Below are 72,089 nucleotides of genomic sequence, written 5' to 3'. Positions count from 1 at the left end.
TATTGTGAATGAGGTATTCTTAAAAAATTCCACCTTAAGAAACCCTGGATAATTAAGATGTCCCCCTTAAAAATGACCTTTAAAGTGTTACAGACTGCCTGTGTATTTCTGTGGCCCTCACACCTCTTCCCCGTCAGTCTCTGCCTCTGCCCCTCCCCCTCCCCCCTCTCTCTCTCTCACACGCACGCTCACAGAATACAACTGACAGACTCATGATTCAATGAATTTCGACCGGTGGGGCACCCTCCAAAAAACCTCAAATATCTCCAAAACTTTTCCAGGTCCAAAAATGAACGAAGCATACCGTAGCGACAAGGAGAGTCTGGTGCTCGAGATGGTGTAAAAATTTTTGCACTTTGAGCGAGATTTGATGGTGTAATTACGAGTTAAAAACAGGGAAAGTTTTGAAAATCTGCGTGCCGAGCCGCTCTTAAAATACATTGAGCTCTATGGGAGGAAAACCCTCCCAAGTGTCAAACAAAAATTCATAACTCAAGAACGGTATTATCAAACGGTCTGAAACTTACAAGTTTGAGAAAGGGGACATTTCTCTACCATTTAAAATTTAAATGAAGTCTGTAGGTGAAAGTATAAGGAAGTTATGGTGAAATGTTCGGCAGAAAATTGAAAAAGAAAAAAAATAATTTCAATGGGTTCCTATGGGAGCGTACCCACCCTCCGAACAAATGCTTATAGCTCGGAAAGTTTTCCCCACATCACTTAAGCGTATATACCGTTGCGACAAGGAGAGTCTGGGGATCGATATGGTATAAAAAATTTGCAGATTAAGTGAGAATTGAGCATGTTATAACGAGTTAAAAACAGGAGAAAATTTTAGAAACCGCACTCTGAGCTGCTCCAAAAATACATTGAACCCTATGGGAGCCGAAACCGTCCCTAGTGCCGAACAAAAATTCATAACTCAAAAACCGTATTTTCAATAATGTTCAAATTTAGAGGTCTTAGAAAGGACAAGTTTCTCTACCTTTTAAAATTTAAATGAAGTTTCTAGGTGAAACTATAAGGAAGTTATGGCGATTTGTTCGGCTGAAAAGTGAAAAAACGGCTTTTTGCCACTGAAACTACAGTGGATGACATCACCCCCACTCTAAGGGCCTCCCATTGAAATGAATGGAGGGATTTTGAAGGAGGTATAGAAAGGGAAGGATGAGTGCAAAAATTCTGAAAACGGAAGTGATGGGAGCCGGTACGCCCGGGTCCGACCGTCTAAAATCCCGTGTCCGTAGCTTGAAAAATGACCGAGTTAGAGCACTTTGAAAATTAATTCCATAGAAATGACTGGGGAAAAACGGAGCGATAAACGAGTGTAGCGGACGAACGAGTGCGGGTATCGGAAAGCTGTATACAAGCCCACATCGTCGCTATAGGACGCACGATTTCCAGGTGGAACGGAGTCGATAGCTCGAAAGCTGCGGGACTAGTTAGGCGGACAAGGAAACGCGGAATAATAAAAATAATAATAATAATATGACTTAAGAAGAACAATATATTGCGCGCTGCTGCTTAAAGCAGCAGGCGCAACATAACTAGAGGTCTGCATTTCCAGGAGGAAACGCGAGATGTTGCGCCGCCGAAACCCCCGTCCCCCGATCCGCGTCTTAAAATGTTGAAAAGACAGCCAGTATATTGTGAATGAGGTCTTTTTTAAAAATTCCACCTTAAGAAACCCTGGATAATTAAGACGTCCCCCTTAAAAATGACCTTTAAAGTGTTACAGACTGCCTGTGTATTTCTGTGGCCCTCACAGCTCTCCCCGTCAGTGTCTGCCTCTGCCCCTCCCCCTCCCCCCTCTGTGTCTCTCTCACACGCACGCTCACAGAATACAACTGACAAACTCACGATTCAATGAATTTCGACCGGGGAGCACCCTCCAAAAAATCACCCGTAGCTCGAAAACTTTTCCCAACCAAAATTGAACGAAGCATACCGTAGCGACAAGGAGAGTCTGGTGCTCGAGATGGTGTAAAAATTTTTGCACTTTGAGCGAGATTTGATGGTGTAATTACGAGTTAAAAACAGGCAAAGTTTTGAAAATTTGCGTGCAGACCCGCTCTTAAAATACATTGAGCTCTATGGGAGGAAAACCCTCCCATGTGTCAAACAAAAATTCATAACTCAAGAACGGTATTCTCAAACGGTCTGAAACTTACAAGTGTGAGAAAGGGGAAATTTCTCTAGCATTTAAAGTTTAAATGAAGTCTGTAGGTGAAAGTATAAGGAAGTTATGGTGAAATGTTCGGCAGAAAATTGAAAAAGAAAAAAAAAAATTTCAATGGGTTCCTATGGGAGCGTACCCACCCTCCGAACAAATGCTTATAGCTCGGAAAGTTTTCCCCACATCACTTAACCGTATATACCGTTGCGACAAGGAGAGTCTGGGAATCGATATGGTATAAAAAATTTGCAGATTAAGTGAGAATTGAGCATGTTATGACGAGTTAAAAACAGGAGAAAATTTTAGAAACCGCACTCTGAGCTGCTCCAAAAATACATTGAACCCTATGGGAGCCGAAACCCTCCCTAGTGCCGAACAAAAATTCATAACTCAAAAACCGTATTTTCAATAATGTTCAAATTTAGAGGTCTTAGAAAGGACAAGTTTCTCTACCATTTAAAATTTAAATGAAATTTCTAGGTGAAAGTATGAGGAAGTTATGGTGATTTGTTTGGCTGAAAAGTGAAAAACCCGTTTTCTGAGAAGGAATCTACAGTGTATGACGTCACCCACTGTAAGAGCCTCCCATTGAAATGAATGGAGGGATTTTGAAGGAGGAATAGAAAGGGAAGGATGAGTGCAAAAAATCCGAAAACGGAAGTGATGGGAGCCGGTACGCCCGGGTCCGACCGTCTGAAATCCCGTGTCCGTAGCTTGAAAAATGACCGAGTTAGAGCACTTTGAAAATTAATTCCATAGAAATGACTGGGGAAAAACGGAGCGATAAACGAGTGTAGCGGACGAACGAGTGCGGGTATCGGAAAGCTGTATACAAGCCCACATCGTCGCTATAGGACGCACGATTTCCAGGTGGAACGGAGTCGATAGCTCGAAAGCTGCGGGACTAGTTAAGCGGACAAGGAAACGCGGAATAATAAAAATAATAATAAAAATAATAATAATAATATGACTTACGGATAACAATATATTGCGCCGCTGCTTAAAGCAGCAGGCGCAACATAACTAGAGGTCTGCATTTCCAGGAGGAAACGCGAGATGTTGCGCCGCCTAAACCCCTGCCCCCCGATCCGCGTCTTTCCCGCTTAAAGCGAGGTCCTCGACACGGTAAACCAGCATGGGTCACTAGGCGACGCTTATGGTGAAGGAGTTTACTGCTAAGCTGTTGGTAGTGGGATGTTAAGAGAGCACTGTCCCACAGCAGTTTACATTGGACTATGTGGAGCTGTGTAGGCCGTGAATGGAAAACGGGGTCAAAGGTCATGAAGCGGGTGGGCTATCGGCCCATAATTTCACGTGGTGGGACCTTGGACTCTCGGGTCTGCCCGTTTGAGTTCTGGTGTCTCTAGCTCGAAAACTGAGCGTGTGACAGCAGTTTGAATGTTTGACAAAAGTTTATGGACATTTTTCCATTCATTCCTATGGGAGAAAAGATGAAACTTCAAATGCTTACTGTGCGAAAACTATGCAAATTTTCCAAAAGCTGTATACAAGCCCGCATCCCACAGGGAAGCTCTACGAATGAAACTTTGAACGGAGTCGATATCTCGAAAACTGTGGGCGGAGTTAACCGGACAAGAATGAACGATCCTCAGAATGAAGGGCAGCAAACGTAACACACGAGATGTTGCGCCGCCTAAACCCCCGTCCCCCGATCCGCGTCTTTCCCGCTTAAAGCGAGGTCCTCGATACGGTAAACCCGCGTGGGTCACTAGGCGACGCTTATGGTGAAGGAGTTTACTGCTAAGCTGTCGGTAGTGGGATGTTAAGAGAGCACTCTCCCACAGCAGTTTACATTGGACTCTATGGAGCTCTGTAGGCCGTGAAAGGAAAACGGGGTCAAAGGTCATGAAGCGGGTGGGTTATCGGCCCATAATTTTACGTGGTGGGACCGTGGACCCTCGGGTCTGCCCGTTTGAGTTCTGGTGTCTCTAGCTCGAAAACTGACCGTGTGACAGCAGTTTGAATGTTTGACAAAAGTTTATGGACATTTTTCCATTCATTCCTATGTGAGAAAAGATGAAACTTCAAATGCTTCCTGTGCGAAAACTATGTAACTTTTCTAAAAGCTGTATACAAGCCCGCATCCCACAGGGAAGCTCTACGAAACAAACTTTGAACGGAGTCGATATCTCGAAAACTGTGGGCGGAGTTAACCGGACAAGAATGAACGATCCTCAGAATGAAGGGCAGCAAACGTAACACTAGAGGTCTGCATTTCCAGGAGGAAACGCGAGATGTTGCGCCGCCTAAACCCCCGTCCCCCGATCCGCGTCTTTCCCGCTTAAAGAGAGGCCGTCGGTACGGTAAACCCGCATGGGTCACTAGGTGACGCTTATGGTGAAGGAGTTTACTGCTAAGCTGTTGGTAGTGGGATGTTAAGAGAGCACTCTCCCACAGCAGTTTACATTGGACTCTATGGAGCTGTGTAGGCCGTGAATGGAAAACGGGGTCAAAGGTCATGAAGCGGGTGGGCTATCGGCCTATAATTTCACGTGGTGGGACCTTGGACTCTCGGGTCTGCCCGTTTGAATTCTGGTGTCTCTAGCTCGAAAACTGAGCGTGTGACAGCAGTTTGAAAGTTTGACAAAAGTTTATGGACATTTTTCCATTCATTCCTATGGGAGTAAAGATGAAACTTCAAATGGTTACTGTGCGAAAACTATGCAACTTTTCCAAAAGCTGTATACAAGCCCGCATCCCATAGGGAAGCTCTACGAAACAAACTTTGAACGGAGTCGATATCTCGAAAACTGTGGGCGGAGTTAACCGGACAAGAATGAACGATCCTCAGAATGAAGGGCAGCAAACGTAACACTAGAGGTCTGCATTTCCAGGAGGAAACGCGAGATGTTGCGCCGCCTAAACCCCTGCCCCCCGATCCGCGTCTTTCCCGCTTAAAGCGAGGCCCTCGATACGGTAAACCCGCGTGGGTCACTAGGCGACGCTTATGGTGAAGGAGTTTACTGCTAAGCTGTCGGTAGTGGCATGTTAAGAGAGCACTCTCCCACGGCAGTTTACATTGGACTCTATGGAGCTGTGTAGGCCGTGAATGGAAAACGGGGTCAAAGGTCATGAAGCGGGTGGGCTATCGGCCTATAGTTTCACGTGGTGGGACCGTGGACTGGGTCTGCCCGTTTGAGTTCTGGTGTCTCTAGCTCGAAAACTGACCGTGTGACAGCAGTTTGAAAGTTTGACAAAAGTTTATGGACATTTTTCCATTCATTCCTATGGGACAAAAGATGAAACTTCAAATGGTTACTGTGCGAAAAGTATGCAACTTTTCCAAAAGTTGTATACAAGCCCGCATCCCACAGGGCAGCTCTACGAGACAAACTTTGAACGGAGTCGATATCTCGAAAACTGTGGGCGGAGTTAACCGGACAAGAACGAACGATCCTCAGAATGAAGGGCAGCAAACGTAACACTAGAGGTCTGCATTTCCAGGAGGAAACGCGAGATGTTGCGCCGCCTAAACCCCCGCCCCCCGATCCGCGTCTTTACCGCTTAAAGCGAGGTCCTCGATACGGTAAACCCGCGTGGGTCACTAGGCGACGCTTATGGTGAAGGAGTTTACTGCTAAGCTGTTGGTAGTGGGATGTTAAGAGAGCACTGTCCCACAGCAGTTTACATTGGACTCTATGGAGCTGTGTAGGCCGTGAATGGAAAACGGGGTCAAAGGTCATGAAGCGGGTGGGCTATCGGCCTATAATTTTACGTGGTGGGACCTTGGACCCTCGGGTCTGCCCGTTTGAGTTCTGGTGTCTCTAGCTCGAAAACTGAGCGTGTGACAGCAGTTTGAAAGTTTGACAAAAGTTTATGGACATTTTTCCATTCATTCCTATGGGAGTAAAGATGAAAGTTCAAAGGCTTCCTGTGCAAAAACTATGCAACTTTTCCAAAAGCTGTATACAAGCCCGCATCCCACAGGGCAGCTCTACGAAACAAACTTTGAACGGAGTCGATATCTCGAAAACTGTGGGCGGAGTTAACCGGACAAGAATGAACGATCCTCAGAATGAAGGGCAGCAAACGTAACACTAGAGGTCTGCATTTCCAGGAGGAAACGCGAGATGTTGCGCCGCCTAAACCCCTGCCCCCCGATCCGCGTCTTTCCCGCTTAAAGCGAGGCCCTCGATACGGTAAACCCGCGTGGGTCACTAGGCGACGCTTATGGTGAAGGAGTTTACTGCTAAGCTGTCGGTAGTGGCATGTTAAGAGAGCACTCTCCCACGGCAGTTTACATTGGACTCTATGGAGCTGTGTAGGCCGTGAATGGAAAACGGGGTCAAAGGTCATGAAGCGGGTGGGCTATCGGCCTATAGTTTCACGTGGTGGGACCGTGGACTGGGTCTGCCCGTTTGAGTTCTGGTGTCTCTAGCTCGAAAACTGACCGTGTGACAGCAGTTTGAAAGTTTGACAAAAGTTTATGGACATTTTTCCATTCATTCCTATGGGACAAAAGATGAAACTTCAAATGGTTACTGTGCGAAAAGTATGCAACTTTTCCAAAAGTTGTATACAAGCCCGCATCCCACAGGGCAGCTCTACGAGACAAACTTTGAACGGAGTCGATATCTCGAAAACTGTGGGCGGAGTTAACCGGACAAGAACGAACGATCCTCAGAATGAAGGGCAGCAAACGTAACACTAGAGGTCTGCATTTCCAGGAGGAAACGCGAGATGTTGCGCCGCCTAAACCCCCGCCCCCCGATCCGCGTCTTTACCGCTTAAAGCGAGGTCCTCGATACGGTAAACCCGCGTGGGTCACTAGGCGACGCTTATGGTGAAGGAGTTTACTGCTAAGCTGTTGGTAGTGGGATGTTAAGAGAGCACTGTCCCACAGCAGTTTACATTGGACTATGTGGAGCTGTGTAGGCCGTGAATGGAAAACGGGGTCAAAGGTCATGAAGCGGGTGGGCTATCGGCCTATAATTTTACGTGGTGGGACCTTGGACCCTCGGGTCTGCCCGTTTGAGTTCTGGTGTCTCTAGCTCGAAAACTGAGCGTGTGACAGCAGTTTGAAAGTTTGACAAAAGTTTATGGACATTTTTCCATTCATTCCTATGGGAGTAAAGATGAAAGTTCAAAGGCTTCCTGTGCAAAAACTATGCAACTTTTCCAAAAGCTGTATACAAGCCCGCATCCCACAGGGCAGCTCTACGAAACAAACTTTGAACGGAGTCGATATCTCGAAAACTGTGGGCGGAGTTAACCGGACAAAAATGAACGATCCTCAGAATGAAGGGCAGCAAACGTAACACTAGAGGTCTGCATTTCCAGGAGGAAACGCGAGATGTTGCGCCGCCTAAACCCCTGCCCCCCGATCCGCGTCTTTCCCGCTTAAAGCGAGGTCCTCGACACGGTAAACCAGCATGGGTCACTAGGCGACGCTTATGGTGAAGGAGTTTACTGCTAAGCTGTTGGTAGTGGGATGTTAAGAGAGCACTGTCCCACAGCAGTTTACATTGGACTATGTGGAGCTGTGTAGGCCGTGAATGGAAAACGGGGTCAAAGGTCATGAAGCGGGTGGGCTATCGGCCCATAATTTCACGTGGTGGGACCTTGGACTCTCGGGTCTGCCCGTTTGAGTTCTGGTGTCTCTAGCTCGAAAACTGAGCGTGTGACAGCAGTTTGAATGTTTGACAAAAGTTTATGGACATTTTTCCATTCATTCCTATGGGAGAAAAGATGAAACTTCAAATGCTTACTGTGCGAAAACTATGCAAATTTTCCAAAAGCTGTATACAAGCCCGCATCCCACAGGGAAGCTCTACGAATGAAACTTTGAACGGAGTCGATATCTCGAAAACTGTGGGCGGAGTTAACCGGACAAGAATGAACGATCCTCAGAATGAAGGGCAGCAAACGTAACACACGAGATGTTGCGCCGCCTAAACCCCCGTCCCCCGATCCGCGTCTTTCCCGCTTAAAGCGAGGTCCTCGATACGGTAAACCCGCGTGGGTCACTAGGCGACGCTTATGGTGAAGGAGTTTACTGCTAAGCTGTCGGTAGTGGGATGTTAAGAGAGCACTCTCCCACAGCAGTTTACATTGGACTCTATGGAGCTCTGTAGGCCGTGAAAGGAAAACGGGGTCAAAGGTCATGAAGCGGGTGGGTTATCGGCCCATAATTTTACGTGGTGGGACCGTGGACCCTCGGGTCTGCCCGTTTGAGTTCTGGTGTCTCTAGCTCGAAAACTGACCGTGTGACAGCAGTTTGAATGTTTGACAAAAGTTTATGGACATTTTTCCATTCATTCCTATGTGAGAAAAGATGAAACTTCAAATGCTTCCTGTGCGAAAACTATGTAACTTTTCTAAAAGCTGTATACAAGCCCGCATCCCACAGGGAAGCTCTACGAAACAAACTTTGAACGGAGTCGATATCTCGAAAACTGTGGGCGGAGTTAACCGGACAAGAATGAACGATCCTCAGAATGAAGGGCAGCAAACGTAACACTAGAGGTCTGCATTTCCAGGAGGAAACGCGAGATGTTGCGCCGCCTAAACCCCCGTCCCCCGATCCGCGTCTTTCCCGCTTAAAGAGAGGCCGTCGGTACGGTAAACCCGCATGGGTCACTAGGTGACGCTTATGGTGAAGGAGTTTACTGCTAAGCTGTTGGTAGTGGGATGTTAAGAGAGCACTCTCCCACAGCAGTTTACATTGGACTCTATGGAGCTGTGTAGGCCGTGAATGGAAAACGGGGTCAAAGGTCATGAAGCGGGTGGGCTATCGGCCTATAATTTCACGTGGTGGGACCTTGGACTCTCGGGTCTGCCCGTTTGAATTCTGGTGTCTCTAGCTCGAAAACTGAGCGTGTGACAGCAGTTTGAAAGTTTGACAAAAGTTTATGGACATTTTTCCATTCATTCCTATGGGAGTAAAGATGAAACTTCAAATGGTTACTGTGCGAAAACTATGCAACTTTTCCAAAAGCTGTATACAAGCCCGCATCCCATAGGGAAGCTCTACGAAACAAACTTTGAACGGAGTCGATATCTCGAAAACTGTGGGCGGAGTTAACCGGACAAGAATGAACGATCCTCAGAATGAAGGGCAGCAAACGTAACACTAGAGGTCTGCATTTCCAGGAGGAAACGCGAGATGTTGCGCCGCCTAAACCCCTGCCCCCCGATCCGCGTCTTTCCCGCTTAAAGCGAGGCCCTCGATACGGTAAACCCGCGTGGGTCACTAGGCGACGCTTATGGTGAAGGAGTTTACTGCTAAGCTGTCGGTAGTGGCATGTTAAGAGAGCACTCTCCCACGGCAGTTTACATTGGACTCTATGGAGCTGTGTAGGCCGTGAAAGGAAAACGGGGTCAAAGGTCATGAAGCGGGTGGGCTATCGGCCTATAGTTTCACGTGGTGGGACCGTGGACTGGGTCTGCCCGTTTGAGTTCTGGTGTCTCTAGCTCGAAAACTGACCGTGTGACAGCAGTTTGAAAGTTTGACAAAAGTTTATGGACATTTTTCCATTCATTCCTATGGGACAAAAGATGAAACTTCAAATGGTTACTGTGCGAAAAGTATGCAACTTTTCCAAAAGTTGTATACAAGCCCGCATCCCACAGGGCAGCTCTACGAGACAAACTTTGAACGGAGTCGATATCTCGAAAACTGTGGGCGGAGTTAACCGGACAAGAACGAACGATCCTCAGAATGAAGGGCAGCAAACGTAACACTAGAGGTCTGCATTTCCAGGAGGAAACGCGAGATGTTGCGCCGCCTAAACCCCCGCCCCCCGATCCGCGTCTTTACCGCTTAAAGCGAGGTCCTCGATACGGTAAACCCGCGTGGGTCACTAGGCGACGCTTATGGTGAAGGAGTTTACTGCTAAGCTGTTGGTAGTGGGATGTTAAGAGAGCACTGTCCCACAGCAGTTTACATTGGACTCTATGGAGCTGTGTAGGCCGTGAATGGAAAACGGGGTCAAAGGTCATGAAGCGGGTGGGCTATCGGCCTATAATTTTACGTGGTGGGACCTTGGACCCTCGGGTCTGCCCTTTTGAGTTCTGGTGTCTCTAGCTCGAAAACTGAGCGTGTGACAGCAGTTTGAAAGTTTGACAAAAGTTTATGGACATTTTTCCATTCATTCCTATGGGAGTAAAGATGAAAGTTCAAAGGCTTCCTGTGCAAAAACTATGCAACTTTTCCAAAAGCTGTATACAAGCCCGCATCCCACAGGGCAGCTCTACGAAACAAACTTTGAACGGAGTCGATATCTCGAAAACTGTGGGCGGAGTTAACCGGACAAAAATGAACGATCCTCAGAATGAAGGGCAGCAAACGTAACACTAGAGGTCTGCATTTCCAGGAGGAAACGCGAGATGTTGCGCCGCCTAAACCCCTGCCCCCCGATCCGCGTCTTTCCCGCTTAAAGCGAGGCCCTCGGTACGGTAAACCCGCGTGGGTCACTAGGCGACGCTTATGGTGAAGGAGTTTACTGCTAAGCTGTCGGTAGTGGGATGTTAAGAGAGCACTCTCCCACAGCAGTTTACATTGGACTCTATGGAGCTGTGTAGGCCGTGAATGGAAAACGGGGTCAAAGGTCATGAAGCGGGTGGGCTATCGGCCTATAATTTCACGTGGTGGGACCTTGGACTCTCGGGTCTGCCCGTTTGAATTCTGGTGTCTGTAGCTCGAAAACTGAGCGTGTGACAGCAGTTTGAAAGTTTGACAAAAGTTTATGGACATTTTTCCATTCATTCCTATGGGAGTAAAGATGAAACTTCAAATGGTTACTGTGCGAAAACTATGCAACTTTTCCAAAAGCTGTATACAAGCCCGCATCCCACAGGGAAGCTCTACGAAACAAACTTTGAACGGAGTCGATATCTCGAAAACTGTGGGCGGAGTTAACCGGACAAGAATGAACGATCCTCAGAATGAAGGGCAGCAAACGTAACACTAGAGGTCTGCATTTCCAGGAGGAAACGCGAGATGTTGCGCCGCCTAAACCCCTGCCCCCCGATCCGCGTCTTTCCCGCTTAAAGCGAGGCCCTCGATACGGTAAACCCGCGTGGGTCACTAGGCGACGCTTATGGTGAAGGAGTTTACTGCTAAGCTGTCGGTAGTGGCATGTTAAGAGAGCACTCTCCCACGGCAGTTTACATTGGACTCTATGGAGCTGTGTAGGCCGTGAAAGGAAAACGGGGTCAAAGGTCATGAAGCGGGTGGGCTATCGGCCTATAGTTTCACGTGGTGGGACCGTGGACCCTTGGGTCTGCCCGTTTGAGTTCTGGTGTCTCTAGCTCGAAAACTGAGCGTGTGACAGCAGTTTGAAAGTTTGACAAAAGTTTATGGACATTTTTCCATTCATTCCTATGGGAGTAAAGATGAAAGTTCAAAGGCTTCCTGTGCAAAAACTATGCAACTTTTCCAAAAGCTGTATACAAGCCCGCATCCCACAGGGCAGCTCTACGAAACAAACTTTGAACGGAGTCGATATCTCGAAAACTGTGGGCGGAGTTAACCGGACAAAAATGAACGATCCTCAGAATGAAGGGCAGCAAACGTAACACTAGAGGTCTGCATTTCCAGGAGGAAACGCGAGATGTTGCGCCGCCTAAACCCCTGCCCCCCGATCCGCGTCTTTCCCGCTTAAAGCGAGGCCCTCGGTACGGTAAACCCGCGTGGGTCACTAGGCGACGCTTATGGTGAAGGAGTTTACTGCTAAGCTGTCGGTAGTGGGATGTTAAGAGAGCACTCTCCCACAGCAGTTTACATTGGACTCTATGGAGCTGTGTAGGCCGTGAATGGAAAACGGGGTCAAAGGTCATGAAGCGGGTGGGCTATCGGCCTATAATTTCACGTGGTGGGACCTTGGACTCTCGGGTCTGCCCGTTTGAATTCTGGTGTCTGTAGCTCGAAAACTGAGCGTGTGACAGCAGTTTGAAAGTTTGACAAAAGTTTATGGACATGTTTCCATTCATTCCTATGGGAGTAAAGATGAAACTTCAAATGCTTACTGTGCGAAAACTATGCAACTTTTCCAAAACCTGTATACAAGCCCGCATCCCACAGGGAAGCTCTACGAATGAAACTTTGAACGGAGTCGATATCTCGAAAACTGTGGGCGGAGTTAACCGGACAAGAAGGAACGATCCTCAGAATGAAGGGCAGCAAACGTAACACTAGAGGTCTGCATTTCCAGGAGGAAACGCGAGATGTTGCGCCGCCTAAACCCCCGTCCCCCGATCCGCGTCTTTCCCGCTTAAAGCGAGGTCCTCGATACGGTAAACCCGCGTGGGTCACTAGGCGACGCTTATGGTGAAGGAGTTTACTGCTAAGCTGTTGGTAGTGGGATGTTAAGAGAGCACTCTCCCACAGCAGTTTACATTGGACTCTATGGAGCTCAGTAGGACGTGAATAGAAAACGATACATTTTGAATTCCACCTTTAAAAACAATTCCACCTTAAGAAACCCAGAATTGTATTGAAATGTCCACATCACAGGCCAAAAGAATCTTAAAAGCAAAAAAGATGGCCAATACATTTTAAATACCACCTTAATAAAAATTCCACCTTAAGAAACCCACAGTTGTATTGACACGTCCACCTTTAAAAATGACCACTTTAAATAAAGCTTAAAATGTCGAAAAGACAGGCAGTATATTGTGAATGAGGTATTCTTAAAAAATTCCACCTTAAGAAACCCTGGATAATTAAGATGTCCCCCTTAAAAATGACCTTTAAAGTGTTACAGACTGCCTGTGTATTTCTGTTGCGCTCACACCTCTTCCCCGTCAGTCTCTGCCTCTGCCCCTCCCCCTCCCCCCTCTCTCTCTCTCACACGCACGCTCACAGAATACAACTGACAGACTCAGGATTCAATGAATTTCGACCGTTGGCGCACCTTCCAAAAAACCTCAAATATCTCAAAAACTTTTCCAGGTCCAAAAATGAACGAAGCATACCGTAGCGACAAGGAGAGTCTGGTGCTCGAGATGGTGTAAAAATTTTTGCACTTTGAGCGAGATTTGATGGTGTAATTACGAGTTAAAAACAGGCAAAGTTTTGAAAATTTGCGTGCAGACCCGCTCTTAAAATACATTGAGCTCTATGGGAGGAAAACCCTCCCATGTGTCAAACAAAAATTCATAACTCAAGAACGGTATTCTCAAATGGTCTGAAACTTACAAGTGTGAGAAAGGAGAAATTTCTCTAGCATTTAAAGTTTAAATGAAGTCTGTAGGTGAAAGTATAAGGAAGTTATGGTGAAATGTTCGGCAGAAAATTGAAAAAGAAAAAAAAAAATTTCAATGGGTTCCTATGGGAGCGTACCCACCCTCCGAACAAATGCTTATAGCTCGGAAAGTTTTCCCCACATCACTTAACCGTATATACCGTTGCGACAAGGAGAGTCTGGGGATCGATATGGTATAAAAAATTTGCAGATTAAGTGAGAATTGAGCATGTTATGACGAGTTAAAAACAGGAGAAAATTTTAGAAACCGCACTCTGAGCTGCTCCAAAAATACATTGAACCCTATGGGAGCCGAAACCCTCCCTAGTGCCGAACAAAAATTCATAACTCAAAAACCGTATTTTCAATAATGTTCAAATTTAGAGGTCTTAGAAAGGACAAGTTTCTCTACCATTTAAAATTTAAATGAAGTTTCTAGGTGAAAGTATGAGGAAGTTATGGTGATTTGTTTGGCTGAAAAGTGAAAAACCCGTTTTCTGAGAAGGAATCTACAGTGTATGACGTCACCCACTGTAAGAGCCTCCCATTGAAATGAATGGAGGGATTTTGAAGGAGGAATAGAAAGGGAAGGATGAGTGCAAAAAATCTGAAAACGGAAGTGATGGGAGCCGGTACGCCCGGGTCCGACCGTCTGAAATCCCGTGTCCGTAGCTTGAAAAATGACCGAGTTAGAGCACTTTGAAAATTAATTCCATAGAAATGACTGGGGAAAAACGGAGCGATAAACGAGTGTAGCGGACGAACGAGTGCGGGTATCGGAAAGCTGTATACAAGCCCACATCGTCGCTATAGGACGCACGATTTCCAGGTGGAACGGAGTCGATAGCTCGAAAGCTGCGGGACTAGTTAAGCGGACAAGGAAACGCGGAATAATAAAAATAATAATAAAAATAATAATAATAATATGACTTACGGATAACAATATATTGCGCCGCTGCTTAAAGCAGCAGGCGCAACATAACTAGAGGTCTGCATTTCCAGGAGGAAACGCGAGATGTTGCGCCGCCTAAACCCCTGCCCCCCGATCCGCGTCTTTCCCGCTTAAAGCGAGGCCCTCGGTACGGTAAACCCGCGTGGGTCACTAGGCGACGCTTATGGTGAAGGAGTTTACTGCTAAGCTGTCGGTAGTGGGATGTTAAGAGAGCACTCTCCCACAGCAGTTTACATTGGACTCTATGGAGCTGTGTAGGCCGTGAATGGAAAACGGGGTCAAAGGTCATGAAGCGGGTGGGCTATCGGCCTATAATTTCACGTGGTGGGACCTTGGACTCTCGGGTCTGCCCGTTTGAATTCTGGTGTCTGTAGCTCGAAAACTGAGCGTGTGACAGCAGTTTGAAAGTTTGACAAAAGTTTATGGACATTTTTCCATTCATTCCTATGGGAGTAAAGATGAAACTTCAAATGGTTACTGTGCGAAAACTATGCAACTTTTCCAAAAGCTGTATACAAGCCCGCATCCCACAGGGAAGCTCTACGAAACAAACTTTGAACGGAGTCGATATCTCGAAAACTGTGGGCGGAGTTAACCGGACAAGAATGAACGATCCTCAGAATGAAGGGCAGCAAACGTAACACTAGAGGTCTGCATTTCCAGGAGGAAACGCGAGATGTTGCGCCGCCTAAACCCCTGCCCCCCGATCCGCGTCTTTCCCGCTTAAAGCGAGGCCCTCGATACGGTAAACCCGCGTGGGTCACTAGGCGACGCTTATGGTGAAGGAGTTTACTGCTAAGCTGTCGGTAGTGGCATGTTAAGAGAGCACTCTCCCACGGCAGTTTACATTGGACTCTATGGAGCTGTGTAGGCCGTGAAAGGAAAACGGGGTCAAAGGTCATGAAGCGGGTGGGCTATCGGCCTATAGTTTCACGTGGTGGGACCGTGGACCCTTGGGTCTGCCCGTTTGAGTTCTGGTGTCTCTAGCTCGAAAACTGAGCGTGTGACAGCAGTTTGAAAGTTTGACAAAAGTTTATGGACATTTTTCCATTCATTCCTATGGGAGTAAAGATGAAAGTTCAAAGGCTTCCTGTGCAAAAACTATGCAACTTTTCCAAAAGCTGTATACAAGCCCGCATCCCACAGGGCAGCTCTACGAAACAAACTTTGAACGGAGTCGATATCTCGAAAACTGTGGGCGGAGTTAACCGGACAAAAATGAACGATCCTCAGAATGAAGGGCAGCAAACGTAACACTAGAGGTCTGCATTTCCAGGAGGAAACGCGAGATGTTGCGCCGCCTAAACCCCTGCCCCCCGATCCGCGTCTTTCCCGCTTAAAGCGAGGCCCTCGGTACGGTAAACCCGCGTGGGTCACTAGGCGACGCTTATGGTGAAGGAGTTTACTGCTAAGCTGTCGGTAGTGGGATGTTAAGAGAGCACTCTCCCACAGCAGTTTACATTGGACTCTATGGAGCTGTGTAGGCCGTGAATGGAAAACGGGGTCAAAGGTCATGAAGCGGGTGGGCTATCGGCCTATAATTTCACGTGGTGGGACCTTGGACTCTCGGGTCTGCCCGTTTGAATTCTGGTGTCTGTAGCTCGAAAACTGAGCGTGTGACAGCAGTTTGAAAGTTTGACAAAAGTTTATGGACATGTTTCCATTCATTCCTATGGGAGTAAAGATGAAACTTCAAATGCTTACTGTGCGAAAACTATGCAACTTTTCCAAAACCTGTATACAAGCCCGCATCCCACAGGGAAGCTCTACGAATGAAACTTTGAACGGAGTCGATATCTCGAAAACTGTGGGCGGAGTTAACCGGACAAGAAGGAACGATCCTCAGAATGAAGGGCAGCAAACGTAACACTAGAGGTCTGCATTTCCAGGAGGAAACGCGAGATGTTGCGCCGCCTAAACCCCCGTCCCCCGATCCGCGTCTTTCCCGCTTAAAGCGAGGTCCTCGATACGGTAAACCCGCGTGGGTCACTAGGCGACGCTTATGGTGAAGGAGTTTACTGCTAAGCTGTTGGTAGTGGGATGTTAAGAGAGCACTCTCCCACAGCAGTTTACATTGGACTCTATGGAGCTCAGTAGGACGTGAATAGAAAACGATACATTTTGAATTCCACCTTTAAAAACAATTCCACCTTAAGAAACCCAGAATTGTATTGAAATGTCCACATCACAGGCCAAAAGAATCTTAAAAGCAAAAAAGATGGCCAATACATTTTAAATACCACCTTAATAAAAATTCCACCTTAAGAAACCCACAGTTGTATTGACACGTCCACCTTTAAAAATGACCACTTTAAATAAAGCTTAAAATGTCGAAAAGACAGGCAGTATATTGTGAATGAGGTATTCTTAAAAAATTCCACCTTAAGAAACCCTGGATAATTAAGATGTCTCCCTTAAAAATGACCTTTAAAGTGTTACAGACTGCCTGTGTATTTCTGTTGCGCTCACACCTCTTCCCCGTCAGTCTCTGCCTCTGCCCCTCCCCCTCCCCCCTCTCTCTCTCTCACACGCACGCTCACAGAATACAACTGACAGACTCAGGATTCAATGAATTTCGACCGTTGGCGCACCTTCCAAAAAACCTCAAATATCTCAAAAACTTTTCCAGGTCCAAAAATGAACGAAGCATACCGTAGCGACAAGGAGAGTCTGGTGCTCGAGATGGTGTAAAAATTTTTGCACTTTGAGCGAGATTTGATGGTGTAATTACGAGTTAAAAACAGGCAAAGTTTTGAAAATTTGCGTGCAGACCCGCTCTTAAAATACATTGAGCTCTATGGGAGGAAAACCCTCCCATGTGTCAAACAAAATTTCATAACTCAAGAACGGTATTCTCAAATGGTCTGAAACTTACAAGTGTGAGAAAGGAGAAATTTCTCTAGCATTTAAAGTTTAAATGAAGTCTGTAGGTGAAAGTATAAGGAAGTTATGGTGAAATGTTCGGCAGAAAATTGAAAAAGAAAAAAAAAAATTTCAATGGGTTCCTATGGGAGCGTACCCACCCTCCGAACAAATGCTTATAGCTCGGAAAGTTTTCCCCACATCACTTAACCGTATATACCGTTGCGACAAGGAGAGTCTGGGGATCGATATGGTATAAAAAATTTGCAGATTAAGTGAGAATTGAGCATGTTATGACGAGTTAAAAACAGGAGAAAATTTTAGAAACCGCACTCTGAGCTGCTCCAAAAATACATTGAACCCTATGGGAGCCGAAACCCTCCCTAGTGCCGAACAAAAATTCATAACTCAAAAACCGTATTTTCAATAATGTTCAAATTTAGAGGTCTTAGAAAGGACAAGTTTCTCTACCATTTAAAATTTAAATGAAGTTTCTAGGTGAAAGTATGAGGAAGTTATGGTGATTTGTTTGGCTGAAAAGTGAAAAACCCGTTTTCTGAGAAGGAATCTACAGTGTATGACGTCACCCACTGTAAGAGCCTCCCATTGAAATGAATGGAGGGATTTTGAAGGAGGAATAGAAAGGGAAGGATGAGTGCAAAAAATCTGAAAACGGAAGTGATGGGAGCCGGTACGCCCGGGTCCGACCGTCTGAAATCCCGTGTCCGTAGCTTGAAAAATGACCGAGTTAGAGCACTTTGAAAATTAATTCCATAGAAATGACTGGGGAAAAACGGAGCGATAAACGAGTGTAGCGGACGAACGAGTGCGGGTATCGGAAAGCTGTATACAAGCCCACATCGTCGCTATAGGACGCACGATTTCCAGGTGGAACGGAGTCGATAGCTCGAAAGCTGCGGGACTAGTTAAGCGGACAAGGAAACGCGGAATAATAAAAATAATAATAAAAATAATAATAATAATATGACTTACGGATAACAATATATTGCGCCGCTGCTTAAAGCAGCAGGCGCAACATAACTAGAGGTCTGCATTTCCAGGAGGAAACGCGAGATGTTGCGCCGCCTAAACCCCTGCCCCCCGATCCGCGTCTTTCCCGCTTAAAGCGAGGTCCTCGACACGGTAAACCAGCATGGGTCACTAGGCGACGCTTATGGTGAAGGAGTTTACTGCTAAGCTGTTGGTAGTGGGATGTTAAGAGAGCACTGTCCCACAGCAGTTTACATTGGACTATGTGGAGCTGTGTAGGCCGTGAATGGAAAACGGGGTCAAAGGTCATGAAGCGGGTGGGCTATCGGCCCATAATTTCACGTGGTGGGACCTTGGACTCTCGGGTCTGCCCGTTTGAGTTCTGGTGTCTCTAGCTCGAAAACTGAGCGTGTGACAGCAGTTTGAATGTTTGACAAAAGTTTATGGACATTTTTCCATTCATTCCTATGGGAGAAAAGATGAAACTTCAAATGCTTACTGTGCGAAAACTATGCAAATTTTCCAAAAGCTGTATACAAGCCCGCATCCCACAGGGAAGCTCTACGAATGAAACTTTGAACGGAGTCGATATCTCGAAAACTGTGGGCGGAGTTAACCGGACAAGAATGAACGATCCTCAGAATGAAGGGCAGCAAACGTAACACACGAGATGTTGCGCCGCCTAAACCCCCGTCCCCCGATCCGCGTCTTTCCCGCTTAAAGCGAGGTCCTCGATACGGTAAACCCGCGTGGGTCACTAGGCGACGCTTATGGTGAAGGAGTTTACTGCTAAGCTGTCGGTAGTGGGATGTTAAGAGAGCACTCTCCCACAGCAGTTTACATTGGACTCTATGGAGCTCTGTAGGCCGTGAAAGGAAAACGGGGTCAAAGGTCATGAAGCGGGTGGGTTATCGGCCCATAATTTTACGTGGTGGGACCGTGGACCCTCGGGTCTGCCCGTTTGAGTTCTGGTGTCTCTAGCTCGAAAACTGACCGTGTGACAGCAGTTTGAATGTTTGACAAAAGTTTATGGACATTTTTCCATTCATTCCTATGTGAGAAAAGATGAAACTTCAAATGCTTCCTGTGCGAAAACTATGTAACTTTTCTAAAAGCTGTATACAAGCCCGCATCCCACAGGGAAGCTCTACGAAACAAACTTTGAACGGAGTCGATATCTCGAAAACTGTGGGCGGAGTTAACCGGACAAGAATGAACGATCCTCAGAATGAAGGGCAGCAAACGTAACACTAGAGGTCTGCATTTCCAGGAGGAAACGCGAGATGTTGCGCCGCCTAAACCCCCGTCCCCCGATCCGCGTCTTTCCCGCTTAAAGAGAGGCCGTCGGTACGGTAAACCCGCATGGGTCACTAGGTGACGCTTATGGTGAAGGAGTTTACTGCTAAGCTGTTGGTAGTGGGATGTTAAGAGAGCACTCTCCCACAGCAGTTTACATTGGACTCTATGGAGCTGTGTAGGCCGTGAATGGAAAACGGGGTCAAAGGTCATGAAGCGGGTGGGCTATCGGCCTATAATTTCACGTGGTGGGACCTTGGACTCTCGGGTCTGCCCGTTTGAATTCTGGTGTCTCTAGCTCGAAAACTGAGCGTGTGACAGCAGTTTGAAAGTTTGACAAAAGTTTATGGACATTTTTCCATTCATTCCTATGGGAGTAAAGATGAAACTTCAAATGGTTACTGTGCGAAAACTATGCAACTTTTCCAAAAGCTGTATACAAGCCCGCATCCCATAGGGAAGCTCTACGAAACAAACTTTGAACGGAGTCGATATCTCGAAAACTGTGGGCGGAGTTAACCGGACAAGAATGAACGATCCTCAGAATGAAGGGCAGCAAACGTAACACTAGAGGTCTGCATTTCCAGGAGGAAACGCGAGATGTTGCGCCGCCTAAACCCCTGCCCCCCGATCCGCGTCTTTCCCGCTTAAAGCGAGGCCCTCGATACGGTAAACCCGCGTGGGTCACTAGGCGACGCTTATGGTGAAGGAGTTTACTGCTAAGCTGTCGGTAGTGGCATGTTAAGAGAGCACTCTCCCACGGCAGTTTACATTGGACTCTATGGAGCTGTGTAGGCCGTGAAAGGAAAACGGGGTCAAAGGTCATGAAGCGGGTGGGCTATCGGCCTATAGTTTCACGTGGTGGGACCGTGGACTGGGTCTGCCCGTTTGAGTTCTGGTGTCTCTAGCTCGAAAACTGACCGTGTGACAGCAGTTTGAAAGTTTGACAAAAGTTTATGGACATTTTTCCATTCATTCCTATGGGACAAAAGATGAAACTTCAAATGGTTACTGTGCGAAAAGTATGCAACTTTTCCAAAAGTTGTATACAAGCCCGCATCCCACAGGGCAGCTCTACGAGACAAACTTTGAACGGAGTCGATATCTCGAAAACTGTGGGCGGAGTTAACCGGACAAGAACGAACGATCCTCAGAATGAAGGGCAGCAAACGTAACACTAGAGGTCTGCATTTCCAGGAGGAAACGCGAGATGTTGCGCCGCCTAAACCCCCGCCCCCCGATCCGCGTCTTTACCGCTTAAAGCGAGGTCCTCGATACGGTAAACCCGCGTGGGTCACTAGGCGACGCTTATGGTGAAGGAGTTTACTGCTAAGCTGTTGGTAGTGGGATGTTAAGAGAGCACTGTCCCACAGCAGTTTACATTGGACTCTATGGAGCTGTGTAGGCCGTGAATGGAAAACGGGGTCAAAGGTCATGAAGCGGGTGGGCTATCGGCCTATAATTTTACGTGGTGGGACCTTGGACCCTCGGGTCTGCCCTTTTGAGTTCTGGTGTCTCTAGCTCGAAAACTGAGCGTGTGACAGCAGTTTGAAAGTTTGACAAAAGTTTATGGACATTTTTCCATTCATTCCTATGGGAGTAAAGATGAAAGTTCAAAGGCTTCCTGTGCAAAAACTATGCAACTTTTCCAAAAGCTGTATACAAGCCCGCATCCCACAGGGCAGCTCTACGAAACAAACTTTGAACGGAGTCGATATCTCGAAAACTGTGGGCGGAGTTAACCGGACAAAAATGAACGATCCTCAGAATGAAGGGCAGCAAACGTAACACTAGAGGTCTGCATTTCCAGGAGGAAACGCGAGATGTTGCGCCGCCTAAACCCCTGCCCCCCGATCCGCGTCTTTCCCGCTTAAAGCGAGGCCCTCGGTACGGTAAACCCGCGTGGGTCACTAGGCGACGCTTATGGTGAAGGAGTTTACTGCTAAGCTGTCGGTAGTGGGATGTTAAGAGAGCACTCTCCCACAGCAGTTTACATTGGACTCTATGGAGCTGTGTAGGCCGTGAATGGAAAACGGGGTCAAAGGTCATGAAGCGGGTGGGCTATCGGCCTATAATTTCACGTGGTGGGACCTTGGACTCTCGGGTCTGCCCGTTTGAATTCTGGTGTCTGTAGCTCGAAAACTGAGCGTGTGACAGCAGTTTGAAAGTTTGACAAAAGTTTATGGACATTTTTCCATTCATTCCTATGGGAGTAAAGATGAAACTTCAAATGGTTACTGTGCGAAAACTATGCAACTTTTCCAAAAGCTGTATACAAGCCCGCATCCCACAGGGAAGCTCTACGAAACAAACTTTGAACGGAGTCGATATCTCGAAAACTGTGGGCGGAGTTAACCGGACAAGAATGAACGATCCTCAGAATGAAGGGCAGCAAACGTAACACTAGAGGTCTGCATTTCCAGGAGGAAACGCGAGATGTTGCGCCGCCTAAACCCCTGCCCCCCGATCCGCGTCTTTCCCGCTTAAAGCGAGGCCCTCGATACGGTAAACCCGCGTGGGTCACTAGGCGACGCTTATGGTGAAGGAGTTTACTGCTAAGCTGTCGGTAGTGGCATGTTAAGAGAGCACTCTCCCACGGCAGTTTACATTGGACTCTATGGAGCTGTGTAGGCCGTGAAAGGAAAACGGGGTCAAAGGTCATGAAGCGGGTGGGCTATCGGCCTATAGTTTCACGTGGTGGGACCGTGGACCCTTGGGTCTGCCCGTTTGAGTTCTGGTGTCTCTAGCTCGAAAACTGAGCGTGTGACAGCAGTTTGAAAGTTTGACAAAAGTTTATGGACATTTTTCCATTCATTCCTATGGGAGTAAAGATGAAAGTTCAAAGGCTTCCTGTGCAAAAACTATGCAACTTTTCCAAAAGCTGTATACAAGCCCGCATCCCACAGGGCAGCTCTACGAAACAAACTTTGAACGGAGTCGATATCTCGAAAACTGTGGGCGGAGTTAACCGGACAAAAATGAACGATCCTCAGAATGAAGGGCAGCAAACGTAACACTAGAGGTCTGCATTTCCAGGAGGAAACGCGAGATGTTGCGCCGCCTAAACCCCTGCCCCCCGATCCGCGTCTTTCCCGCTTAAAGCGAGGCCCTCGGTACGGTAAACCCGCGTGGGTCACTAGGCGACGCTTATGGTGAAGGAGTTTACTGCTAAGCTGTCGGTAGTGGGATGTTAAGAGAGCACTCTCCCACAGCAGTTTACATTGGACTCTATGGAGCTGTGTAGGCCGTGAATGGAAAACGGGGTCAAAGGTCATGAAGCGGGTGGGCTATCGGCCTATAATTTCACGTGGTGGGACCTTGGACTCTCGGGTCTGCCCGTTTGAATTCTGGTGTCTGTAGCTCGAAAACTGAGCGTGTGACAGCAGTTTGAAAGTTTGACAAAAGTTTATGGACATGTTTCCATTCATTCCTATGGGAGTAAAGATGAAACTTCAAATGCTTACTGTGCGAAAACTATGCAACTTTTCCAAAACCTGTATACAAGCCCGCATCCCACAGGGAAGCTCTACGAATGAAACTTTGAACGGAGTCGATATCTCGAAAACTGTGGGCGGAGTTAACCGGACAAGAAGGAACGATCCTCAGAATGAAGGGCAGCAAACGTAACACTAGAGGTCTGCATTTCCAGGAGGAAACGCGAGATGTTGCGCCGCCTAAACCCCCGCCCCCCGATCCGCGTCTTTCCCGCTTAAAGCGAGGTCCTCGATACGGTAAACCCGCGTGGGTCACTAGGCGACGCTTATGGTGAAGGAGTTTACTGCTAAGCTGTTGGTAGTGGGATGTTAAGAGAGCACTCTCCCACAGCAGTTTACATTGGACTCTATGGAGCTCTGTAGGCCGTGAATGGAAAACGGGGTCAAAGGTCATGAAGCAGGTGGGCTATCGGCCCATAGTTTCACGTGCTGGGACCGTGGACCCTCGGGTCTGCCCGTTTGAGTTCTGGTGTCTCTAGCTCGAAAACTGACCGTGTGACAGCAGTTTTAAAGTTTGACAAAAGTTTATGGACATTTTTCCATTCATTCCTATGGGAGTAAAGATGAAACTTCAAATGCTTCCTGTGCGAAAACTATGCAAATTTTCCAAAAGCTGTATACAAGCCCGCATCCCACAGGGCAGCTCTACGAAACAAACTTTGAACGGAGTCGATATCTCGAAAACTGTGGGCGGAGTTAACCGGACAAGAACGAACAATCCTCAGAATGAAGGGCAGCAAACGTAACACTAGAGGTCTGCATTTCCAGGAGGAAACGCGAGATGTTGCGCCGCCTAAACCCCCGTCCCCCGATCCGCGTCTTTCCCGCTTAAAGCGAGGTCCTCGATACGGAAAAACCCGCGTGGGTCACTAGGCGACGCTTATGGTGAAGGAGTTTACTGCTAAGCTGTCGGTAGTGGGATGTTAAGAGAGCACTGTCCCACAGCAGTTTACATTGGACTCTATGGAGCTCTGTAGGCCGTGAATGGAAAACGGGGTCAAAGGTCATGAAGCGGGTGGGCTATCGGCCCATAATTCGGGTCTGCCCGTTTGAGTTCTGGTGTCTCTAGCTCCAAAACTGACCGTGTGACAGCAGTTTGAAAGTTTGACAAAAGTTTATGGACATTTTTCCATTCATTCCTATGGGAGTAAAGATGAAACTTCAAATGCTTACTGTGCGAAAACTATGCAACTTTTCCAAAAGCTGTATACAAGCCCGCATCCCACAGGGCAGCTCTACGAAACAAACTTTGAACGGAGTCGATATCTCGAAAACTGTGGGCGGAGTTAACCGGACAAGAATGAACGATCCTCAGAATGAAGGGCAGCAAACGTAACACTAGAGGTCTGCATTTCCAGGAGGAAACGCGAGATGTTGCGCCGCCGAAACCCCCGTCCCCCGATCCGCATCTTAAAATGTTGAAAAGACAGCCAGTATATTGTGAATGAGGTCTTTTTTTAAAAATTCCACCTTAAGAAACCCTGGATAATTAAGACGTCCCCCTTAAAAATGACCTTTAAAGTGTTACAGACTGCCTGTGTATTTCTGTGGCCCTCACAGCCCTCCCCGTCAGTGTCTGCCTCTGCCCCTCCCCCTCCCCCCTCTCTGTCTCTCACACGCACGCTCACAGAATACAACTGACAGACTCATGATTCAATGAATTTCGACCGGGGAGCACCCTCCAAAAAACCTCAAATATCTCCAAAACTTTTCCAGGTCCAAAAATGAACGAAGCATACCGTAGCGACAAGGAGAGTCTGGTGCTCGAGATGGTGTAAAAATTTTTGCACTTTGAGCGAGATTTGATGGTGTAATTACGAGTTAAAAACAGGCAAAGTTTTGAAAATCTGCGTGCCGACCCGCTCTTAAAATACATTGAGCTCTATGGGAGGAAAACCCTCCCAAGTGTCAAACAAAAATTCATAACTCAAGAACGGTATTATCAAACGGTCTGAAACTTACAAGTTTGAGAAAGGGGAAATTTCTCTACCATTTAAAGTTTAAATGAAGTCTGTAGGTGAAAGTATAAGGAAGTTATGGTGAAATGTTCGGCAGAAAATTGAAAAAGAAAAAAAATAATTTCAATGGGTTCCTATGGGAGCGTACCCACCCTCCGAACAAATGCTTATAGCTCGGAAAGTTTTCCCCACATCACTTAACCGTATATACCGTTGCGACAAGAGTCTGGGGATCGATATGGTATAAAAAATTTTCAGATTAAGTGAGAATTGAGCATGTTATGACGAGTTAAAAACAGGAGAAAATTTTAGAAACCGCACTCTGAGCTGCTCCAAAAATACATTGAACCCTATGGGAGCCGAAACCGTCCCTAGTGCCGAACAAAAATTCATAACTCAAAAACCGTATTTTCAATAATGTTCAAATTTAGAGGTCTTAGAAAGGACAAGTTTCTCTACCATTTAAAATTTAAATGAAGTTTCTAGGTGAAACTATAAGGAAGTTATGGCGATTTGTTCGGCTGAAAAGTGAAAAAACGGCTTTTTGCCACTGAAACTACAGTGGATGACATCACCCCCACTCTAAGAGCCTCCCATTGAAATGAATGGAGGGATTTTGAAGGAGTGATAGAAAGGGAAGGATGAGTGCAAAAATTCCGAAAACGGAAGTGATGGGAGCCGGTACGCCCGGGTCCGACCGTCTGAAATCCCGTGTCCGTAGCTTTAAAAATGACCGAGTTAGAGCACTTTGAAAATTAATTCCATAGAAATGACTGGGGAAAAACGGAGCGATAAACGAGTGTAGCGGACGAACGAGTGCGGGTATCGGAAAGCTGTATACAAGCCCACATCGTCGCTATAGGACGCACGATTTCCAGGTGGAACGGAGTCGATAGCTCGAAAGCTGCGGGACTAGTTAGGCGGACAAGGAAACGCGGAATAATAAGAATAAAAATAATAATAATATGACTTAAGAAGAACAATATATTGCGCCGCTGCTTAAAGCAGCAGGCGCAACATAACTAGAGGTCTGCATTTCCAGGAGGAAACGCGAGATGTTGCGCCGCCTAAACCCCCGTCCCCCGATCCGCGTCTTTCCCGCTTAAAGCGAGGTCCTCGATACGGTAAACCCGCGTGGGTCACTAGGCGACGCTTATGGTGAAGGAGTTTACTGCTAAGCTGTTGGTAGTGGGATGTTAAGAGAGCACTCTCCCACAGCAGTTTACATTGGACTCTATGGAGCTCAGTAGGACGTGAATAGAAAACGATACATTTTGAATTCCACCTTTAAAAACAATTCCACCTTAAGAAACCCAGAATTGTATTGAAATGTCCACATCACAGGCCAAAAGAATCTTAAAAGCAAAAAAGATGGCCAATACATTTTAAATACCACCTTAATAAAAATTCCACCTTAAGAAACCCACAGTTGTATTGACACGTCCACCTTTAAAAATGACCACTTTAAATAAAGCTTAAAATGTCGAAAAGACAGGCAGTATATTGTGAATGAGGTATTCTTAAAAAATTCCACCTTAAGAAACCCTGGATAATTAAGATGTCCCCCTTAAAAATGACCTTTAAAGTGTTACAGACTGCCTGTGTATTTCTGTTGCGCTCACACCTCTTCCCCGTCAGTCTCTGCCTCTGCCCCTCCCCCTCCCCCCTCTCTCTCTCTCACACGCACGCTCACAGAATACAACTGACAGACTCAGGATTCAATGAATTTCGACCGTTGGCGCACCTTCCAAAAAACCTCAAATATCTCAAAAACTTTTCCAGGTCCAAAAATGAACGAAGCATACCGTAGCGACAAGGAGAGTCTGGTGCTCGAGATGGTGTAAAAATTTTTGCACTTTGAGCGAGATTTGATGGTGTAATTACGAGTTAAAAACAGGCAAAGTTTTGAAAATTTGCGTGCAGACCCGCTCTTAAAATACATTGAGCTCTATGGGAGGAAAACCCTCCCATGTGTCAAACAAAATTTCATAACTCAAGAACGGTATTCTCAAATGGTCTGAAACTTACAAGTGTGAGAAAGGAGAAATTTCTCTAGCATTTAAAGTTTAAATGAAGTCTGTAGGTGAAAGTATAAGGAAGTTATGGTGAAATGTTCGGCAGAAAATTGAAAAAGAAAAAAAAAAATTTCAATGGGTTCCTATGGGAGCGTACCCACCCTCCGAACAAATGCTTATAGCTCGGAAAGTTTTCCCCACATCACTTAACCGTATATACCGTTGCGACAAGGAGAGTCTGGGGATCGATATGGTATAAAAAATTTGCAGATTAAGTGAGAATTGAGCATGTTATGACGAGTTAAAAACAGGAGAAAATTTTAGAAACCGCACTCTGAGCTGCTCCAAAAATACATTGAACCCTATGGGAGCCGAAACCCTCCCTAGTGCCGAACAAAAATTCATAACTCAAAAACCGTATTTTCAATAATGTTCAAATTTAGAGGTCTTAGAAAGGACAAGTTTCTCTACCATTTAAAATTTAAATGAAGTTTCTAGGTGAAAGTATGAGGAAGTTATGGTGATTTGTTTGGCTGAAAAGTGAAAAACCCGTTTTCTGAGAAGGAATCTACAGTGTATGACGTCACCCACTGTAAGAGCCTCCCATTGAAATGAATGGAGGGATTTTGAAGGAGGAATAGAAAGGGAAGGATGAGTGCAAAAAATCTGAAAACGGAAGTGATGGGAGCCGGTACGCCCGGGTCCGACCGTCTGAAATCCCGTGTCCGTAGCTTGAAAAATGACCGAGTTAGAGCACTTTGAAAATTAATTCCATAGAAATGACTGGGGAAAAACGGAGCGATAAACGAGTGTAGCGGACGAACGAGTGCGGGTATCGGAAAGCTGTATACAAGCCCACATCGTCGCTATAGGACGCACGATTTCCAGGTGGAACGGAGTCGATAGCTCGAAAGCTGCGGGACTAGTTAAGCGGACAAGGAAACGCGGAATAATAAAAATAATAATAAAAATAATAATAATAATATGACTTACGGATAACAATATATTGCGCCGCTGCTTAAAGCAGCAGGCGCAACATAACGAGATGTTGCGCCGCCTAAACCCCTGCCCCCCGATCCGCGTCTTTCCCGCTTAAAGCGAGGTCCTCGATACGGTAAACCCGCGTGGGTCACTAGGCGACGCTTATGGTGAAGGAGTTTACTGCTAAGCTGTCGGTAGTGGGATGTTAAGAGAGCACTCTCCCACAGCAGTTTACATTGGACTCTATGGAGCTCTGTAGGCCGTGAATGGAAAACGGGGTCAAAGGTCATGAAGCGGGCGGGGTATCGGCCTATAATTTCACGTGGTGGGACCTTGGACTCTCGGGTCTGCCCGTTTGAATTCTGGTGTCTCTAGCTCGAAAACTGAGCGTGTGACAGCAGTTTGAAAGTTTGACAAAAGTTTATGGACATATTTCCATTCATTCCTATGGGACAAAAGATGAAACTTCAAATGCTTACTGTGTTAAAACTATGCAACTTTTCCAAAAGCTGTATACAAGCCCGCATCCCACAGGGAAGCTCTACGAATGAAACTTTGAACGGAGTCGATATCTCGAAAACTGTGGGCGGAGTTAACCGGACAAGAACGAACGATCCTCAGAATGAAGGGCAGCAAACGTAACACTAGAGGTCTGCATTTCCAGGAGGAAACGCGAGATGTTGCGCCGCCTAAACCCCCGCCCCCCGATCCGCGTCTTTACCGCTTAAAGCGAGGTCCTCGATACGGTAAACCCGCGTGGGTCACTAGGCGACGCTTATGGTGAAGGAGTTTACTGCTAAGCTGTTGGTAGTGGGATGTTAAGAGAGCACTGTCCCACAGCAGTTTACATTGGACTCTATGGAGCTGTGTAGGCCGTGAATGGAAAACGGGGTCAAAGGTCATGAAGCGGGTGGGCTATCGGCCTATAATTTTACGTGGTGGGACCTTGGACTCTCGGGTCTGCCCGTTTTCTGGTAGCTCGAAAACTGAGCGTGTGACAGCAGTTTGAAAGTTTGACTTCTACAGCCAACAGTCATTGCTTATGGCCGTAGCACTCTTAGGAATCCCGAGCTTGTGCGCTTAGTTAATACTTGGAATTGAGACTGCCAGGGAACACTAGGCGCTGTAAGCTTTTAAGCTTAAGGCTCCGATTGTGAAGATTGTGGCTACAGTCATTTAAACACAAGAGGAGATCAAAACTTTTAAAAAATAAACAAATAAACAATAAATGAATAAAGAATAAACAAACAAATAAAAAAACAAACAAACAAAAAACACTGGAAATCCAGTCATTTATTTTGAGTTGTGAGGCTTTTTAGTTCACAAGCAGCAAGAGTTGCTCTTAGAACAGTCATTACAAATTGTCTTCTACAGCCAACAGTCATTGCTTATGGCCATAGCACTCTTAGGAATCCCGAGCTTGTGCGCTTAGTTAATACTTGGAATGGAGACTGCCAGGGAACACTAGGCGCTGTAAGCCATTGAGCTTAAGGCTCCGATTGTGAAGATTGTAGCTACAGTCATTTAAACACAAGAGGAGATCAAAACTTAAAAAAAATAAACAAATAAACAATAAATGAATAAAAAATGAACAAACAAATAAAAAAACAAATAAACAAAAAACACTGGAAAGCCAGTCATTTATTTTGAGTTTTGAGGCTTTTTAGTTTACAAGCAGCTCTGTAACAAGAGTTACTCTTAGAACAGGCATTACAAATAGTCTTCTACAGCCAACAGTCATTGCTTATGGCCGTAGCACTCTTAGGAATCCCGAGCTTGTGCGCTTAGTTAATACTTGGAATTGAGACTGCCAGGGAACACTAGGCGCTGTAAGCTTTTAAGCTTAAGGCTCCGATTGTGAAGATTGTGGCTACAGTCATTTAAACACAAGAGGAGATCAAAACTTTTAAAAAATAAACAAATAAACAATAAATGAATAAAAAATAAACAAACAAATAAAAAAACAAACAAACAAAAAACACTGGAAATCCAGTCATTTATTTTGAGTTGTGAGGCTTTTTAGTTCACAAGCAGCAAGAGTTGCTCTTAGAACAGTCATTACAAATTGTCTTCTACAGCCAACAGTCATTGCTTATGGCCATAGCACTCTTAGGAATCCCGAGCTTGTGCGCTTAGTTAATACTTGGAATGGAGACTGCCAGGGAACACTAGGCGCTGTAAGCCATTGAGCTTAAGGCTCCGATTGTGAAGATTGTAGCTACAGTCATTTAAACACAAGAGGAGATCAAAACTTAAAAAAAATAAACAAATAAACAATAAATGAATAAAAAATGAACAAACAAATAAAAAAACAAATAAACAAAAACACTGGAAAGCCAGTCATTTATTTTGAGTTTTGAGGCTTTTTAGTTTACAAGCAGCTCTGTAACAAGAGTTACTCTTAGAACAGGCATTACAAATAGTCTTCTACAGCCAACAGTCATTGCTTATGGCCGTAGCACTCTTAGGAATCCCGAGCTTGTGCGCTTAGTTAATACTTGGAATTGAGACTGCCAGGGAACACTAGGCGCTGTAAGCTTTTAAGCTTAAGGCTCCGATTGTGAAGATTGTGGCTACAGTCATTTAAACACAAGAGGAGATCAAAACTTTTAAAAAATAAACAAATAAACAATAAATGAATAAAAAATAAACAAACAAATAAAAAAACAAACAAACAAAAAACACTGGAAATCCAGTCATTTATTTTGAGTTGTGAGGCTTTTTAGTTCACAAGCAGCAAGAGTTGCTCTTAGAACAGTCATTACAAATTGTCTTCTACAGCCAACAGTCATTGCTTATGGCCATAGCACTCTTAGGAATCCCGAGCTTGTGCGCTTAGTTAATACTTGGAATGGAGACTGCCAGGGAACACTAGGCGCTGTAAGCCATTGAGCTTAAGGCTCCGATTGTGAAGATTGTAGCTACAGTCATTTAAACACAAGAGGAGATCAAAACTTAAAAAAAATAAACAAATAAACAATAAATGAATAAAAAATGAACAAACAAATAAAAAAACAAATAAACAAAAAACACTGGAAAGCCAGTCATTTATTTTGAGTTTTGAGGCTTTTTAGTTTACAAGCAGCTCTGTAACAAGAGTTACTCTTAGAACAGGCATTACAAATAGTCTTCTACAGCCAACAGTCATTGCTTATGGCCGTAGCACTCTTAGGAATCCCGAGCTTGTGCGCTTAGTTAATACTTGGAATTGAGACTGCCAGGGAACACTAGGCGCTGTAAGCTTTTAAGCTTAAGGCTCCGATTGTGAAGATTGTGGCTACAGTCATTTAAACACAAGAGGAGATCAAAACTTTTAAAAAATAAACAAATAAACAATAAATGAATAAAAAATAAACAAACAAATAAAAAAACAAACAAACAAAAAACACTGGAAATCCAGTCATTTATTTTGAGTTGTGAGGCTTTTTAGTTCACAAGCAGCAAGAGTTGCTCTTAGAACAGTCATTACAAATTGTCTTCTACAGCCAACAGTCATTGCTTATGGCCATAGCACTCTTAGGAATCCCGAGCTTGTGCGCTTAGTTAATACTTGGAATGGAGACTGCCAGGGAACACTAGGCGCTGTAAGCCATTGAGCTTAAGGCTCCGATTGTGAAGATTGTAGCTACAGTCATTTAAACACAAGAGGAGATCAAAACTTAAAAAAAATAAACAAATAAACAATAAATGAATAAAAAATGAACAAACAAATAAAAAAACAAATAAACAAAAAACACTGGAAAGCCAGTCATTTATTTTGAGTTGTGAGGCTTTTTAGTTCACAAGCAGCAAGAGTTGCTCTTAGAACAGTCATTACAAATTGTCTTCTACAGCCAACAGTCATTGCTTATGGCCATAGCACTCTTAGGAATCCCGAGCTTGTGCGCTTAGTTAATACTTGGAATGGAGACTGCCAGGGAACACTAGGCGCTGTAAGCCATTGAGCTTAAGGCTCCGATTGTGAAGATTGTAGCTACAGTCATTTAAACACAAGAGGAGATCAAAACTTAAAAAAAATAAACAAATAAACAATAAATGAATAAAAAATGAACAAACAAATAAAAAAACAAATAAACAAAAAACACTGGAAAGCCAGTCATTTATTTTGAGTTTTGAGGCTTTTTAGTTTACAAGCAGCTCTGTAACAAGAGTTACTCTTAGAACAGGCATTACAAATAGTCTTCTACAGCCAACAGTCATTGCTTATGGCCGTAGCACTCTTAGGAATCCCGATCGTGTGCGCTTAGTTAATACTTGGAATTGAGACTGCCAGGGAACACTAGGCGCTGTAAGCTTTTAAGCTTAAGGCTCCGATTGTGAAGATTGTGGCTACAGTCATTTAAACACAAGAGGAGATCAAAACTTTTTAAAAAATAAACAAATAAACAATAAATGAATCAAAAAATAAACAAACAAATAAAAAAACAAACAAACAAAAAACACTGTACAGCCAGTCATTTATTTTGAGTTGTTAAGCTCAATGGCTTACAGCGCCTAGTGTTCCCTGGCAGTCTCCATTCCAAGTATTAACTAAGCGCACACGATCGGGATTCCTAAGAGTGCTATGGCCAAAAGCAATGGCTGTTGGCTGTAGAAGACTATTTGTAATGACTGTTCTAAGAGTAACTCTTGTTACAGAGCTGCTTGTAAACTAAAAAGCCTCACAACTCAAAATAAATGACTGGCTGTACAGTGTTTTTTGTTTGTTTGTTTTTTTATTTGTTTGTTTATTTTTTATTCATTTATTGTTTATTTGTTTATTTTTTAAAAAGTTTTGATCTCCTCTTGTGTTTAAATGACTGTAGCCACAATCTTCACAATCGGAGCCTTAAGCTTAAAAGCTTACAGCGCCTAGTGTTCCCTGGCAGTCTCAATTCCAAGTATTAACTAAGCGCACAAGCTCGGGATTCCTAAGAGTGCTACGGCCATAAGCAATGACTGTTGGCTGTAGAAGACTATTTGTAATGCCTGTTCTAAGAGTAACTCTTGTTACAGAGCTGCTTGTAAACTAAAAAGCCTCAAAACTCAAAATAAATGACTGGCTTTCCAGTGTTTTTTGTTTATTTGTTTTTTTATTTGTTTGTTCATTTTTTATTCATTTATTGTTTATTTGTTTATTTTTTTAAAGTTTTGATCTCCTCTTGTGTTTAAATGACTGTAGCTACAATCTTCACAATCGGAGCCTTAAGCTCAATGGCTTACAGCGCCTAGTGTTCCCTGGCAGTCTCCATTCCAAGTACTAACTAAGCGCACACGATCGGGATTCCTAAGAGTGCTATGTCCAAAAGCAATGGCTGTTGGCTGTAGAAGACTATTTGTAATGACTGTTCTAAGAGTAACTCTTGTTACAGAGCTGCTTGTAAACTAAAAAGCCTCACAACTCAAAATAAATGACTGGCTGTACAGTGTTTTTTGTTTATTTGTTTTTTTATTTGTTTGTTTATTTTTTATTCATTTATTGTTTATTTGTTTATTTTTTAAAAAGTTTTGATCTCCTCTTGTGTTTAAATGACTGTAGCCACAATCTTCACAATCGGAGCCTTAAGCTCAATGGCTTACAGCGCCTAGTGTTCCCTGGCAGTCTCCATTCCAAGTATTAACTAAGCGCACAAGCTCGGGATTCCTAAGAGTGCTATGGCCATAAGCAATGACTGTTGGCTGTAGAAGACAATTTGTAATGACTGTTCTAAGAGCAACTCTTGCTGCTTGTGAACTAAAAAGCCTCACAACTCAAAATAAATGACTGGATTTCCAGTGTTTTTTGTTTGTTTGTTTTTTTATTTGTTTGTTTATTTTTTATTCATTTATTGTTTATTTGTTTATTTTTTAAAAGTTTTGATCTCCTCTTGTGTTTAAATGACTGTAGCCACAATCTTCACAATCGGAGCCTTAAGCTTAAAAGCTTACAGCGCCTAGTGTTCCCTGGCAGTCTCAATTCCAAGTATTAACTAAGCGCACAAGCTCGGGATTCCTAAGAGTGCTACGGCCATAAGCAATGACTGTTGGCTGTAGAAGACTATTTGTAATGCCTGTTCTAAGAGTAACTCTTGTTACAGAGCTGCTTGTAAACTAAAAAGCCTCAAAACTCAAAATAAATGACTGGCTTTCCAGTGTTTTTTGTTTATTTGTTTTTTTATTTGTTTGTTCATTTTTTATTCATTTATTGTTTATTTGTTTATTTTTTTAAAGTTTTGATCTCCTCTTGTGTTTAAATGACTGTAGCTACAATCTTCACAATCGGAGCCTTAAGCTCAATGGCTTACAGCGCCTAGTGTTCCCTGGCAGTCTCCATTCCAAGTACTAACTAAGCGCACACGATCGGGATTCCTAAGAGTGCTATGTCCAAAAGCAATGGCTGTTGGCTGTAGAAGACTATTTGTAATGACTGTTCTAAGAGTAACTCTTGTTACAGAGCTGCTTGTAAACTAAAAAGCCTCACAACTCAAAATAAATGACTGGCTGTACAGTGTTTTTTGTTTGTTTGTTTTTTTATTTGTTTGTTTATTTTTTATTCATTTATTGTTTATTTGTTTATTTTTTAAAAAGTTTTGATCTCCTCTTGTGTTTAAATGACTGTAGCCACAATCTTCACAATCGGAGCCTTAAGCTTAAAAGCTTACAGCGCCTAGTGTTCCCTGGCAGTCTCCATTCCAAGTACTAACTAAGCGCACACGATCGAGATTCCTAAGAGTGCTATGGCCAAAAGCAATGGCTGTTGGCTGTAGAAGACTATTTGTAATGACTGTTCTAAGAGTAACTCTTGTTACAGAGCTGCTTGTAAACTAAAAAGCCTCACAACTCAAAATAAATGACTGGCTGTACAGTGTTTTTTGTTTATTTGTTTTTTTATTTGTTTGTTTATTTTTTATTCATTTATTGTTTATTTGTTTATTTTTTAAAAAGTTTTGATCTCCTCTTGTGTTTAAATGACTGTAGCCACAATCTTCACAATCGGAGCCTTAAGCTCAATGGCTTACAGCGCCTAGTGTTCCCTGGCAGTCTCCATTCCAAGTATTAACTAAGCGCACAAGCTCGGGATTCCTAAGAGTGCTATGGCCATAAGCAATGACTGTTGGCTGTAGAAGACAATTTGTAATGACTGTTCTAAGAGCAACTCTTGCTGCTTGTGAACTAAAAAGCCTCACAACTCAAAATAAATGACTGGATTTCCAGTGTTTTTTGTTTGTTTGTTTTTTTATTTGTTTGTTTATTTTTTATTCATTTATTGTTTATTTGTTTATTTTTTTAAAGTTTTGATCTCCTCTTGTGTTTAAATGACTGTAGCCACAATCTTCACAATCGGAGCCTTAAGCTTAAAAGCTTACAGCGCCTAGTGTTCCCTGGCAGTCTCAATTCCAAGTATTAATTAAGCGCACAAGCTCGGGATTCCTAAGAGTGCTACGGCCATAAGCAATGACTGTTGGCTGTAGAAGACTATTTGTAATGCCTGTTCTAAGAGTAACTCTTGTTACAGAGCTGCTTGTAAACTAAAAAGCCTCAAAACTCAAAATAAATGACTGGCTTTCCAGTGTTTTTTGTTTATTTGTTTTTTTATTTGTTTGTTCATTTTTTATTCATTTATTGTTTATTTGTTTATTTTTTTTAAGTTTTGATCTCCTCTTGTGTTTAAATGACTGTAGCTACAATCTTCACAATCGTAGCCTTAAGCTCAATGGCTTACAGCGCCTAGTGTTCCCTGGCAGTCTCCATTCCAAGTATTAACTAAGCGCACACGATCGGGATTCCTAAGAGTGCTATGGCCAAAAGCAATGGCTGTTGGCTGTAGAAGACTATTTGTAATGACTGTTCTAAGAGTAACTCTTGTTACAGAGCTGCTTGTAAACTAAAAAGCCTCACAACTCAAAATAAATGACTGGCTGTACAGTGTTTTTTGTTTGTTTGTTTTTTTATTTGTTTGTTTATTTTTTGATTCATTTATTGTTTATTTGTTTATTTTTTAAAAAGTTTTGATCTCCTCTTGTGTTTAAATGACTGTAGCCACAATCTTCACAATCGGAGCCTTAAGCTTAAAAGCTTACAGCGCCTAGTGTTCCCTGGCAGTCTCAATTCCAAGTATTAACTAAGCGCACACGATCGGGATTCCTAAGAGTGCTACGGCCATAAGCAATGACTGTTGGCTGTAGAAGACTATTTGTAATGCCTGTTCTAAGAGTAACTCTTGTTACAGAGCTGCTTGTAAACTAAAAAGCCTCAAAACTCAAAATAAATGACTGGCTTTCCAGTGTTTTTTGTTTATTTGTTTTTTTATTTGTTTGTTCATTTTTTATTCATTTATTGTTTATTTGTTTATTTTTTTTAAGTTTTGATCTCCTCTTGTGTTTAAATGACTGTAGCTACAATCTTCACAATCGGAGCCTTAAGCTCAATGGCTTACAGCGCCTAGTGTTCCCTGGCAGTCTCCATTCCAAGTATTAACTAAGCGCACAAGCTCGGGATTCCTAAGAGTGCTATGGCCATAAGCAATGACTGTTGGCTGTAGAAGACAATTTGTAATGACTGTTCTAAGAGCAACTCTTGCTGCTTGTGAACTAAAAAGCCTCACAACTCAAAATAAATGACTGGATTTCCAGTGTTTTTTGTTTGTTTGTTTTTTTATTTGTTTGTTTATTTTTTATTCATTTATTGTTTATTTGTTTATTTTTTAAAAGTTTTGATCTCCTCTTGTGTTTAAATGACTGTAGCCACAATCTTCACAATCGGAGCCTTAAGCTTAAAAGCTTACAGCGCCTAGTGTTCCCTGGCAGTCTCAATTCCAAGTATTAACTAAGCGCACAAGCTCGGGATTCCTAAGAGTGCTACGGCCATAAGCAATGACTGTTGGCTGTAGAAGACTATTTGTAATGACTGTTCTAAGAGTAACTCTTGTTACAGAGCTGCTTGTAAACTAAAAAGCCTCACAACTCAAAATAAATGACTGGCTTTCCAGTGTTTTTTGTTTGTTTGTTTTTTTATTTGTTTGTTTATTTTTTATTCATTTATTGTTTATTTGTTTATTTTTTTAAAGTTTTGATCTCCTCTTGTGTTTAAATGACTGTAGCCACAATCTTCACAATCGGAGCCTTAAGCTTAAAAGCTTACAGCGCCTAGTGGTCCCTGGCAGTCTCAATTCCAAGTATTAACTAAGCGCACAAGCTCGGGATTCCTAAGAGTGCTACGGCCATAAGCAATGACTGTTGGCTGTAGAAGACTATTTGTAATGCCTGTTCTAAGAGTAACTCTTGTTACAGAGCTGCTTGTAAACTAAAAAGCCTCAAAACTCAAAATAAATGACTGGCTTTCCAGTGTTTTTTGTTTATTTGTTTTTTTATTTGTTTGTTCATTTTTTATTCATTTATTGTTTATTTGTTTATTTTTTTTAAGTTTTGATCTCCTCTTGTGTTTAAATGACTGTAGCTACAATCTTCACAATCGTAGCCTTAAGCTCAATGGCTTACAGCGCCTAGTGTTCCCTGGCAGTCTCCATTCCAAGTATTAACTAAGCGCACACGATCGGGATTCCTAAGAGTGCTATGGCCAAAAGCAATGGCTGTTGGCTGTAGAAGACTATTTGTAATGACTGTTCTAAGAGTAACTCTTGTTACAGAGCTGCTTGTAAACTAAAAAGCCTCACAACTCAAAATAAATGACTGGCTGTACAGTGTTTTTGGTTTTTTTTTTTTTTTATTTGTTTGTTTATTTTTTATTCATTTATTGTTTATTTGTTTATTTTTTAAAAAGTTTTGATCTCCTCTTGTGTTTAAATGACTGTAGCCACAATCTTCACAATCGGAGCCTTAAGCTTAAAAGCTTACAGCGCCTAGTGTTCCCTGGCAGTCTCAATTCCAAGTATTAACTAAGCGCACACGATCGGGATTCCTAAGAGTGCTACGGCCATAAGCAATGACTGTTGGCTGTAGAAGACTATTTGTAATGCCTGTTCTAAGAGTAACTCTTGTTACAGAGCTGCTTGTAAACTAAAAAGCCTCAAAACTCAAAATAAATGACTGGCTTTCCAGTGTTTTTTGTTTATTTGTTTTTTTATTTGTTTGTTCATTTTTTATTCATTTATTGTTTATTTGTTTATTTTTTTTAAGTTTTGATCTCCTCTTGTGTTTAAATGACTGTAGCTACAATCTTCACAATCGGAGCCTTAAGCTCAATGGCTTACAGCGCCTAGTGTTCCTTGGCAGTCTCCATTCCAAGTATTAACTAAGCGCACAAGCTCGGGATTCCTAAGAGTGCTATGGCCATAAGCAATGACTGTTGGCTGTAGAAGACAATTTGTAATGACTGTTCTAAGAGCAACTCTTGCTGCTTGTGAACTAAAAAGCCTCACAACTCAAAATAAATGACTGGATTTCCAGTGTTTTTTGTTTGTTTGTTTTTTTATTTGTTTGTTTATTTTTTATTCATTTATTGTTTATTTGTTTATTTTTTAAAAAGTTTTGATCTCCTCTTGTGTTTAAATGACTGTAGCCACAATCTTCACAATCGGAGCCTTAAGCTTAAAAGCTTACAGCGCCTAGTGTTCCCTGGCAGTCTCCATTCCAAGTACTAACTAAGCGCACAAGCTCGGGATTCCTAAGAGTGCTACGGCCATAAGCAATGACTGTTGGCTGTAGAAGACTATTTGTAATGCCTGTTCTAAGAGTAACTCTTGTTACAGAGCTGCTTGTAAACTAAAAAGCCTCAAAACTCAAAATAAATGACTGGCTTTCCAGTGTTTTTTGTTTATTTGTTTTTTTATTTGTTTGTTCATTTTTTATTCATTTATTGTTTATTTGTTTATTTTTTTAAAGTTTTGATCTCCTCTTGTGTTTAAATGACTGTAGCTACAATCTTCACAATCGGAGCCTTAAGCTCAATGGCTTACAGCGCCTAGTGTTCCCTGGCAGTCTCCATTCCAAGTACTAACTAAGCGCACACGATCGGGATTCCTAAGAGTGCTATGTCCAAAAGCAATGGCTGTTGGCTGTAGAAGACTATTTGTAATGACTGTTCTAAGAGTAACTCTTGTTACAGAGCTGCTTGTAAACTAAAAAGCCTCACAACTCAAAATAAATGACTGGCTGTACAGTGTTTTTTGTTTGTTTGTTTTTTTATTTGTTTGTTTATTTTTTATTCATTTATTGTTTATTTGTTTATTTTTTAAAAAGTTTTGATCTCCTCTTGTGTTTAAATGACTGTAGCCACAATCTTCACAATCGGAGCCTTAAGCTTAAAAGCTTACAGCGCCTAGTGTTCCCTGGCAGTCTCCATTCCAAGTACTAACTAAGCGCACACGATCGAGATTCCTAAGAGTGCTATGGCCAAAAGCAATGGCTGTTGGCTGTAGAAGACTATTTGTAATGACTGTTCTAAGAGTAACTCTTGTTACAGAGCTGCTTGTAAACTAAAAAGCCTCACAACTCAAAATAAATGACTGGCTGTACAGTGTTTTTTGTTTATTTGTTTTTTTATTTGTTTGTTTATTTTTTATTCATTTATTGTTTATTTGTTTATTTTTTAAAAAGTTTTGATCTCCTCTTGTGTTTAAATGACTGTAGCCACAATCTTCACAATCGGAGCCTTAAGCTCAATGGCTTACAGCGCCTAGTGTTCCCTGGCAGTCTCCATTCCAAGTATTAACTAAGCGCACAAGCTCGGGATTCCTAAGAGTGCTATGGCCATAAGCAATGACTGTTGGCTGTAGAAGACAATTTGTAATGACTGTTCTAAGAGCAACTCTTGCTGCTTGTGAACTAAAAAGCCTCACAACTCAAAATAAATGACTGGATTTCCAGTGTTTTTTGTTTGTTTGTTTTTTTATTTGTTTGTTTATTTTTTATTCATTTATTGTTTATTTGTTTATTTTTTTAAAGTTTTGATCTCCTCTTGTGTTTAAATGACTGTAGCCACAATCTTCACAATCGGAGCCTTAAGCTTAAAAGCTTACAGCGCCTAGTGTTCCCTGGCAGTCTCAATTCCAAGTATTAATTAAGCGCACAAGCTCGGGATTCCTAAGAGTGCTACGGCCATAAGCAATGACTGTTGGCTGTAGAAGACTATTTGTAATGCCTGTTCTAAGAGTAACTCTTGTTACAGAGCTGCTTGTAAACTAAAAAGCCTCAAAACTCAAAATAAATGACTGGCTTTCCAGTGTTTTTTGTTTATTTGTTTTTTTATTTGTTTGTTCATTTTTTATTCATTTATTGTTTATTTGTTTATTTTTTTTAAGTTTTGATCTCCTCTTGTGTTTAAATGACTGTAGCTACAATCTTCACAATCGTAGCCTTAAGCTCAATGGCTTACAGCGCCTAGTGTTCCCTGGCAGTCTCCATTCCAAGTATTAACTAAGCGCACACGATCGGGATTCCTAAGAGTGCTATGGCCAAAAGCAATGGCTGTTGGCTGTAGAAGACTATTTGTAATGACTGTTCTAAGAGTAACTCTTGTTACAGAGCTGCTTGTAAACTAAAAAGCCTCACAACTCAAAATAAATGACTGGCTGTACAGTGTTTTTTGTTTGTTTGTTTTTTTATTTGTTTGTTTATTTTTTGATTCATTTATTGTTTATTTGTTTATTTTTTAAAAAGTTTTGATCTCCTCTTGTGTTTAAATGACTGTAGCCACAATCTTCACAATCGGAGCCTTAAGCTTAAAAGCTTACAGCGCCTAGTGTTCCCTGGCAGTCTCAATTCCAAGTATTAACTAAGCGCACACGATCGGGATTCCTAAGAGTGCTACGGCCATAAGCAATGACTGTTGGCTGTAGAAGACTATTTGTAATGCCTGTTCTAAGAGTAACTCTTGTTACAGAGCTGCTTGTAAACTAAAAAGCCTCAAAACTCAAAATAAATGACTGGCTTTCCAGTGTTTTTTGTTTATTTGTTTTTTTATTTGTTTGTTCATTTTTTATTCATTTATTGTTTATTTGTTTATTTTTTTTAAGTTTTGATCTCCTCTTGTGTTTAAATGACTGTAGCTACAATCTTCACAATCGGAGCCTTAAGCTCAATGGCTTACAGCGCCTAGTGTTCCCTGGCAGTCTCCATTCCAAGTATTAACTAAGCGCACAAGCTCGGGATTCCTAAGAGTGCTATGGCCATAAGCAATGACTGTTGGCTGTAGAAGACAATTTGTAATGACTGTTCTAAGAGCAACTCTTGCTGCTTGTGAACTAAAAAGCCTCACAACTCAAAATAAATGACTGGATTTCCAGTGTTTTTTGTTTGTTTGTTTTTTTATTTGTTTGTTTATTTTTTATTCATTTATTGTTTATTTGTTTATTTTTTAAAAGTTTTGATCTCCTCTTGTGTTTAAATGACTGTAGCCACAATCTTCACAATCGGAGCCTTAAGCTTAAAAGCTTACAGCGCCTAGTGTTCCCTGGCAGTCTCAATTCCAAGTATTAACTAAGCGCACAAGCTCGGGATTCCTAAGAGTGCTACGGCCATAAGCAATGACTGTTGGCTGTAGAAGACTATTTGTAATGACTGTTCTAAGAGTAACTCTTGTTACAGAGCTGCTTGTAAACTAAAAAGCCTCACAACTCAAAATAAATGACTGGCTTTCCAGTGTTTTTTGTTTGTTTGTTTTTTTATTTGTTTGTTTATTTTTTATTCATTTATTGTTTATTTGTTTATTTTTTTAAAGTTTTGATCTCCTCTTGTGTTTAAATGACTGTAGCCACAATCTTCACAATCGGAGCCTTAAGCTTAAAAGCTTACAGCGCCTAGTGGTCCCTGGCAGTCTCAATTCCAAGTATTAACTAAGCGCACAAGCTCGGGATTCCTAAGAGTGCTACGGCCATAAGCAATGACTGTTGGCTGTAGAAGACTATTTGTAATGCCTGTTCTAAGAGTAACTCTTGTTACAGAGCTGCTTGTAAACTAAAAAGCCTCAAAACTCAAAATAAATGACTGGCTTTCCAGTGTTTTTTGTTTATTTGTTTTTTTATTTGTTTGTTCATTTTTTATTCATTTATTGTTTATTTGTTTATTTTTTTTAAGTTTTGATCTCCTCTTGTGTTTAAATGACTGTAGCTACAATCTTCACAATCGTAGCCTTAAGCTCAATGGCTTACAGCGCCTAGTGTTCCCTGGCAGTCTCCATTCCAAGTATTAACTAAGCGCACACGATCGGGATTCCTAAGAGTGCTATGGCCAAAAGCAATGGCTGTTGGCTGTAGAAGACTATTTGTAATGACTGTTCTAAGAGTAACTCTTGTTACAGAGCTGCTTGTAAACTAAAAAGCCTCACAACTCAAAATAAATGACTGGCTGTACAGTGTTTTTGGTTTTTTTTTTTTTTTATTTGTTTGTTTATTTTTTATTCATTTATTGTTTATTTGTTTATTTTTTAAAAAGTTTTGATCTCCTCTTGTGTTTAAATGACTGTAGCCACAATCTTCACAATCGGAGCCTTAAGCTTAAAAGCTTACAGCGCCTAGTGTTCCCTGGCAGTCTCAATTCCAAGTATTAACTAAGCGCACACGATCGGGATTCCTAAGAGTGCTACGGCCATAAGCAATGACTGTTGGCTGTAGAAGACTATTTGTAATGCCTGTTCTAAGAGTAACTCTTGTTACAGAGCTGCTTGTAAACTAAAAAGCCTCAAAACTCAAAATAAATGACTGGCTTTCCAGTGTTTTTTGTTTATTTGTTTTTTTATTTGTTTGTTCATTTTTTATTCATTTATTGTTTATTTGTTTATTTTTTTTAAGTTTTGATCTCCTCTTGTGTTTAAATGACTGTAGCTACAATCTTCACAATCGGAGCCTTAAGCTCAATGGCTTACAGCGCCTAGTGTTCCTTGGCAGTCTCCATTCCAAGTATTAACTAAGCGCACAAGCTCGGGATTCCTAAGAGTGCTATGGCCATAAGCAATGACTGTTGGCTGTAGAAGACAATTTGTAATGACTGTTCTAAGAGCAACTCTTGCTGCTTGTGAACTAAAAAGCCTCACAACTCAAAATAAATGACTGGATTTCCAGTGTTTTTTGTTTGTTTGTTTTTTTATTTGTTTGTTTATTTTTTATTCATTTATTGTTTATTTGTTTATTTTTTAAAAGTTTTGATTTCCTCTTGTGTTTAAATGACTGTAGCCACAATCTTCACAATCGGAGCCTTAAGCTTAAAAGCTTACAGCGCCTAGTGTTCCCTGGCAGTCTCAATTCCAAGTATTAACTAAGCGCACAAGCTCGGGATTCCTAAGAGTGCTACGGCCATAAGCAATGACTGTTGGCTGTAGAAGACTATTTGTAATGCCTGTTCTAAGAGTAACTCTTGTTACAGAGCTGCTTGTAAACTAAAAAGCCTCAAAACTCAAAATAAATGACTGGCTTTCCAGTGTTTTTTGTTTATTTGTTTTTTTATTTGTTTGTTCATTTTTTATTCATTTATTGTTTATTTGTTTATTTTTTTTAAGTTTTGATCTCCTCTTGTGTTTAAATGACTGTAGCTACAATCTTCACAATCGTAGCCTTAAGCTCAATGGCTTACAGCGCCTAGTGTTCCCTGGCAGTCTCCATTCCAAGTATTAACTAAGCGCACACGATCGGGATTCCTAAGAGTGCTATGGCCAAAAGCAATGGCTGTTGGCTGTAGAAGACTATTTGTAATGACTGTTCTAAGAGTAACTCTTGTTACAGAGCTGCTTGTAAACTAAAAAGCCTCACAACTCAAAATAAATGACTGGCTGTACAGTGTTTTTGGTTTGTTTGTTTTTTTATTTGTTTGTTTATTTTTTATTCATTTATTGTTTATTTGTTTATTTTTTAAAAAGTTTTGATCTCCTCTTGTGTTTAAATGACTGTAGCCACAATCTTCACAATCGGAGCCTTAAGCTTAAAAGCTTACAGCGCCTAGTGTTCCCTGGCAGTCTCAATTCCAAGTATTAACTAAGCGCACACGATCGGGATTCCTAAGAGTGCTACGGCCATAAGCAATGACTGTTGGCTGTAGAAGACTATTTGTAATGCCTGTTCTAAGAGTAACTCTTGTTACAGAGCTGCTTGTAAACTAAAAAGCCTCAAAACTCAAAATAAATGACTGGCTTTCCAGTGTTTTTTGTTTATTTGTTTTTTTATTTGTTTGTTCATTTTTTATTCATTTATTGTTTATTTGTTTATTTTTTTTAAGTTTTGATCTCCTCTTGTGTTTAAATGACTGTAGCTACAATCTTCACAATCGGAGCCTTAAGCTCAATGGCTTACAGCGCCTAGTGTTCCCTGGCAGTCTCCATTCCAAGTATTAACTAAGCGCACAAGCTCGGGATTCCTAAGAGTGCTATGGCCATAAGCAATGACTGTTGGCTGTAGAAGACAATTTGTAATGACTGTTCTAAGAGCAACTCTTGCTGCTTGTGAACTAAAAAGCCTCACAACTCAAAATAAATGACTGGATTTCCAGTGTTTTTTGTTTGTTTGTTTTTTTATTTGTTTGTTTATTTTTAATTCATTTATTGTTTATTTGTTTATTTTTTAAAAGTTTTGATCTCCTCTTGTGTTTAAATGACTGTAGCCACAATCTTCACAATCGGAGCCTTAAGCTTAAAAGCTTACAGCGCCTAGTGTTCCCTGGCAGTCTCAATTCCAAGTATTAACTAAGCGCACAAGCTCGGGATTCCTAAGAGTGCTACGGCCATAAGCAATGACTGTTGGCTGTAGAAGACTATTTGTAATGACTGTTCTAAGAGTAACTCTTGTTACAGAGCTGCTTGTAAACTAAAAAGCCTCACAACTCAAAATAAATGACTGGCTTTCCAGTGTTTTTTGTTTGTTTGTTTTTTTATTTGTTTGTTTATTTTTTATTCATTTATTGTTTATTTGTTTATTTTTTAAAAGTTTTGATCTCCTCTTGTGTTTAAATGACTGTAGCCACAATCTTCACAATCGGAGCCTTAAGCTTAAAAGCTTACAGCGCCTAGTGTTCCCTGGCAGTCTCAATTCCAAGTATTAACTAAGCGCACAAGCTCGGGATTCCTAAGAGTGCTATGGCCATAAGCAATGACTGTTGGCTGTAGAAGACTATTTGTAATGCCTGTTCTAAGAGTAACTCTTGTTACAGAGCTGCTTGTAAACTAAAAAGCCTCAAAACTCAAAATAAATGACTGGCTTTCCAGTGTTTTTTGTTTATTTGTTTTTTTATTTGTTTGTTCATTTTTTATTCATTTATTGTTTATTTGTTTATTTTTTTTAAAGTTTTGGTCTCCTCTTGTGTTTAAATGACTGTAGCCACAATCTTCACAATCGGAGCCTTAAGCTTAAAAGCTTACAGCGCCTAGTGTTCCCTGGCAGTCTCCATTCCAAGTATTAACTAAGCGCACAAGCTCGGGATTCCTAAGAGTGCTATGGCCATAAGCAATGACTGTTGGCTGTAGAAGACAATTTGTAATGACTGTTCTAAGAGCAACTCTTGCTGCTTGTGAACTAAAAAGCCTCACAACTCAAAATAAATGACTGGCTGTACAGTGTTTTTTGTTTGTTTGTTCTTTTATTTGTTTGTTTATTTTTTATTCATTTATTGTTTATTTGTTTATTTTTTAAAAAGTTTTGATCTCCTCTTGTGTTTAAATGACTGTAGCCACAATCTTCACAATCGGAGCCTTAAGCTTAAAAGCTTACAGCGCCTAGTGTTCCCTGGCAGTCTCAATTCCAAGTATTAACTAAGCGCACACGATCGGGATTCCTAAGAGTGCTACGGCCATAAGCAATGACTGTTGGCTGTAGAAGACTATTTGTAATGCCTGTTCTAAGAGTAACTCTTGTTACAGAGCTGCTTGTAAACTAAAAAGCCTCAAAACTCAAAATAAATGACTGGCTTTCCAGTGTTTTTTGTTTATTTGTTTTTTTATTTGTTTGTTCATTTTTTATTCATTTATTGTTTATTTGTTTATTTTTTTTAAGTTTTGATCTCCTCTTGTGTTTAAATGACTGTAGCTACAATCTTCACAATCGGAGCCTTAAGCTCAATGGCTTACAGCGCCTAGTGTTCCCTGGCAGTCTCCATTCCAAGTATTAACTAAGCGCACAAGCTCGGGATTCCTAAGAGTGCTATGGCCATAAGCAATGACTGTTGGCTGTAGAAGACAATTTGTAATGACTGTTCTAAGAGCAACTCTTGCTGCTTGTGAACTAAAAAGCCTCACAACTCAAAATAAATGACTGGATTTCCAGTGTTTTTTGTTTGTTTGTTTTTTTATTTGTTTGTTTATTTTTTATTCATTTATTGTTTATTTGTTTATTTTTTAAAAAGTTTTGATCTCCTCTTGTGTTTAAATGACTGTAGCCACAATCTTCACAATCGGAGCCTTAAGCTTAAAAGCTTACAGCGCCTAGTGTTCCCTGGCAGTCTCAATTCCAAGTATTAACTAAGCGCACACGATCGGGATTCCTAAGAGTGCTATGGCCAAAAGCAATGGCTGTTGGCTGTAGAAGACTATTTGTAATGACTGTTCTAAGAGTAACTCTTGTTACAGAGCTGCTTGTAAACTAAAAAGCCTCACAACTCAAAATAAATGACTGGCTGTACAGTGTTTTTTGTTTATTTGTTTTTTTATTTGTTTGTTTATTTTTTATTCATTTATTGTTTATTTGTTTATTTTTTAAAAAGTTTTGATCTCCTCTTGTGTTTAAATGACTGTAGCCACAATCTTCACAATCGGAGCCTTAAGCTTAAAAGCTTACAGCGCCTAGTGTTCCCTGGCAGTCTCAATTCCAAGTATTAACTAAGCGCACACGATCGGGATTCCTAAGAGTGCTACGGCCATAAGCAATGACTGTTGGCTGTAGAAGACTATTTGTAATGCCTGTTCTAAGAGTAACTCTTGTTACAGAGCTGCTTGTAAACTAAAAAGCCTCAAAACTCAAAATAAATGACTGGCTTTCCAGTGTTTTTTGTTTATTTGTTTTTTTATTTGTTTGTTCATTTTTTATTCATTTATTGTTTATTTGTTTATTTTTTTTAAGTTTTGATCTCCTCTTGTGTTTAAATGACTGTAGCTACAATCTTCACAATCGGAGCCTTAAGCTCAATGGCTTACAGCGCCTAGTGTTCCCTGGCAGTCTCCATTCCAAGTATTAACTAAGCGCACAAGCTCGGGATTCCTAAGAGTGCTATGGCCATAAGCAATGACTGTTGGCTGTAGAAGACAATTTGTAATGACTGTTCTAAGAGCAACTCTTGCTGCTTGTGAACTAAAAAGCCTCACAACTCAAAATAAATGACTGGATTTCCAGTGTTTTTTGTTTGTTTGTTTTTTTATTTGTTTGTTTATTTTTTATTCATTTATTGTTTATTTGTTTATTTTTTAAAAGTTTTGATCTCCTCTTGTGTTTAAATGACTGTAGCCACAATCTTCACAATCGGAGCCTTAAGCTTAAAAGCTTACAGCGCCTAGTGTTCCCTGGCAGTCTCAATTCCAAGTATTAACTAAGCGCACAAGCTCGGGATTCCTAAGAGTGCTACGGCCATAAGCAATGACTGTTGGCTGTAGAAGACTATTTGTAATGCCTGTTCTAAGAGTAACTCTTGTTACAGAGCTGCTTGTAAACTAAAAAGCCTCAAAACTCAAAATAAATGACTGGCTTTCCAGTGTTTTTTGTTTATTTGTTTTTTTATTTGTTTGTTCATTTTTTATTCATTTATTGTTTATTTGTTTATTTTTTTAAGTTTTGATCTCCTCTTGTGTTTAAATGACTGTAGCTACAATGTTCACAATCGGAGCCTTAAGCTCAATGGCTTACAGCGCCTAGTGTTCCCTGGCAGTCACCATTCCAAGTATTAACTAAGCGCACACGATCGGGATTCCTAAGAGTGCTATGGCCAAAAGCAATGGCTGTTGGCTGTAGAAGACTATTTGTAATGACTGTTCTAAGAGTAACTCTTGTTACAGAGCTGCTTGTAAACTAAAAAGCCTCACAACTCAAAATAAATGACTGGCTGTACAGTGTTTTTTGTTTGTTTGTTTTTTTATTTGTTTGTTTATTTTTTATTCATTTATTGTTTATTTGTTTATTTTTTAAAAAGTTTTGATCTCCTCTTGTGTTTAAATGACTGTAGCCACAATCTTCACAATCGGAGCCTTAAGCTTAAAAGCTTACAGCGCCTAGTGTTGCCTGGCAGTCTCCATTCCAAGTACTAACTAAGCGCACACGATCGGGATTCCTAAGAGTGCTATGGCCAAAAGCAATGGCTGTTGGCTGTAGAAGACTATTTGTAATGACTGTTCTAAGAGTAACTCTTGTTACAGAGCTGCTTGTAAACTAAAAAGCCTCACAACTCAAAATAAATGACTGGCTGTACAGTGTTTTTTGTTTATTTGTTTTTTTATTTGTTTGTTTATTTTTTATTCATTTATTGTTTATTTGTTTATTTTTTAAAAAGTTTTGATCTCCTCTTGTGTTTAAATGACTGTAGCCACAATCTTCACAATCGGAGCCTTAAGCTTAAAAGCTTACAGCGCCTAGTGTTCCCTGGCAGTCTCAATTCCAAGTATTAACTAAGCGCACACGATCGGGATTCCTAAGAGTGCTACGGCCATAAGCAATGACTGTTGGCTGTAGAAGTCAAACTTTCAAACTGCTGTCACACGCTCAGTTTTCGAGCTAGAGACACCAGAACTCAAACGGGCAGACCCGAGAGTCCAAGGTCCCACCACGTAAAATTATAGGCCGATAGCCCACCCGCTTCATGACCTTTGACCCCGTTTTCCATTCACGGCCTACACAGCTCCATAGAGTCCAATGTAAACTGCTGTGGGACAGTGCTCTCTTAACATCCCACTACCAACAGCTTAGCAGTAAACTCCTTCACCATAAGCGTCGCCTAGTGACCCACGCGGGTTTACCGTATCGAGGACCTCGCTTTAAGCGGTAAAGACGCGGATCGGGGGGCGGGGGTTTAGGCGGCGCAACATCTCGCGTTTCCTCCTGGAAATGCAGACCTCTAGTGTTACGTTTGCTGCCCTTCATTCTGAGGATCGTTCGTTCTTGTCCGGTTAACTCCGCCCACAGTTTTCGAGATATCGACTCCGTTCAAAGTTTCATTCGTAGAGCTTCCCTGTGGGATGCGGGCTTGTATACAGCTTTTGGAAAAGTTGCATAGTTTTAACACAGTAAGCATTTGAAGTTTCATCTTTTGTCCCATAGGAATGAATGGAAATATGTCCATAAACTTTTGTCAAACTTTCAAACTGCTGTCACACGCTCAGTCTTCGAGCTAGAGACACCAGAATTCAAACGGGCAGACCCGAGAGTCCAAGGTCCCACCACGTGAAATTATAGGCCGATACCCCGCCCGCTTCATGACCTTTGACCCCGTTTTCCATTCACGGCCTACAGAGCTCCATAGAGTCCAATGTAAACTGCTGTGGGAGAGTGCTCTCGTAACATCCCACTACCGACAGCTTAGCAGTAAACTCCTTCACCATAAGCGTCGCCTAGTGACCCACGCGGGTTTACCGTATCGAGGACCTCGCTTTAAGCGGGAAAGACGCGGATCGGGGGGCAGGGGTTTAGGCGGCGCAACATCTCGTGTTACGTTTGCTGCCCTTCATTCTGAGGATCTTCATTCCTTGTCCGGTTAACTCCGCCCACAGTTTTCGAGATATCGACCCCGTTCAAAGTTTGTTTCGTAGAGCTTCCTTGTGGGATGCGGGCTTGTATACAGCTTTTGGAAAAGTTACATAGTTTTCGCACAGTAAGCATTTGAAGTTTCAACTTTTCTCCCATAGGAATGAATGGAAAAATGTCCATAAACTTTTGTCAAACTTTCAAAGTGCTGTCACACGGTCAGTTTTCGAGCTAGAGACACCAGAACTCAAACGGGCAGACCCGAGGGTCCACGGTCCCACCACGTAAAACTATGGGCCGATAGCCCACCCGCTTCATGACCTTTGACCCCTTTTCCATTCACGGCCTACAGAGCTCCATAGAGTCCAATGTAAACTGCTGTGGGACAGTGCTCTATTAACATCCCACTACCAACAGCTTAGCAGTAAACTCCTTCACCATAAGCGTCGCCTAGTGACCCACACGGGTTTACCGTATCGAGGACCTCGCTTTAAGCGGGAAAGACGCGGATCGGGGGGCGGGGGTTTAGGCGGCGCAACATCTCGCGTTTCCTCCTGGTGTTACGTTTGCTGCCCTTCATTCTGAGGATCGCTCATTCTTGTCCGGTTAACTCCGCCCACAGTTTTCGAGATATCGACTCCGTTCAAAGTTTCATTCGTAGAGCTTCCCTGTGGGATGCGGGCTTGTATACAGCTTTTGGAAAAGTTACATAGTTTTCGCACAGTAAGCATTTGAAGTTTCATCTTTACTCCCATAGGAATGAATGGAAAAATGTCCATAAACTTTTGTCAAACTTTATAACTGCTGAAAACTGCGGTCAGTTTTCGAGCTAGACACACCAGAACTCAAACGGTCAGACCTGAGAGTCCACGGTCCCACCACCTGAAATTATAGGCCGATAGCCCACCCGCTTCATGACCTTTGACCCCGTTTTCCATTCACGGCCTACACAGCTCCATAGAGTCCAATGTAAACTGCTGTGGGAGAGTGCTCTCTTAACATCCCACTACCGACAGCTTAGCAGTAAACTCCTTCACCATAAGCGTCGCCTAGTGACCCACACGGGTTTACCGTATCGAGGACCTCGCTTTAAGCGGGAAAGACTTTTTAAAAAGTTTTGATCTCCTCTTGTGTTTAAATGACTGTAGCCACAATCTTCACAATCGGAGCCTTAAGCTCAATGGCTTACAGCGCCTAGTGTTCCCTGGCAGTCTCCATTCCAAGTATTAACTAAGCGCACAAGCTCGGGATTCCTAAGAGTGCTATGGCCATAAGCAATGACTGTTGGCTGTAGAAGACAATTTGTAATGACTGTTCTAAGAGCAACTCTTGCTGCTTGTGAACTAAAAAGCCTCACAACTCAAAATAAATGACTGGATTTCCAGTGTTTTTTGTTTGTTTGTTTTTTTATTTGTTTGTTTATTTTTTATTCATTTATTGTTTATTTGTTTATTTTTTAAAAGTTTTGATCTCCTCTTGTGTTTAAATGACTGTAGCCACAATCTTCACAATCGGAGCCTTAAGCTTAAAAGCTTACAGCGCCTAGTGTTCCCTGGCAGTCTCAATTCCAAGTATTAACTAAGCGCACAAGCTCGGGATTCCTAAGAGTGCTACGGCCATAAGCAATGACTGTTGGCTGTAGAAGACTATTTGTAATGCCTGTTCTAAGAGTAACTCTTGTTACAGAGCTGCTTGTAAACTAAAAAGCCTCAAAACTCAAAATAAATGACTGGCTTTCCAGTGTTTTTTGTTTATTTGTTTTTTTATTTGTTTGTTCATTTTTTATTCATTTATTGTTTATTTGTTTATTTTTTTTAAAGTTTTGATCTCCTCTTGTGTTTAAATGACTGTAGCCACAATCTTCACAATCGGAGCCTTAAGCTTAAAAGCTTACAGCGCCTAGTGTTCCCTGGCAGTCTCCATTCCAAGTATTAACTAAGCGCACAAGCTCGGGATTCCTAAGAGTGCTATGGCCATAAGCAATGACTGTTGGCTGTAGAAGACAATTTGTAATGACTGTTCTAAGAGCAACTCTTGCTGCTTGTGAACTAAAAAGCCTCACAACTCAAAATAAATGACTGGCTGTACAGTGTTTTTTGTTTGTTTGTTCTTTTATTTGTTTGTTTATTTTTTATTCATTTATTGTTTATTTGTTTATTTTTTAAAAAGTTTTGATCTCCTCTTGTGTTTAAATGACTGTAGCCACAATCTTCACAATCGGAGCCTTAAGCTTAAAAGCTTACAGCGCCTAGTGTTCCCTGGCAGTCTCAATTCCAAGTATTAACTAAGCGCACACGATCGGGATTCCTAAGAGTGCTACGGCCATAAGCAATGACTGTTGGCTGTAGAAGACTATTTGTAATGCCTGTTCTAAGAGTAACTCTTGTTACAGAGCTGCTTGTAAACTAAAAAGCCTCAAAACTCAAAATAAATGACTGGCTTTCCAGTGTTTTTTGTTTATTTGTTTTTTTATTTGTTTGTTCATTTTTTATTCATTTATTGTTTATTTGTTTATTTTTTTTAAGTTTTGATCTCCTCTTGTGTTTAAATGACTGTAGCTACAATCTTCACAATCGGAGCCTTAAGCTCAATGGCTTACAGCGCCTAGTGTTCCCTGGCAGTCTCCATTCCAAGTATTAACTAAGCGCACAAGCTCGGGATTCCTAAGAGTGCTATGGCCATAAGCAATGACTGTTGGCTGTAGAAGACAATTTGTAATGACTGTTCTAAGAGCAACTCTTGCTGCTTGTGAACTAAAAAGCCTCACAACTCAAAATAAATGACTGGATTTCCAGTGTTTTTTGTTTGTTTGTTTTTTTATTTGTTTGTTTATTTTTTATTCATTTATTGTTTATTTGTTTATTTTTTAAAATGTTTTGATCTCCTCTTGTGTTTAAATGACTGTAGCCACAATCTTCACAATCGGAGCCTTAAGCTTAAAAGCTTACAGCGCCTAGTGTTCCCTGGCAGTCTCAATTCCAAGTATTAACTAAGCGCACACGATCGGGATTCCTAAGAGTGCTATGGCCAAAAGCAATGGCTGTTGGCTGTAGAAGACTATTTGTAATGACTGTTCTAAGAGTAACTCTTGTTACAGAGCTGCTTGTAAACTAAAAAGCCTCACAACTCAAAATAAATGACTGGCTGTACAGTGTTTTTTGTTTATTTGTTTTTTTATTTGTTTGTTTATTTTTTATTCATTTATTGTTTATTTGTTTATTTTTTAAAAAGTTTTGATCTCCTCTTGTGTTTAAATGACTGTAGCCACAATCTTCACAATCGGAGCCTTAAGCTTAAAAGCTTACAGCGCCTAGTGTTCCCTGGCAGTCTCAATTCCAAGTATTAACTAAGCGCACACGATCGGGATTCCTAAGAGTGCTACGGCCATAAGCAATGACTGTTGGCTGTAGAAGACTATTTGTAATGCCTGTTCTAAGAGTAACTCTTGTTACAGAGCTGCTTGTAAACTAAAAAGCCTCAAAACTCAAAATAAATGACTGGCTTTCCAGTGTTTTTTGTTTATTTGTTTTTTTATTTGTTTGTTCATTTTTTATTCATTTATTGTTTATTTGTTTATTTTTTTTAAGTTTTGATCTCCTCTTGTGTTTAAATGACTGTAGCTACAATCTTCACAATCGGAGCCTTAAGCTCAATGGCTTACAGCGCCTAGTGTTCCCTGGCAGTCTCCATTCCAAGTATTAACTAAGCGCACAAGCTCGGGATTCCTAAGAGTGCTATGGCCATAAGCAATGACTGTTGGCTGTAGAAGACAATTTGTAATGACTGTTCTAAGAGCAACTCTTGCTGCTTGTGAACTAAAAAGCCTCACAACTCAAAATAAATGACTGGATTTCCAGTGTTTTTTGTTTGTTTGTTTTTTTATTTGTTTGTTTATTTTTTATTCATTTATTGTTTATTTGTTTATTTTTTAAAAGTTTTGATCTCCTCTTGTGTTTAAATGACTGTAGCCACAATCTTCACAATCGGAGCCTTAAGCTTAAAAGCTTACAGCGCCTAGTGTTCCCTGGCAGTCTCAATTCCAAGTATTAACTAAGCGCACAAGCTCGGGATTCCTAAGAGTGCTACGGCCATAAGCAATGACTGTTGGCTGTAGAAGACTATTTGTAATGCCTGTTCTAAGAGTAACTCTTGTTACAGAGCTGCTTGTAAACTAAAAAGCCTCAAAACTCAAAATAAATGACTGGCTTTCCAGTGTTTTTTGTTTATTTGTTTTTTTATTTGTTTGTTCATTTTTTATTCATTTATTGTTTATTTGTTTATTTTTTTAAGTTTTGATCTCCTCTTGTGTTTAAATGACTGTAGCTACAATGTTCACAATCGGAGCCTTAAGCTCAATGGCTTACAGCGCCTAGTGTTCCCTGGCAGTCACCATTCCAAGTATTAACTAAGCGCACACGATCGGGATTCCTAAGAGTGCTATGGCCAAAAGCAATGGCTGTTGGCTGTAGAAGACTATTTGTAATGACTGTTCTAAGAGTAACTCTTGTTACAGAGCTGCTTGTAAACTAAAAAGCCTCACAACTCAAAATAAATGACTGGCTGTACAGTGTTTTTTGTTTGTTTGTTTTTTTATTTGTTTGTTTATTTTTTATTCATTTATTGTTTATTTGTTTATTTTTTAAAAAGTTTTGATCTCCTCTTGTGTTTAAATGACTGTAGCCACAATCTTCACAATCGGAGCCTTAAGCTTAAAAGCTTACAGCGCCTAGTGTTCCCTGGCAGTCTCCATTCCAAATACTAACTAAGCGCACACGATCGGGATTCCTAAGAGTGCTATGGCCAAAAGCAATGGCTGTTGGCTGTAGAAGACTATTTGTAATGACTGTTCTAAGAGTAACTCTTGTTACAGAGCTGCTTGTAAACTAAAAAGCCTCACAACTCAAAATAAATGACTGGCTGTACAGTGTTTTTTGTTTGTTTGTTTTTTTATTTGTTTGTTTATTTTTTATTCATTTATTGTTTATTTGTTTATTTTTTAAAAAGTTTTGATCTCCTCTTGTGTTTAAATGACTGTAGCCACAATCTTCACAATCGGAGCCTTAAGCTTAAAAGCTTACAGCGCCTAGTGTTCCCTGGCAGTCTCCATTCCAAGTACTAACTAAGCGCACACGATCGGGATTCCTAAGAGTGCTATGGCCAAAAGCAATGGCTGTTGGCTGTAGAAGACTATTTGTAATGACTGTTCTAAGAGTAACTCTTGTTACAGAGCTGCTTGTAAACTAAAAAGCCTCACAACTCAAAATAAATGACTGGCTGTACAGTGTTTTTTGTTTATTTGTTTTTTTATTTGTTTGTTTATTTTTTATTCATTTATTGTTTATTTGTTTATTTTTTAAAAAGTTTTGATCTCCTCTTGTGTTTAAATGACTGTAGCCACAATCTTCACAATCGGAGCCTTAAGCTTAAAAGCTTACAGCGCCTAGTGTTCCCTGGCAGTCTCAATTCCAAGTATTAACTAAGCGCACACGATCGGGATTCCTAAGAGTGCTACGGCCATAAGCAATGACTGTTGGCTGTAGAAGACTATTTGTAATGCCTGTTCTAAGAGTAACTCTTGTTACAGAGCTGCTTGTAAACTAAAAAGCCTCAAAACTCAAAATAAATGACTGGCTTTCCAGTGTTTTTTGTTTATTTGTTTTTTTATTTGTTTGTTCATTTTTTATTCATTTATTGTTTATTTGTTTATTTTTTTAAGTTTTGATCTCCTCTTGTGTTTAAATGACTGTAGCTACAATGTTCACAATCGGAGCCTTAAGCTCAATGGCTTACAGCGCCTAGTGTTCCCTGGCAGTCTCCATTCCAAGTATTAACTAAGCGCACACGATCGGGATTCCTAAGAGTGCTATGGCCAAAAGCAATGGCTGTTGGCTGTAGAAGACTATTTGTAATGACTGTTCTAAGAGTAACTCTTGTTACAGAGCTGCTTGTAAACTAAAAAGCCTCACAACTCAAAATAAATGACTGGCTGTACAGTGTTTTTTGTTTGTTTGTTTTTTTATTTGTTTGTTTATTTTTTATTCATTTATTGTTTATTTGTTTATTTTTTAAAAAGTTTTGATCTCCTCTTGTGTTTAAATGACTGTAGCCACAATCTTCACAATCGGAGCCTTAAGCTTAAAAGCTTACAGCGCCTAGTGTTCCCTGGCAGTCTCCATTCCAAATACTAACTAAGCGCACACGATCGGGATTCCTAAGAGTGCTATGGCCAAAAGCAATGGCTGTTGGCTGTAGAAGACTATTTGTAATGACTGTTCTAAGAGTAACTCTTGTTACAGAGCTGCTTGTAAACTAAAAAGCCTCACAACTCAAAATAAATGACTGGCTGTACAGTGTTTTTTGTTTATTTGTTTTTTTATTTGTTTGTTTATTTTTTATTCATTTATTGTTTATTTGTTTATTTTTTTTAAGTTTTGATCTCCTCTTGTGTTTAAATGACTGTAGCTACAATCTTCACAATCGGAGCCTTAAGCTCAATGGCTTACAGCGCCTAGTGTTCCCTGGCAGTCTCCATTCCAAGTATTAACTAAGCGCACAAGCTCGGGATTCCTAAGAGTGCTACGGCCATAAGCAATGACTGTTGGCTGTAGAAGTCAAACTTTCAAACTGCTGTCACACGCTCAGTTTTCGAGCTAGAGACACCAGAACTCAAACGGGCAGACCCGAGAGTCCAAGGTCCCACCACGTAAAATTATAGGCCGATAGCCCACCCGCTTCATGACCTTTGACCCCGTTTTCCATTCACGGCCTACACAGCTCCATAGAGTCCAATGTAAACTGCTGTGGGACAGTGCTCTCTTAACATCCCACTACCAACAGCTTAGCAGTAAACTCCTTCACCATAAGCGTCGCCTAGTGACCCACGCGGGTTTACCGTATCGAGGACCTCGCTTTAAGCGGTAAAGACGCGGATCGGGGGGCGGGGGTTTAGGCGGCGCAACATCTCGCGTTTCCTCCTGGAAATGCAGACCTCTAGTGTTACGTTTGCTGCCCTTCATTCTGAGGATCGTTCGTTCTTGTCCGGTTAACTCCGCCCACAGTTTTCGAGATATCGACTCCGTTCAAAGTTTCATTCGTAGAGCTTCCCTGTGGGATGCGGGCTTGTATACAGCTTTTGGAAAAGTTGCATAGTTTTAACACAGTAAGCATTTGAAGTTTCATCTTTTGTCCCATAGGAATGAATGGAAATATGTCCATAAACTTTTGTCAAACTTTCAAACTGCTGTCACACGCTCAGTCTTCGAGCTAGAGACACCAGAATTCAAACGGGCAGACCCGAGAGTCCAAGGTCCCACCACGTGAAATTATAGGCCGATACCCCGCCCGCTTCATGACCTTTGACCCCGTTTTCCATTCACGGCCTACAGAGCTCCATAGAGTCCAATGTAAACTGCTGTGGGAGAGTGCTCTCTTAACATCCCACTACCGACAGCTTAGCAGTAAACTCCTTCACCATAAGCGTCGCCTAGTGACCCACGCGGGTTTACCGTATCGAGGACCTCGCTTTAAGCGGGAAAGACGCGGATCGGGGGGCAGGGGTTTAGGCGGCGCAACATCTCGTGTTACGTTTGCTGCCCTTCATTCTGAGGATCTTCATTCCTTGTCCGGTTAACTCCGCCCACAGTTTTCGAGATATCGACCCCGTTCAAAGTTTGTTTCGTAGAGCTTCCTTGTGGGATGCGGGCTTGTATACAGCTTTTGGAAAAGTTACATAGTTTTCGCACAGTAAGCATTTGAAGTTTCAACTTTTCTCCCATAGGAATGAATGGAAAAATGTCCATAAACTTTTGTCAAACTTTCAAAGTGCTGTCACACGGTCAGTTTTCGAGCTAGAGACACCAGAACTCAAACGGGCAGACCCGAGGGTCCACGGTCCCACCACGTAAAACTATGGGCCGATAGCCCACCCGCTTCATGACCTTTGACCCCTTTTCCATTCACGGCCTACAGAGCTCCATAGAGTCCAATGTAAACTGCTGTGGGACAGTGCTCTATTAACATCCCACTACCAACAGCTTAGCAGTAAACTCCTTCACCATAAGCGTCGCCTAGTGACCCACACGGGTTTACCGTATCGAGGACCTCGCTTTAAGCGGGAAAGACGCGGATCGGGGGGCGGGGGTTTAGGCGGCGCAACATCTCGCGTTTCCTCCTGGTGTTACGTTTGCTGCCCTTCATTCTGAGGATCGCTCATTCTTGTCCGGTTAACTCCGCCCACAGTTTTCGAGATATCGACTCCGTTCAAAGTTTCATTCGTAGAGCTTCCCTGTGGGATGCGGGCTTGTATACAGCTTTTGGAAAAGTTACATAGTTTTCGCACAGTAAGCATTTGAAGTTTCATCTTTACTCCCATAGGAATGAATGGAAAAATGTCCATAAACTTTTGTCAAACTTTAAAACTGCTGAAAACTGCGGTCAGTTTTCGAGCTAGACACACCAGAACTCAAACGGTCAGACCTGAGAGTCCACGGTCCCACCACCTGAAATTATAGGCCGATAGCCCACCCGCTTCATGACCTTTGACCCCGTTTTCCATTCACGGCCTACACAGCTCCATAGAGTCCAATGTAAACTGCTGTGGGAGAGTGCTCTCTTAACTTCCCACTACCGACAGCTTAGCAGTAAACTCCTTCACCATAAGCGTCGCCTAGTGACCCACACGGGTTTACCGTATCGAGGACCTCGCTTTAAGCGGGAAAGACTTTTTAAAAAGTTTTGATCTCCTCTTGTGTTTAAATGACTGTAGCCACAATCTTCACAATCGGAGCCTTAAGCTCAATGGCTTACAGCGCCTAGTGTTCCCTGGCAGTCTCCATTCCAAGTATTAACTAAGCGCACAAGCTCGGGATTCCTAAGAGTGCTATGGCCATAAGCAATGACTGTTGGCTGTAGAAGACAATTTGTAATGACTGTTCTAAGAGCAACTCTTGCTGCTTGTGAACTAAAAAGCCTCACAACTCAAAATAAATGACTGGATTTCCAGTGTTTTTTGTTTGTTTGTTTTTTTATTTGTTTGTTTATTTTTTATTCATTTATTGTTTATTTGTTTATTTTTTAAAAGTTTTGATCTCCTCTTGTGTTTAAATGACTGTAGCCACAATCTTCACAATCGGAGCCTTAAGCTTAAAAGCTTACAGCGCCTAGTGTTCCCTGGCAGTCTCAATTCCAAGTATTAACTAAGCGCACAAGCTCGGGATTCCTAAGAGTGCTACGGCCATAAGCAATGACTGTTGGCTGTAGAAGACTATTTGTAATGCCTGTTCTAAGAGTAACTCTTGTTACAGAGCTGCTTGTAAACTAAAAAGCCTCAAAACTCAAAATAAATGACTGGCTTTCCAGTGTTTTTTGTTTATTTGTTTTTTTATTTGTTTGTTCATTTTTTATTCATTTATTGTTTATTTGTTTATTTTTTTTAAAGTTTTGATCTCCTCTTGTGTTTAAATGACTGTAGCCACAATCTTCACAATCGGAGCCTTAAGCTTAAAAGCTTACAGCGCCTAGTGTTCCCTGGCAGTCTCCATTCCAAGTATTAACTAAGCGCACAAGCTCGGGATTCCTAAGAGTGCTATGGCCATAAGCAATGACTGTTGGCTGTAGAAGACAATTTGTAATGACTGTTCTAAGAGCAACTCTTGCTGCTTGTGAACTAAAAAGCCTCACAACTCAAAATAAATGACTGGCTGTACAGTGTTTTTTGTTTGTTTGTTCTTTTATTTGTTTGTTTATTTTTTATTCATTTATTGTTTATTTGTTTATTTTTTAAAAAGTTTTGATCTCCTCTTGTGTTTAAATGACTGTAGCCACAATCTTCACAATCGGAGCCTTAAGCTTAAAAGCTTACAGCGCCTAGTGTTCCCTGGCAGTCTCAATTCCAAGTATTAACTAAGCGCACACGATCGGGATTCCTAAGAGTGCTACGGCCATAAGCAATGACTGTTGGCTGTAGAAGACTATTTGTAATGCCTGTTCTAAGAGTAACTCTTGTTACAGAGCTGCTTGTAAACTAAAAAGCCTCAAAACTCAAAATAAATGACTGGCTTTCCAGTGTTTTTTGTTTATTTGTTTTTTTATTTGTTTGTTCATTTTTTATTCATTTATTGTTTATTTGTTTATTTTTTTTAAGTTTTGATCTCCTCTTGTGTTTAAATGACTGTAGCTACAATCTTCACAATCGGAGCCTTAAGCTCAATGGCTTACAGCGCCTAGTGTTCCCTGGCAGTCTCCATTCCAAGTATTAACTAAGCGCACAAGCTCGGGATTCCTAAGAGTGCTATGGCCATAAGCAATGACTGTTGGCTGTAGAAGACAATTTGTAATGACTGTTCTAAGAGCAACTCTTGCTGCTTGTGAACTAAAAAGCCTCACAACTCAAAATAAATGACTGGATTTCCAGTGTTTTTTGTTTGTTTGTTTTTTTATTTGTTTGTTTATTTTTTATTCATTTATTGTTTATTTGTTTATTTTTTAAAATGTTTTGATCTCCTCTTGTGTTTAAATGACTGTAGCCACAATCTTCACAATCGGAGCCTTAAGCTTAAAAGCTTACAGCGCCTAGTGTTCCCTGGCAGTCTCAATTCCAAGTATTAACTAAGCGCACACGATCGGGATTCCTAAGAGTGCTATGGCCAAAAGCAATGGCTGTTGGCTGTAGAAGACTATTTGTAATGACTGTTCTAAGAGTAACTCTTGTTACAGAGCTGCTTGTAAACTAAAAAGCCTCACAACTCAAAATAAATGACTGGCTGTACAGTGTTTTTTGTTTATTTGTTTTTTTATTTGTTTGTTTATTTTTTATTCATTTATTGTTTATTTGTTTATTTTTTAAAAAGTTTTGATCTCCTCTTGTGTTTAAATGACTGTAGCCACAATCTTCACAATCGGAGCCTTAAGCTTAAAAGCTTACAGCGCCTAGTGTTCCCTGGCAGTCTCAATTCCAAGTATTAACTAAGCGCACACGATCGGGATTCCTAAGAGTGCTACGGCCATAAGCAATGACTGTTGGCTGTAGAAGACTATTTGTAATGCCTGTTCTAAGAGTAACTCTTGTTACAGAGCTGCTTGTAAACTAAAAAGCCTCAAAACTCAAAATAAATGACTGGCTTTCCAGTGTTTTTTGTTTATTTGTTTTTTTATTTGTTTGTTCATTTTTTATTCATTTATTGTTTATTTGTTTATTTTTTTTAAGTTTTGATCTCCTCTTGTGTTTAAATGACTGTAGCTACAATCTTCACAATCGGAGCCTTAAGCTCAATGGCTTACAGCGCCTAGTGTTCCCTGGCAGTCTCCATTCCAAGTATTAACTAAGCGCACAAGCTCGGGATTCCTAAGAGTGCTATGGCCATAAGCAATGACTGTTGGCTGTAGAAGACAATTTGTAATGACTGTTCTAAGAGCAACTCTTGCTGCTTGTGAACTAAAAAGCCTCACAACTCAAAATAAATGACTGGATTTCCAGTGTTTTTTGTTTGTTTGTTTTTTTATTTGTTTGTTTATTTTTTATTCATTTATTGTTTATTTGTTTATTTTTTAAAAGTTTTGATCTCCTCTTGTGTTTAAATGACTGTAGCCACAATCTTCACAATCGGAGCCTTAAGCTTAAAAGCTTACAGCGCCTAGTGTTCCCTGGCAGTCTCAATTCCAAGTATTAACTAAGCGCACAAGCTCGGGATTCCTAAGAGTGCTACGGCCATAAGCAATGACTGTTGGCTGTAGAAGACTATTTGTAATGCCTGTTCTAAGAGTAACTCTTGTTACAGAGCTGCTTGTAAACTAAAAAGCCTCAAAACTCAAAATAAATGACTGGCTTTCCAGTGTTTTTTGTTTATTTGTTTTTTTATTTGTTTGTTCATTTTTTATTCATTTATTGTTTATTTGTTTATTTTTTTAAGTTTTGATCTCCTCTTGTGTTTAAATGACTGTAGCTACAATGTTCACAATCGGAGCCTTAAGCTCAATGGCTTACAGCGCCTAGTGTTCCCTGGCAGTCACCATTCCAAGTATTAACTAAGCGCACACGATCGGGATTCCTAAGAGTGCTATGGCCAAAAGCAATGGCTGTTGGCTGTAGAAGACTATTTGTAATGACTGTTCTAAGAGTAACTCTTGTTACAGAGCTGCTTGTAAACTAAAAAGCCTCACAACTCAAAATAAATGACTGGCTGTACAGTGTTTTTTGTTTGTTTGTTTTTTTATTTGTTTGTTTATTTTTTATTCATTTATTGTTTATTTGTTTATTTTTTAAAAAGTTTTGATCTCCTCTTGTGTTTAAATGACTGTAGCCACAATCTTCACAATCGGAGCCTTAAGCTTAAAAGCTTACAGCGCCTAGTGTTCCCTGGCAGTCTCCATTCCAAATACTAACTAAGCGCACACGATCGGGATTCCTAAGAGTGCTATGGCCAAAAGCAATGGCTGTTGGCTGTAGAAGACTATTTGTAATGACTGTTCTAAGAGTAACTCTTGTTACAGAGCTGCTTGTAAACTAAAAAGCCTCACAACTCAAAATAAATGACTGGCTGTACAGTGTTTTTTGTTTGTTTGTTTTTTTATTTGTTTGTTTATTTTTTATTCATTTATTGTTTATTTGTTTATTTTTTAAAAAGTTTTGATCTCCTCTTGTGTTTAAATGACTGTAGCCACAATCTTCACAATCGGAGCCTTAAGCTTAAAAGCTTACAGCGCCTAGTGTTCCCTGGCAGTCTCCATTCCAAGTACTAACTAAGCGCACACGATCGGGATTCCTAAGAGTGCTATGGCCAAAAGCAATGGCTGTTGGCTGTAGAAGACTATTTGTAATGACTGTTCTAAGAGTAACTCTTGTTACAGAGCTGCTTGTAAACTAAAAAGCCTCACAACTCAAAATAAATGACTGGCTGTACAGTGTTTTTTGTTTATTTGTTTTTTTATTTGTTTGTTTATTTTTTATTCATTTATTGTTTATTTGTTTATTTTTTAAAAAGTTTTGATCTCCTCTTGTGTTTAAATGACTGTAGCCACAATCTTCACAATCGGAGCCTTAAGCTTAAAAGCTTACAGCGCCTAGTGTTCCCTGGCAGTCTCAATTCCAAGTATTAACTAAGCGCACACGATCGGGATTCCTAAGAGTGCTACGGCCATAAGCAATGACTGTTGGCTGTAGAAGACTATTTGTAATGCCTGTTCTAAGAGTAACTCTTGTTACAGAGCTGCTTGTAAACTAAAAAGCCTCAAAACTCAAAATAAATGACTGGCTTTCCAGTGTTTTTTGTTTATTTGTTTTTTTATTTGTTTGTTCATTTTTTATTCATTTATTGTTTATTTGTTTATTTTTTTAAGTTTTGATCTCCTCTTGTGTTTAAATGACTGTAGCTACAATGTTCACAATCGGAGCCTTAAGCTCAATGGCTTACAGCGCCTAGTGTTCCCTGGCAGTCTCCATTCCAAGTATTAACTAAGCGCACACGATCGGGATTCCTAAGAGTGCTATGGCCAAAAGCAATGGCTGTTGGCTGTAGAAGACTATTTGTAATGACTGTTCTAAGAGTAACTCTTGTTACAGAGCTGCTTGTAAACTAAAAAGCCTCACAACTCAAAATAAATGACTGGCTGTACAGTGTTTTTTGTTTGTTTGTTTTTTTATTTGTTTGTTTATTTTTTATTCATTTATTGTTTATTTGTTTATTTTTTAAAAAGTTTTGATCTCCTCTTGTGTTTAAATGACTGTAGCCACAATCTTCACAATCGGAGCCTTAAGCTTAAAAGCTTACAGCGCCTAGTGTTCCCTGGCAGTCTCCATTCCAAATACTAACTAAGCGCACACGATCGGGATTCCTAAGAGTGCTATGGCCAAAAGCAATGGCTGTTGGCTGTAGAAGACTATTTGTAATGACTGTTCTAAGAGTAACTCTTGTTACAGAGCTGCTTGTAAACTAAAAAGCCTCACAACTCAAAATAAATGACTGGCTGTACAGTGTTTTTTGTTTATTTGTTTTTTTATTTGTTTGTTTATTTTTTATTCATTTATTGTTTATTTGTTTATTTTTTTTAAGTTTTGATCTCCTCTTGTGTTTAAATGACTGTAGCTACAATCTTCACAATCGGAGCCTTAAGCTCAATGGCTTACAGCGCCTAGTGTTCCCTGGCAGTCTCCATTCCAAGTATTAACTAAGCGCACAAGCTCGGGATTCCTAAGAGTGCTACGGCCATAAGCAATGACTGTTGGCTGTAGAAGTCAAACTTTCAAACTGCTGTCACACGCTCAGTTTTCGAGCTAGAGACACCAGAACTCAAACGGGCAGACCCGAGAGTCCAAGGTCCCACCACGTAAAATTATAGGCCGATAGCCCACCCGCTTCATGACCTTTGACCCCGTTTTCCATTCACGGCCTACACAGCTCCATAGAGTCCAATGTAAACTGCTGTGGGACAGTGCTCTCTTAACATCCCACTACCAACAGCTTAGCAGTAAACTCCTTCACCATAAGCGTCGCCTAGTGACCCACGCGGGTTTACCGTATCGAGGACCTCGCTTTAAGCGGTAAAGACGCGGATCGGGGGGCGGGGGTTTAGGCGGCGCAACATCTCGCGTTTCCTCCTGGAAATGCAGACCTCTAGTGTTACGTTTGCTGCCCTTCATTCTGAGGATCGTTCGTTCTTGTCCGGTTAACTCCGCCCACAGTTTTCGAGATATCGACTCCGTTCAAAGTTTCATTCGTAGAGCTTCCCTGTGGGATGCGGGCTTGTATACAGCTTTTGGAAAAGTTGCATAGTTTTAACACAGTAAGCATTTGAAGTTTCATCTTTTGTCCCATAGGAATGAATGGAAATATGTCCATAAACTTTTGTCAAACTTTCAAACTGCTGTCACACGCTCAGTCTTCGAGCTAGAGACACCAGAATTCAAACGGGCAGACCCGAGAGTCCAAGGTCCCACCACGTGAAATTATAGGCCGATACCCCGCCCGCTTCATGACCTTTGACCCCGTTTTCCATTCACGGCCTACAGAGCTCCATAGAGTCCAATGTAAACTGCTGTGGGAGAGTGCTCTCTTAACATCCCACTACCGACAGCTTAGCAGTAAACTCCTTCACCATAAGCGTCGCCTAGTGACCCACGCGGGTTTACCGTATCGAGGACCTCGCTTTAAGCGGGAAAGACGCGGATCGGGGGGCAGGGGTTTAGGCGGCGCAACATCTCGTGTTACGTTTGCTGCCCTTCATTCTGAGGATCTTCATTCCTTGTCCGGTTAACTCCGCCCACAGTTTTCGAGATATCGACCCCGTTCAAAGTTTGTTTCGTAGAGCTTCCTTGTGGGATGCGGGCTTGTATACAGCTTTTGGAAAAGTTACATAGTTTTCGCACAGTAAGCATTTGAAGTTTCAACTTTTCTCCCATAGGAATGAATGGAAAAATGTCCATAAACTTTTGTCAAACTTTCAAAGTGCTGTCACACGGTCAGTTTTCGAGCTAGAGACACCAGAACTCAAACGGGCAGACCCGAGGGTCCACGGTCCCACCACGTAAAACTATGGGCCGATAGCCCACCCGCTTCATGACCTTTGACCCCTTTTCCATTCACGGCCTACAGAGCTCCATAGAGTCCAATGTAAACTGCTGTGGGACAGTGCTCTATTAACATCCCACTACCAACAGCTTAGCAGTAAACTCCTTCACCATAAGCGTCGCCTAGTGACCCACACGGGTTTACCGTATCGAGGACCTCGCTTTAAGCGGGAAAGACGCGGATCGGGGGGCGGGGGTTTAGGCGGCGCAACATCTCGCGTTTCCTCCTGGTGTTACGTTTGCTGCCCTTCATTCTGAGGATCGCTCATTCTTGTCCGGTTAACTCCGCCCACAGTTTTCGAGATATCGACTCCGTTCAAAGTTTCATTCGTAGAGCTTCCCTGTGGGATGCGGGCTTGTATACAGCTTTTGGAAAAGTTACATAGTTTTCGCACAGTAAGCATTTGAAGTTTCATCTTTACTCCCATAGGAATGAATGGAAAAATGTCCATAAACTTTTGTCAAACTTTAAAACTGCTGAAAACTGCGGTCAGTTTTCGAGCTAGACACACCAGAACTCAAACGGTCAGACCTGAGAGTCCACGGTCCCACCACCTGAAATTATAGGCCGATAGCCCACCCGCTTCATGACCTTTGACCCCGTTTTCCATTCACGGCCTACACAGCTCCATAGAGTCCAATGTAAACTGCTGTGGGAGAGTGCTCTCTTAACTTCCCACTACCGACAGCTTAGCAGTAAACTCCTTCACCATAAGCGTCGCCTAGTGACCCACACGGGTTTACCGTATCGAGGACCTCGCTTTAAGCGGGAAAGACTTTTTAAAAAGTTTTGATCTCCTCTTGTGTTTAAATGACTGTAGCCACAATCTTCACAATCGGAGCCTTAAGCTCAATGGCTTACAGCGCCTAGTGTTCCCTGGCAGTCTCCATTCCAAGTATTAACTAAGCGCACAAGCTCGGGATTCCTAAGAGTGCTATGGCCATAAGCAATGACTGTTGGCTGTAGAAGACAATTTGTAATGACTGTTCTAAGAGCAACTCTTGCTGCTTGTGAACTAAAAAGCCTCACAACTCAAAATAAATGACTGGATTTCCAGTGTTTTTTGTTTGTTTGTTTTTTTATTTGTTTGTTTATTTTTTATTCATTTATTGTTTATTTGTTTATTTTTTAAAAGTTTTGATCTCCTCTTGTGTTTAAATGACTGTAGCCACAATCTTCACAATCGGAGCCTTAAGCTTAAAAGCTTACAGCGCCTAGTGTTCCCTGGCAGTCTCAATTCCAAGTATTAACTAAGCGCACAAGCTCGGGATTCCTAAGAGTGCTACGGCCATAAGCAATGACTGTTGGCTGTAGAAGACTATTTGTAATGCCTGTTCTAAGAGTAACTCTTGTTACAGAGCTGCTTGTAAACTAAAAAGCCTCAAAACTCAAAATAAATGACTGGCTTTCCAGTGTTTTTTGTTTATTTGTTTTTTTATTTGTTTGTTCATTTTTTATTCATTTATTGTTTATTTGTTTATTTTTTTTAAAGTTTTGATCTCCTCTTGTGTTTAAATGACTGTAGCCACAATCTTCACAATCGGAGCCTTAAGCTTAAAAGCTTACAGCGCCTAGTGTTCCCTGGCAGTCTCCATTCCAAGTATTAACTAAGCGCACAAGCTCGGGATTCCTAAGAGTGCTATGGCCATAAGCAATGACTGTTGGCTGTAGAAGACAATTTGTAATGACTGTTCTAAGAGCAACTCTTGCTGCTTGTGAACTAAAAAGCCTCACAACTCAAAATAAATGACTGGATTTCCAGTGTTTTTTGTTTGTTTGTTTTTTTATTTGTTTGTTTATTTTTTATTCATTTATTGTTTATTTGTTTATTTTTTAAAAAGTTTTGATCTCCTCTTGTGTTTAAATGACTGTAGCCACAATCTTCACAATCGGAGCCTTAAGCTTAAAAGCTTACAGCGCCTAGTGTTCCCTGGCAGTCTCCATTCCAAGTACTAACTAAGCGCACACGATCGGGATTCCTAAGAGTGCTATGGCCAAAAGCAATGGCTGTTGGCTGTAGAAGACTATTTGTAATGACTGTTCTAAGAGTAACTCTTGTTACAGAGCTGCTTGTAAACTAAAAAGCCTCACAACTCAAAATAAATGACTGGCTGTACAGTGTTTTTTGTTTATTTGTTTTTTTATTTGTTTGTTTATTTTTTATTCATTTATTGTTTATTTGTTTATTTTTTAAAAAGTTTTGATCTCCTCTTGTGTTTAAATGACTGTAGCCACAATCTTCACAATCGGAGCCTTAAGCTCAATGGCTTACAGCGCCTAGTGTTCCCTGGCAGTCTCCATTCCAAGTATTAACTAAGCGCACAAGCTCGGGATTCCTAAGAGTGCTATGGCCATAAGCAATGACTGTTGGCTGTAGAAGACAATTTGTAATGACTGTTCTAAGAGCAACTCTTGCTGCTTGTGAACTAAAAAGCCTCACAACTCAAAATAAATGACTGGATTTCCAGTGTTTTTTGTTTGTTTGTTTTTTTATTTGTTTGTTTATTTTTTATTCATTTATTGTTTATTTGTTTATTTTTTAAAAGTTTTGATCTCCTCTTGTGTTTAAATGACTGTAGCCACAATCTTCACAATCGGAGCCTTAAGCATAAAAGCTTACAGCGCCTAGTGTTCCCTGGCAGTCTCAATTCCAAGTATTAACTAAGCGCACAAGCTCGGGATTCCTAAGAGTGCTACGGCCATAAGCAATGACTGTTGGCTGTAGAAGACTATTTGTAATGCCTGTTCTAAGAGTAACTCTTGTTACAGAGCTGCTTGTAAACTAAAAAGCCTCAAAACTCAAAATAAATGACTGGCTTTCCAGTGTTTTTTGTTTATTTGTTTTTTTATTTGTTTGTTCATTTTTTATTCATTTATTGTTTATTTGTTTATTTTTTTTAAGTTTTGATCTCCTCTTGTGTTTAAATGACTGTAGCTACAATCTTCACAATCGTAGCCTTAAGCTCAATGGCTTACAGCGCCTAGTGTTCCCTGGCAGTCTCCATTCCAAGTATTAACTAAGCGCACACGATCGGGATTCCTAAGAGTGCTATGGCCAAAAGCAATGGCTGTTGGCTGTAGAAGACTATTTGTAATGACTGTTCTAAGAGTAACTCTTGTTACAGAGCTGCTTGTAAACTAAAAAGCCTCACAACTCAAAATAAATGACTGGCTGTACAGTGTTTTTGGTTTGTTTGTTTTTTTATTTGTTTGTTTATTTTTTATTCATTTATTGTTTATTTGTTTATTTTTTAAAAAGTTTTGATCTCCTCTTGTGTTTAAATGACTGTAGCCACAATCTTCACAATCGGAGCCTTAAGCTTAAAAGCTTACAGCGCCTAGTGTTCCCTGGCAGTCTCAATTCCAAGTATTAACTAAGCGCACACGATCGGGATTCCTAAGAGTGCTACGGCCATAAGCAATGACTGTTGGCTGTAGAAGACTATTTGTAATGCCTGTTCTAAGAGTAACTCTTGTTACAGAGCTGCTTGTAAACTAAAAAGCCTCAAAACTCAAAATAAATGACTGGCTTTCCAGTGTTTTTTGTTTATTTGTTTTTTTATTTGTTTGTTCATTTTTTATTCATTTATTGTTTATTTGTTTATTTTTTTTAAAGTTTTGATCTCCTCTTGTGTTTAAATGACTGTAGCTACAATCTTCACAATCGGAGCCTTAAGCTCAATGGCTTACAGCGCCTAGTGTTCCCTGGCAGTCTCCATTCCAAGTATTAACTAAGCGCACACGATCGGGATTCCTAAGAGTGCTATGGCCAAAAGCAATGGCTGTTGGCTGTAGAAGACTATTTGTAATGACTGTTCTAAGAGTAACTCTTGTTACAGAGCTGCTTGTAAACTAAAAAGCCTCACAACTCAAAATAAATGACTGGCTGTACAGTGTTTTTTGTTTGTTTGTTTTTTATTTGTTTGTTTATTTTTTATTCATTTATTGTTTATTTGTTTATTTTTTAAAAAGTTTTGATCTCCTCTTGTGTTTAAATGACTGTAGCCACAATCTTCACAATCGGAGCCTTAAGCTTAAAAGCTTACAGCGCCTAGTGTTCCCTGGCAGTCTCCATTCCAAGTACTAACTAAGCGCACACGATCGGGATTCCTAAGAGTGCTATGGCCAAAAGCAATGGCTGTTGGCTGTAGAAGACTATTTGTAATGACTGTTCTAAGAGTAACTCTTGTTACAGAGCTGCTTGTAAACTAAAAAGCCTCACAACTCAAAATAAATGACTGGCTGTACAGTGTTTTTTGTTTATTTGTTTTTTTATTTGTTTGTTTATTTTTTATTCATTTATTGTTTATTTGTTTATTTTTTAAAAAGTTTTGATCTCCTCTTGTGTTTAAATGACTGTAGCCACAATCTTCACAATCGGAGCCTTAAGCTCAATGGCTTACAGCGCCTAGTGTTCCCTGGCAGTCTCCATTCCAAGTATTAACTAAGCGCACAAGCTCGGGATTCCTAAGAGTGCTATGGCCATAAGCAATGACTGTTGGCTGTAGAAGACAATTTGTAATGACTGTTCTAAGAGCAACTCTTGCTGCTTGTGAACTAAAAAGCCTCACAACTCAAAATAAATGACTGGATTTCCAGTGTTTTTTGTTTGTTTGTTTTTTTATTTGTTTGTTTATTTTTTATTCATTTATTGTTTATTTGTTTATTTTTTAAAAGTTTTGATCTCCTCTTGTGTTTAAATGACTGTAGCCACAATCTTCACAATCGGAGCCTTAAGCTTAAAAGCTTACAGCGCCTAGTGTTCCCTGGCAGTCTCAATTCCAAGTATTAACTAAGCGCACAAGCTCGGGATTCCTAAGAGTGCTACGGCCATAAGCAATGACTGTTGGCTGTAGAAGACTATTTGTAATGCCTGTTCTAAGAGTAACTCTTGTTACAGAGCTGCTTGTAAACTAAAAAGCCTCAAAACTCAAAATAAATGACTGGCTTTCCAGTGTTTTTTGTTTATTTGTTTTTTTATTTGTTTGTTCATTTTTTATTCATTTATTGTTTATTTGTTTATTTTTTTAAAGTTTTGATCTCCTCTTGTGTTTAAATGACTGTAGCTACAATCTTCACAATCGGAGCCTTAAGCTCAATGGCTTACAGCGCCTAGTGTTCCCTGGCAGTCTCCATTCCAAGTATTAACTAAGCGCACACGATCGGGATTCCTAAGAGTGCTATGGCCAAAAGCAATGGCTGTTGGCTGTAGAAGACTATTTGTAATGACTGTTCTAAGAGTAACTCTTGTTACAGAGCTGCTTGTAAACTAAAAAGCCTCACAACTCAAAATAAATGACTGGCTGTACAGTGTTTTTTGTTTGTTTGTTTTTTATTTGTTTGTTTATTTTTTATTCATTTATTGTTTATTTGTTTATTTTTTAAAAAGTTTTGATCTCCTCTTGTGTTTAAATGACTGTAGCCACAATCTTCACAATCGGAGCCTTAAGCTTAAAAGCTTACAGCGCCTAGTGTTCCCTGGCAGTCTCCATTCCAAGTACTAACTAAGCGCACACGATCGGGATTCCTAAGAGTGCTATGTCCAAAAGCAATGGCTGTTGGCTGTAGAAGACTATTTGTAATGACTGTTCTAAGAGTAACTCTTGTTACAGAGCTGCTTGTAAACTAAAAAGCCTCACAACTCAAAATAAATGACTGGCTGTACAGTGTTTTTTGTTTATTTGTTTTTTTATTTGTTTGTTTATTTTTTATTCATTTATTGTGTATTTGTTTATTTTTTAAAAGTTTTGATCTCCTCTTGTGTTTAAATGACTGTAGCTACAATCTTCACAATCGGAGCCTTAAGCTCAATGGCTTACAGCGCCTAGTGTTCCCTGGCAGTCTCCATTCCAAGTATTAACTAAGCGCACACGATCGGGATTCCTAAGAGTGCTATGGCCAAAAGCAATGGCTGTTGGCTGTAGAAGACTATTTGTAATGACTGTTCTAAGAGTAACTCTTGTTACAGAGCTGCTTGTAAACTAAAAAGCCTCACAACTCAAAATAAATGACTGGCTGTACAGTGTTTTTTGTTTGTTTGTTTTTTATTTGTTTGTTATTTTTTATTCATTTATTGTTTATTTGTTTATTTTTTAAAAAGTTTTGATCTCCTCTTGTGTTTAAATGACTGTAGCCACAATCTTCACAATCGGAGCCTTAAGCTTCAAAGCTTACAGCGCCTAGTGTTCCCTGGCAGTCTCCATTCCAAGTACTAACTAAGCGCACACGATCGGGATTCCTAAGAGTGCTATGGCCAAAAGCAATGGCTGTTGGCTGTAGAAGACTATTTGTAATGACTGTTCTAAGAGTAACTCTTGTTACAGAGCTGCTTGTAAACTAAAAAGCCTCACAACTCAAAATAAATGACTGGCTGTACAGTGTTTTTTGTTTATTTGATTTTTTATTTGTTTGTTTATTTTTTATTCATTTATTGTTTATTTGTTTATTTTTTAAAAAGTTTTGATCTCCTCTTGTGTTTAAATGACTGTAGCCACAATCTTCACAATCGGAGCCTTAAGCTCAATGGCTTACAGCGCCTAGTGTTCCCTGGCAGTCTCCATTCCAAGTATTAACTAAGCGCACAAGCTCGGGATTCCTAAGAGTGCTATGGCCATAAGCAATGACTGTTGGCTGTAGAAGACAATTTGTAATGACTGTTCTAAGAGCAACTCTTGCTGCTTGTGAACTAAAAAGCCTCACAACTCAAAATAAATGACTGGATTTCCAGTGTTTTTTGTTTGTTTGTTTTTTTATTTGTTTTTTTTTTTTTTTACTCATTTATTGTTTATTTGTTTATTTTTTAAAAGTTTTGATCTCCTCTTGTGTTTAAATGACTGTAGCCACAATCTTCACAATCGGAGCCTTAAGCTTAAAAGCTTACAGCGCCTAGTGTTCCCTGGCAGTCTCCATTCCAAGTACTAACTAAGCGCACACGATCGGGATTCCTAAGAGTGCTATGGCCAAAAGCAATGGCTGTTGGCTGTAGAAGACTATTTGTAATGACTGTTCTAAGAGCAACTCTTGCTGCTTGTGAACTAAAAAGCCT

Source organism: Hoplias malabaricus, chromosome 2 (assembly GCF_029633855.1).
Source record: "Hoplias malabaricus isolate fHopMal1 chromosome 2, fHopMal1.hap1, whole genome shotgun sequence".
In the NCBI taxonomy this organism is placed as follows: domain Eukaryota; kingdom Metazoa; phylum Chordata; class Actinopteri; order Characiformes; family Erythrinidae; genus Hoplias; species Hoplias malabaricus.
The sequence above is the reverse complement of the archived record's forward strand: the minus strand, read 5'-3'. Positions refer to the sequence as shown.